At 38.9% G+C, this 67,979-nt stretch overlaps 7 protein-coding genes and 1 long non-coding RNA gene across 9 annotated transcripts; 4 read left to right on the forward strand and 4 right to left on the reverse strand.

Annotated features, from left to right (window-relative positions):
* Positions 1-3,079: 3,079 nt before the first annotated feature.
* On the forward strand, positions 3,080-6,856 carry LOC139781466 (uncharacterized). The gene has a single exon (XM_071720321.1). The coding sequence runs from the start codon at positions 3,080-3,082 to the stop codon at positions 6,854-6,856; it is 3,777 nt and encodes a 1,258-aa protein (XP_071576422.1).
* A 663-nt stretch (positions 6,857-7,519) lies between these two features.
* Positions 7,520-8,164, forward strand: LOC139781467 (uncharacterized). Its single transcript, XM_071720322.1, has one exon. The coding sequence runs from the start codon at positions 7,520-7,522 to the stop codon at positions 8,162-8,164; it is 645 nt and encodes a 214-aa protein (XP_071576423.1).
* Positions 8,165-22,879: 14,715 nt separating this feature from the next.
* On the reverse strand, positions 22,880-23,632 carry LOC139781468 (putative nuclease HARBI1). The gene has a single exon (XM_071720323.1). The coding sequence runs from the start codon at positions 23,630-23,632 to the stop codon at positions 22,880-22,882; it is 753 nt and encodes a 250-aa protein (XP_071576424.1).
* Positions 23,633-23,901: 269 nt separating this feature from the next.
* Positions 23,902-25,190, reverse strand: LOC139781481 (uncharacterized). Its single transcript, XM_071720334.1, has 4 exons — positions 25,008-25,190; positions 24,602-24,670; positions 24,404-24,466; positions 23,902-24,183 (listed from the first exon to the last, which is right to left on the reverse strand). Exons 1-4 carry the CDS (start codon positions 25,117-25,119, stop codon positions 23,957-23,959), a joined length of 471 nt encoding a protein of 156 aa, XP_071576435.1. The 5' UTR covers positions 25,120-25,190; the 3' UTR covers positions 23,902-23,956.
* A 29-nt stretch (positions 25,191-25,219) lies between these two features.
* On the reverse strand, positions 25,220-44,263 carry LOC139781482 (uncharacterized). The gene is made up of 6 exons (XM_071720335.1): positions 44,229-44,263; positions 28,503-28,638; positions 28,159-28,373; positions 27,586-27,721; positions 27,357-27,487; positions 25,220-27,226 (listed from the first exon to the last, which is right to left on the reverse strand). The coding sequence occupies exons 3-6, from the start codon at positions 28,243-28,245 to the stop codon at positions 26,876-26,878; spliced, it is 705 nt and encodes a 234-aa protein (XP_071576436.1). The 5' UTR covers positions 28,246-28,373; positions 28,503-28,638; positions 44,229-44,263; the 3' UTR covers positions 25,220-26,875.
* Positions 31,998-36,406, reverse strand: LOC139781472 (uncharacterized). Of its 2 annotated transcripts, XM_071720328.1 has the most exons (10): positions 36,212-36,406; positions 35,796-35,856; positions 35,415-35,631; positions 34,818-34,940; positions 33,916-34,395; positions 33,626-33,800; positions 33,455-33,523; positions 33,108-33,223; positions 32,536-32,749; positions 31,998-32,464 (listed from the first exon to the last, which is right to left on the reverse strand). In XM_071720328.1, the coding sequence occupies exons 4-10, from the start codon at positions 34,854-34,856 to the stop codon at positions 32,334-32,336; spliced, it is 1,224 nt and encodes a 407-aa protein (XP_071576429.1). In that variant the 5' UTR covers positions 34,857-34,940; positions 35,415-35,631; positions 35,796-35,856; positions 36,212-36,406; the 3' UTR covers positions 31,998-32,333. The 2 variants fall into 2 exon arrangements, with proteins under 2 accessions (XP_071576429.1, XP_071576430.1); XM_071720329.1 differs by lacking the exon at positions 36,212-36,406 and having other exon boundaries at positions 32,331-32,464; positions 32,583-32,749; positions 35,796-36,021.
* On the forward strand, positions 36,654-39,319 carry LOC139781473 (uncharacterized). The gene is made up of 5 exons (XR_011720547.1): positions 36,654-36,707; positions 36,806-36,871; positions 37,342-37,478; positions 38,391-38,675; positions 38,979-39,319. It is a non-coding gene; the product is annotated as an uncharacterized lncRNA (long non-coding RNA).
* Positions 44,264-46,893: 2,630 nt separating the features above from the next.
* LOC139781469 (uncharacterized) lies at positions 46,894-54,875 on the forward strand. Its single transcript, XM_071720324.1, has 3 exons — positions 46,894-46,902; positions 52,412-54,586; positions 54,645-54,875. The coding sequence occupies exons 1-3, from the start codon at positions 46,894-46,896 to the stop codon at positions 54,873-54,875; spliced, it is 2,415 nt and encodes an 804-aa protein (XP_071576425.1).
* Positions 54,876-67,979: the final 13,104 nt, after the last annotated feature.

Consider the following 67,979-nt stretch of genomic DNA (forward strand, 5'->3'; position numbering starts at 1 on the left):
TGAGGAACGTACCCAAACCTCTTACAAAAACAAAACTCTTCTTCGCGTCCTGGCCATAATCCATTGGCGTTTTTAAAGGGACGTACCCAACCCTTTACAAAAACTCCCCTTCGCGTCCTGGCCATATGCGACCTTACAATACATTTCCCCTACCTTGCGACCTTACATTTCATTTCCCCTCCCTTCGTCTTTCATCCGACCATCTTCTTCCGCCTCCCTTGCTTCAGGCACCTCTTTACTTCTCTCCTTTCCGCCATTGCTCTTCCCCTTTCCTTCCGTCTCTCTCTCTCTCTCCTCTCGCTCGCCGCCTTCCCTCCTTATTCCACCTTCGCTCTGGAAACAAACTGTGTTATACCTTCATCTTATTTCCCTCTCCTCCTCCCCTCCCTTTCCCCTGCCACTTCTTTCTCAATCTTCCTTCCTTTCTCCTTTCCATCCTACCTCCCTCTTACCCTTCTTTCTTCCTATGGTCCTCGTCCTTCTCCGTATCCATACCCTTGTTTCCACCGATCACGCTTACCTCTTTCACCTCCGCCTTTACCTTTACTAATTCCGATGCAAACAGACTCTCCTCCCTCCTTTTCGTAATCTCGTCCTCCCCCGTCCTCTTCCAACTCCTACTTTCCTAATCTCTCCTTTCCTTTCTCCTTTCTTTCTCCTTTCTTTCTCCTCTCTTTCACTTTTCCTCGTCTCCACCGATTTATCCTCGTCCATCTTCACCCTTAATCTACTCCCTTCCTTTCTCCTCCGTCGCTTTCTTTCCTTCTCCTTCTATCACCTGTCCATATGACCGGCCCGTTCGATCGTTCGACCCATCGATCCGTCGCGACGACTCCCTGCTCCGTTCCGCATCTGCTGCGCCTGCCGCGCCACCATCGACAATTCCTCTGTCTCGCGACAGGTCGATCGATCGCCCGATCGATACTCCATGCTGCCACTCGCTCAGCTCCCTCGTCATGTAACCTGGGCTGCTACTTCCGTTCCTTCAATCCCGCCCTTCTCCCTAACCTCACTTTCCACGTGCCTCTTCAACAACGTTTCCCATCTCCTCCAGACCTCCTTCCGCTTCACCTCCATTCTCCCGTCTTCCTTTCGCACTCCCCTATCTACTCCCCTCATCCCAACACCTTTCTCACATCCCAATCTCTCCCTTCAGCCACTTTCACTCTCCTACCACTTAACCACCTGTTCCCCCGCCGAGGGCTACGGGGGAACTTCCGAATTGTCAATTGTTATTAACATTACTAATAATTAGTACTCATTGACAACATAAAGAAAATTAATTATAAAACTTATTGGTTGGCGCTCGCTTGTATATAGCCAATATCAGTATCCTTAGTGTTAGTTGTACATACTAGTTAATAAGTTGCATGTATTATTAGCGTACATTGGTCGAAACGTTACCGTCGGTAACACCAAAATCGTAATTCGTGACTCGCGCGAGACGTTGGCGGATCGCGATAAATAGGCAACACTCGCGCGACTCACCCGACTCGTGCTGCCCGCCCGCGGGTGGCCCGCCCAATTGCTGGAGAAGTTGGTATTCGCTCGCGCCGCAATTCGCAGGTGCGTGAGACGATGGAGTACCGGAGCATTCATTCGCTGTTCAAACGCGAACTCGTCAACGCACCTTTTGGAGCACGCGGAGTCGACTCCCTTCGAGCCCGTGCTTTTCTTGCCTGTTCTGTGCACCGCTCGCCTGTCTATCTCGGGTCTTGCCTACTTTCCTGCACTGCTTGCTTGTGTCTTGCCTGCTTGCTTGCCGGCTCGCCTCCTCGCTTACACGGAGGACTTAACCGAGGGAAGGACGAAGGAGCGAGGAATCGAGAGAGAGACGAGAGAACACCATCCGAGGGGGCAACGGGCAACGAACGGTGAGTCGCTTGGCATTGCATTTTTTCGCTTTCGTGTTGCATGTCGTTACATCTCGTGAGGGAACGGTCCCTCTGGTCCTTCGAGTTATCGCTACACGCTTTAGACCATTCGCGAATCCGGGGCGACTAATACCCCCCCGAGCATTGGTCCTTCGAGCCGGATCTTTTCCTTCTCGCGTTAGAAAATTCCGCCGACCTTTCGCGCGAATCGCAAAAACATCGCCTAATCATTGTAAATCGTCTCGTCGTATCGATTAATCAGCGCGTGCAATTGTTCGCTTGCGCGCGTGCCATTAGTCGACCACTTTCGCTTTCGTATCGGGTGATCGGCGCGTGCACGCTCCTCCTGCGTGATATCTCTCGTCCTTCGTCGCACTCGGCACGTTGCGACGAAGATATCCGCGTAATTGTAATTTCGCTTACGCGCGCGCCATTACTCGATCCCTTTCGCTCGTCTCATCGATCGTCATCGATCTCGCAAGTCCATCGGGACATTGCATCGAATCCTAGGCGTGTGCCCCTCGCGTGATATCTCTCGTCCTTCGTCGCACTCGGCACGTTGCGACGAAGATATCCGCATAATTGTACTCGTTCGCGCGCCCGCCATTACCTCGATCCTTCGCGCTAATCGCTGCATAATCGTTGCGGCCCTACAATTAGTAGCATGGAATAATCGGTGCGTGCACGCTCGCCCCGCGTGATATCTCTCGTCCGTCGTCGCACTCGGCACGTTGCGACGAAGATATCCGTGCAACCTCCGGCGCGTGCCATTATTCAAGCTCTGCGGCGTAACTCTGCATAATCATTGCAGATTTCGCAGTAAAAAATTAATTGCGATAGGCGATCGAATATTCGATAATATTCCATCGCCGTCAATCTTTCGTTCCGAACTCGAGTCGTCCGCCCCCCCTCGACCTTGGCGAGCGGCGCGGTGCCTTCGCTCATTGTTCGGTTGTTTTGGTCTCCGCATTCCAAAGCAAGACATACTTCGTACGTTGTTGTGCTGGCTGCCATCCCCTGGCTTATATTCGACTCTCGAATTCGTCGTTTCCTTCGCACGTTTGTGTATTGTATTTCGCTAACGGTCGACGAGCATAATACTATTTGTGCCGCGCGTTTCACGAACGGCCTTCAACTTAAGACATTAGATATCGTACTTTGATTTCAAAATGAATCGGGGCTGCATATCGCGACGCGAACTGTGCATGCGGCGGATGCAGGAAATACATAAATATTCGGCGCTCGCGGTGGACAACGTGGCTCTGAGACCAAACTTTCTCGTTCGTTATCCGACGGTAGCCCAATTAATTCAGGATTTTGAGGAGGCCCACCTCCAAGTAATACAAGACGCGACGGATGAGGAATTCGCCATCGAAGACGCGAAACGTGACGAGTTCGACCGGATGCGTTTCACGGTAATAGGGCGATACGAAAGCTTCGCTCCCGCGCGGGGGACCGACGAGTCCTCGCGGGGCGCGCCGCAAATGCATCACTCCGCAATCAAATTGCCGAAGATCGCCCTCCCTCAATTCAAAGGGGATCTTGGCCAATGGCCATCGTTCATCGCGCTGTACAACAAGGCGATCCACGAAAATCGCAGCGTGTCCGCTATCGAGAAATATCAGTACTTGTTGGCCTCGCTATCGGGGGAGGCTCTCGGCATCGTAAGAAACTTGCCGCTGACCGCGGAAAATTACGAGATCGCGTATGATGCGCTTCGAGAGCGCTATCAGAACAAACGCAGGTTAGCAACGCAGTACTGGCGTTCGTTTGTACACGCCAAGCCGTTGATTGCGGATTCCGCCGAATCCCTCCGCGCGTTATTGGACGTGTTCACCGAGAACACGCGCGCCCTGAGTATGCTGGATTATCCTGTGGAGGCGTGGGACTTTATGCTGCTAAATCACTTGTTAGAGAAGCTCACTCCTACGCTACGGGAGAAGTTCGAAGCGGCCCACATGACCGTGGAATTGCCGCGGTACAATCACTTAACGAAATTTCTGGCGGGATACTGTACGGTTCTCGCGTCGGCATCAAACTCTTCGGCGCAATCGAGTAAATCAAAACCTCAGCCGCCAAAGAAGGCCGCGTCGACCAACTCGCTCGTCGTCCAAAACGCCGCGTGTCCTAAGTGCACGGAGCAGCATTTGCTGACTAAGTGCCCCGTTTTCCTGCAGCTCTCGGTCCAGGAGCGGTACAACTTCGCTCGTGAACAGGGACTCTGTTTAAACTGCCTCCGCGCGGGACATAACTTGAGGAATTGCTCTAGCACTTTTACCTGCCGGTCTTGTCGGGCGAAACACCACTCGCTCCTGCATTTCGGGCAGGCCAGCGTCCCGCCTCTTGCGGCCGCCCCGGCGGTCACTCCGGTCGTTGACAATCCCGCGGCTCCGGTAGATACGGGCGATAAACCGATCGTCTCCATGGCCAGCATTTCGAATCGCGTGGTCTTGCTGTCGACCGTTCGTGCGGAGGCCCTCGACGTTCACGGCAGAGCCTTCCCGGTGCGCATATTGCTCGATAGCGCGAGTCAGGCGAATTTCGTTACGGAAAGTTGCGCTCAAAGGGGCGGCTTCTCTCGGACAAGGCATCGCGCGACGGTGTTAGGCATTGGCGAAGCGAAGGCCGCCACTACGAGGGGCCTTACCTCACTCGTTATCCGGGTGCAAAATAAAACCGACATTCGATTCCCGGTTGAAGCCACCGTGCTCCCCCGCATCACCTCGCCGTTGCCCAGTAGCCGAGTCGAATTTAAATCGTGGGATCACCTGCGGGGACTGTCGCTCGCCGATCCGGAATTCTATTTGCCCGGTTCTATCGATGTACTACTGGGGGCGGAATCTTTCGTGTCCGTGTTACGCGACGGGCGGCGTACCGGCAAAACCGGAGAACCGGACGCCTTTAACACAGCATTCGGCTGGACCTTGATAGGCGCGGTCTCTCCATCACTGCACGAGCCATCCTTGCGCTCCTTTGCCACTACTATCGAGTCGATTGACGCCGCGGTGGGGCAGTTCTGGAAATTGGAGGAGGTTCCCGAATCTATTCCTTGCTCCGAGCAGGATCGGCGTTGCAAGGAGATATTCGACCGAACCACTTATCGCGACCATTCGGGCCGTTTCGTTGTCTCGTACCCGTTCATCTCGGACCTCCCTACGTTCGTGGATTCTCGATCGATAGCCGTCAATCGACTACGCGGACTCGAGCGTCGTTTCAAATCAAATGGGGAACTTCGAGATAGCTATAACGCATTCATGCAAGATTACTTAGATAACGGCCACATGGAGCTAGCGAACGATACCTTCCCCGCGGACGGGCGCGTGTATTATTTGCCCCATCACGGGGTTTACAAGCTAGACAGCACTACTACAAAACTTCGCGTCGTCTTCGATGCTTCGTCGAAATGCCCGAACGGGCTATCCTTAAACGATACCTTGCTCAGTGGCCCGAAATTGCAGCCCGACATAGTCGCGGTCCTACTCCTCTTTCGCGCTGAGCCCGTGGCCATTACCGCCGACGTGAAACAAATGTTCCGGCAGATCTGGATACACCCGAAGCAGCGCGATTATCAGCGTATCGTCTGGCGCTTTTCGGAATCAGAGCCAATCCTCGATTACTTACTCAAGACGGTCACGTTCGGTACAAAGGCCTCTCCGTTTCTAGCGATTTATTGTTTGCTCAAATTAGCGCACGATAATAGGAGCAAGTATCCGCTGGTGTACGCGGCGCTACTCGAGTCGCTCTACGTGGACGACGTCGTCGTCAGTGTCCGCACAGTCGAACAAGCTATTGCGCTCCGCGATCAATTGCTCGAGTTATTTCGGAGTGCCGGCTTTGAGTTGCGAAAGTGGGCGAGTAGCCACCCCGCCGCGTTGGGGGGTCTCGATCCGGAAATCTGTAGTCAGAAGACGCTTTCTTTCGAGTCGGCCGATGATCAAGCACTTAAAGTCCTGGGCCTTTGTTGGCACTCGCAGTCAGATAGCTTCGGGTTTCAGCTTAACCCTCTGACTCGAAAATGCACAAAACGTACAATATTATCGGAGGTAGCGCGTATCTTTGACCCCTTGGGATTTTTGGCGCCGCTGACATTTACCGCAAAGCGATTAATCCAACGTTTGTGGACACTAAAGCTCGAGTGGGACGACGAACCTCCGTCAGATGTTCGCCGTCAATGGGAACGCTATCAATCGGAGTTTGACGCGCTAGCTTCCCTGCGTATACCTCGTACCTTTCCCACGGGCGATGACGTTCGGCGCGAGATACACGGCTTTTGCGACGCGAGCGAACAGGGATATGGTGCAGTCGTGTACCTACGTCTTGTCACTCCGTCGGGGATTAAGATCGTGATACTTTGTGCTAAATCTAAGGTGGCTCCGTTGCGAGCTATCTCTCTTCCCCGCTTAGAGCTCTGCGCTGCGTTGCTTCTTGCAAACCTGATCGCTTACGTCCGTCAGGTCCTGCAGGGACACATAGACATAGATGATGAGTATGCCTGGTCCGATGCCAAGGTTGCTCTAGCTTGGATCCGGTCTTCCCCGCACCGATGGAAGACCTTCGTTCGCAATCGCGTTGCTCGGATACAGGAGAAACTCGCAGTATCGGCTTGGAACCACGTTGCCACTGAGTGCAATCCAGCCGACCACTGCTCGCGTGGACTTTTTCCTCGTGAACTTGCGGCAAATTCGTTATGGTGGAGAGGCCCAGAGTGGCTGGTGGAATTCGAGCCCCGCGCCGAGCCGGTTCTATCGGAAGACATCACCCCCCGCGAGGAGGAACGGATCACATCCCTCGTCGCGCTCGACCCATCGCACTCGCTATATTCATTATTAAATAGATTTTCGTCACTAGATAAGATTTGTAGAATAGTAGCGTATCTCCTAAGATTCACGGGTCGATCCGGGGCCAAGCCGGTGCCTGTGACCTTGGCCGTGGATCAACTCGAAGCGCATTCAGCATTATTAGTAGTAGTAAGACTTGTTTAGTCGGAATCATTTCGCGACGAGATTGATAGCATTAGAAACGGGAACAGACTACCCAAGCCTTTTCTCAAACTCGCTCCTTTTCTTGACCCAACGGGTATTCTCAGGGTGGGCGGCAGACTCATCCACTCGGGATTGACGTACGAGGCCAAACACCCTGTGCTGCTACCAAATAAACACCGACTGACCGAGCTCGTCATCGAACAGGTACACCGTACGAATTTACACCCAGGTAGACGCACGATTCAGTATTTGCTCGCCCAGCGGTTTTGGATAATCGGAGTACACCGCGCGATCCGACGCGTCCTTGCCGGGTGTTATAAATGCTTCCGAGCGAATCCACACGCGCTCCAACCTCCCATGGCCGACATACCGGCCGAACGGGTTAATGCAGTCAAGCCGTTTTCGATCAGCGGTGTGGATTTCGCGGGACCGTTCTCGATAGTTCCCCGTCGAGCTCGGGGAGTCTCCTCCCTCAAAGCTTATGTATGCCTGTTCGTTTGTTTCACAATTAAGGCGATCCACTTGGAAGTCGCACTGTCGCTGTCCACAGACTCCTTTCTCGCTGCGCTGCAACGCTTCGTCGCTCGTCGCGGACGCTGCTCACTTTTATTCAGTGATTGCGGCACTAATTTTGTAGGAGCGGCACGAGAGCTTGAACAGCACATGTGCCACGCAGCGGAGCGAGAAAGGATTAAATGGTCGTTTAATCCTCCCTCGGCGCCCCACTTCGGGGGCCTCTGGGAGACTGGTGTCAAGTCCTTTAAAACCCACCTTCGACGCGTGGTGGGGGATCAGACCCTATCGATAGAAGAGTTCACGACGGTCCTCGCGCAGATCGAGGCCGTCTTGAATTCTCGACCCCTCTGCCCGCTGAGTACCGATCCGTTGGACCTCGAGGTCCTGTCTCCGGGACATTTCCTAACCATGGAGCCTCTCGTGGCCGTCCCCTCGCCCGATCTGACTCCGTTGTCGACGAATCGTTTAGGTCGATGGCAGCTAGTGCAGCGGATTCACCAGAATTTTTGGAGGCGCTGGCACAAGGAGCATCTTGGTACTCTGCAGCAGTGTCCCAAATGGTGGACTACCGCCAACCCGCTCACCGTGGGCTCTTTAGTGCTTATCAAGGACGATAACGCGTCCCCTTTGCGCTGGAAACGCGGCCGTGTGGAAGCGCTCCACACCGGTAGTGATGGCGTCCCGCGTGTCGCCACGGTTCGGGTGGCGAACGGCTCGATCTCGCGCCCCTTGGTGAAATTGTGCCCCCTGCCGATGGGCACAGCACCACGAGCCACGGATTCGGAGAAATAAAATACAATGCGTTGTATTTTGGTGGGCGGCATGGTTGGCGCTCGCTTGTATATAGCCAATATCAGTATCCTTAGTGTTAGTTGTACATACTGGTTAATAAATTGCATGTATTATTAGCGTACATTGGTCGAAACGTTACCGTCGGTAACACCAAAATCGTAATTCGTGACTCGCGCGAGACGTTGGCGGATCGCGATAAATAGGCAACACTCGCGCGACTCACCCGACTCGTGCTGCCCGCCCGCGGGTGGCCCGCCCAATTGCTGGAGAAGTTGGTACTCGCTCGCGCCGCAATTCGCAGGTGCGTGAGACGATGGAGTACCGGAGCATTCATTCGCTGTTCAAACGCGAACTCGTCAACGCACCTTTTGGAGCACGCGGAGTCGACTCCCTTCGAGCCCGTGCTTTTCTTGCCTGTTCTGTGCACCGCTCGCCTGTCTATCTCGGGCCTTGCCTACTTTCCTGCACTGCTTGCTTGTGTCTTGCCTGCTTGCTTGCCGGCTCGCCTCCTCGCTTACACGGAGGACTTAACCGAGGGAAGGACGAAGGAGCGAGGAATCGAGAGAGAGACGAGAGAACACCATCCGAGGGGGCAACGGGCAACGAACGGTGAGTCGCTTGGCATTGCATTTTTTCGCTTTCGTGTTGCATGTCGTTACATCTCGTGAGGGAACGGTCCCTCTGGTCCTTCGAGTTATCGCTACACGCTTTAGACCATTCGCGAATCCGGGGCGACTAATACCCTCCCGAGCACTTATATATTTTATTTTAAGCAAACAAACGGGATGAAAATATATGAAACAAAGAATAGAAAAGAAATATTAGTACAATATTTCTATTAACACTTGTATATATTATACATATATTAATATTTAATATGGAAATTCTGCATTTAATTTTACAAACATAAGTTTTTGCAAATTTTGTCTGTCGTCTAGCATCACTTTAAGAGCTGAAAATGCTCTTTCCACGCTAACTTGCGTGGCAGGTACCGCATGAACAATTGTAGCTAATTTTGCTACATGTGGTATCGCATATTTTTTCTCCTTCCAGTAGATCATTAATTCGGTGTCGATGTCGATACGCTTTTCCTTGTAATTTTCGATTTCATTGTACATCGATTGGAGTTCACGAGAATTATCTTCTGATTCATCATCGGAAGAAGAGTCTTCTTCCATTTCTCTTATTGATTCTTCTAAGAGAGATAAAGAAGTACTACTTGTGCTTGGAATTGCTATATTATTAGTACAAATAGCATCCATATTTATTTTGTTAAGTGCCCTCTCACCCTAAAAATTGAATGTATTAATGAGAAAATTACATTATTTAACAGAATTAAATGACAACGATGTATGTACATACCTGTTTTAACGAAATCATTTGGCCAGCGACCTTTTTCAAATATCTCTTTGTTTTTGTTTTTTGTTCTGACGATAACAAACGTTTAAGTCTGGGATCTAAAAAAAGTGCAGCATTAACTGCCTCATTATTTAAAAGCTGTGTTTCTCGTTTCTCACGTTTTGCACGTGCACTCATTTTTTTCCACGTCAAAGTGAAAAAATTCGCGTATAAATATATTCCTTTTTTGACCCATGGTGTTCACTAATAATTTTATAATCTACACTGGCACCGAACATACTAATAATATTTTAATAATTTATAATTGCTTCAAAGCAACAATCTATCGTTGGGCACGTATCGGCACGACTGGGGCGGCGGAATAGACAATTTATTATTGCATATCAAAGTTGGAGAGCGCACGGTGCATTTTGAGTAGCGGGTAAATAGAGAGAAAGTTTGAGAATGCGAAGGAGGAGAGACGCAGAGGGATATTCAGACGAACGTAAGTGGTAAAGTAGTCAAAAATGTGCAGCAGAGAGAGAATTGAGAGTGATAGTGAGGAGGGCAGAGGCAAGCACTAATAAGCGGATAGGTTAAGTTTGGCAAAGGGAGGAGAGGAGGAGGAAAAATACAGCACACTAATAAGGCTCTATTTGATATAGCGACAGGAAAGGAGAGGATGCCGAGAGTAAGCCAGAGGATGGAGGAAGCTGAGTGGACTAAGGAAATTATGAAGGAACTAAGAGAGATGGGGCTAGGAATTATGGAGGAAATAAGGCGAGAAGGACATGAAATCTGTTTAATGTACAAGCTCACGCATGAGCCTGGCCTCTAGATTTGGGGGAAGGAAACGGCACACACCTTATATCAAGGGAGATGGAGAGAGATTGTGTATTCTTAAGTTCCTTTCAAAGTAATTGAATATATCTTAACCTTCCTTTACAGAGATCAAACGGTTCTATATATGCGTTATTTCAATTATTTACAAAACCTTAACGTTGTTTATAACTTTCACACAACTAGATAAACTATTGAGAACAGGAAGGAAAGATAATTATAAGTTAAATTATCACATATGTTGACAAAGTCAAAATGAAATTAAATAGTCAATGAATATCGCAATATAAGAGATAATCATATAACGAGTAATCCTTTTAATGAAGAAAGATAATTGTTTCTGAAGCAAGTTAGACATAAACAGTCTCTTATTGTAAAACGTTATTGATGAAATATATCTCACGACATATATATATATATATATATATATATATATATATCTGTCCTGAAGTTGTGAGAGTGTTCAAATTATTATTCAGGAAGTAGTTAGTAAATTAAAAGGATCATTCGTTGAGAATAATACCAAACACAAATGAGCAAAATATCATGAACACATATTGAGATAACAAACTGAGATGAATTAATACGTCAAGTCAAAATGATTAAAGCAGATCAATTTCTTTAAATAGTATTGTAACTAATTCATACGTTTAATGTAATTATAGAACACTTCAAAAGCACATTGTGATGTTTAAGCAAATGATAATAAAAAGATATCTTAAACATATATTTGCTATAAATTGATGAACACAAATTCGTGTAATATGTGACGTATTATTTCATGTAGAATAAAATAACGAAATGGGATCGCAGTAATATTTCAAATAATAGAACTCGTATGCAACGAATAGCTCAGACGTAATACAATTTACGAAATCGAATAATAAATGAAGCGGTAATCAAATTCATTTTGAACGCAATAACAATATACGAAGAGTAAATTCTAACTTTGTATGAGCATAGAGTCCAATGTTACACGAATACTTAAATCATCTTAACAAATCAGTCTTTTGCTCGCAAAGAATATAAAGATCATAATCTCTCGCTAAGAATGTAAAGATCATGAGATCTCGCAAAGAATTTACATGCAGGTTAACGAATCGTTTGAATAGCTATTCTCGGTCGCAACCGTATTATGAATTTATTTAAAAAAGTGTACTGAGCTCAGTTTTCTATCATTGTAACGCGGGCCCGTGATGCTTGCAATCCTTTAAATTTAAGACATCTCTTTCTCAATGTCTCGTGGTTTCTGAAACCAAGATCGTGATTTAAGGAACTGCCAGTACGTTATATCAGTCTAATCATGGATTAGCTCTGTCCATCGGATGTGGTTTATATAGAAATCAACGAGTTACCTCATTTGTTGCTGAAGTCTCCATAATATGCAAGAGATCCTTTAAAAAGGATCTCTCAGAGCAGCACAAATATGCTAGCTCTCAAACAGGCTGTAATAGCCGCTTATCTTGGCTGTAATGGCCGCTCATCTTGGCTTTTCCTTTTCACGAAGCCACAATGGCGGGGTCTTCCTTCTTATGGCACCACGATACAATCATGGCGTGATTGTACGCTGAGCCGGTATAGTCCCGTGGCGGGAGCTCGTTCCAATCTCTCGTCTGTACAATACTCCCGTGATATCGCCTCAACGGATTCAGTCTGGATACTCGCTTCTACCGAATCGTTATTCTGGAAGATTCTACCCGATCGTCTCAGGCATGAGAACGTTGTTACCTCGACCAAATCCCGAAAACGAATGCCCGCTCGGCGAGCCGCAAGCCCGGGCACGCTCGTCCCGCGCATGAGCTGTATCACGTTTCGTCTGCGTGATCTGTTGCCGGGCCGCAATTCGGTCGACGCTGAGCGCGCGGAGTAACACACGGTTCTCGCTTAACGCGTGGATCGATATTTCCACGACACAAATCCTGCCATCCGCGGTAATCTTACCGACTGACAATGAATACGATCATAATCACCGCAGATGGTAACTAACACACAATCTCTCTCTCTGTCTATCTTATTTAACTTTAAACAAAATCAGGAAGGAATTGAAGGAGCTAAGAACACAATTGGGAAGGATGGAGAAGAGACAGACGGAAATGATGCTGATTAAGGAGAGTGAAGGGCGAGGAGAGAGAGAGAAGAAGGAAGCAGACGAGAGCGGTGGACTGAGACGGAAGGAGAAGGATATAGAGAAGGTAGAGAAGAACAGAAGAGGAATGGCGAAGGAGGAGATGTCAGAAGAGGAGAGAGAAGAGAGCAGTGAAGGAAGATGGAGTGAAAAAGGATGGGGAAGAGATTGGTGGAAGGAAGTAGCAAGTGAAGAGGAAGAGAGACGTGAAGGGAGAAGGAACTTTCACGAGGAGGAGAGCCGAACGGAGGCCAGACGGGGAGAAGAGATGAGGAGAAGGAATAGATGGGCTGAGAATGAAGCAGAGAGAAAAGCGATGAATGTGGAGGAGGATATAGGTAGCAGAGGAAAAAGCGAGAGTAGGAAAGACAAAGGAGGGGTGGAGGAAAGAGACAAGGAGAAAGAACACGCCGCAGAGAGGAATAGGTTGTGGCGAATGGCGAAAGAGAGAGAAGAAGAAGTAAGAAGAAGAAGAGAAAGGAAAGAGAGAGAGGCGGAACGAAAAGACGAAAGAGAGAAAAGGGAGAAAGCCGAGAAAAGGAAAAGGAGTCTCATATGGAAGAGAGTGACAGGAGAAGGACCAAAGGAAAGAAGGGAGCTGGTGGAGACGATTATGGAAAGGGTGATGGGGAGAATAATCCCGATAAGAAGGGTGCTGGAGGTAACGGGTGCGGACAAGAAGGAGGTAATATTTATGGAGCTAGATGGAGGAAGAAGATAAGGAAGGCATAATCGGAAAGAGTGAAGAGATATGGAGAAGATGGGAAGTAGGAGTCGACGAGGAGCTGACGATGGAAGAGAGAGCATACAGACACAGACTGGTGGAAAAAGCGAGGGAAGAAAGGATGAAAGGAAGATCAGTAATCGTAACAAATAGGAGGCTATGGATAGACGGGAGGGAGGTAAGATGAGAGGAGGAGGGAGGCAGATGGAGGAGGATTTAAAGGACTAAGAGAGAGACAGGTACAGAGGGCAGGAGGAAGGAGCGAGGTGTCGTATAACCTGGATTTCATGATGATTTAAGATCTAAAGATTAGGAGAGAGGCAGGTATGGAGGAGAGGAGGAAGGAACGGATGGACGGGAATCGGAAGGAAGGATGGCTAGGAGAAGGAAAACAAGATGGAAGAAGGAGCAAGGGGTCATATAACTAGATTATGAGTAGGCAGAACACCGAATTAATGATCTACTGGAAGGAGAAAAAGTATGCGATACCACATGTAGCAAAATTAGCTACATTTGTTCATGCGGTACCTGCCACGCAAGTTAGCGTGGAAAGAGCATTTTCAGCTCTTAAAGTGATGCTAGACGACAGACGATGCAAATTATCTGCACAAAATTTTCAAAAACTTATGTTTGTAAAATTAAATCCAGAATTTCCATATTAAATATTAATATATGTATAATATATACAAGTGTTAATAGAAATATTGTACTAATACACGGAAAAAAAAGATTAGCTGCGGCAGCAAGAATTTGCGTGCGGTAGCTAAATTTTAGTCGTAACATAGGGATAAATAAAAGTTTAGCAGCGTCGGCATTTTTATTTAGCTGTAGACGTTATGTAGACGTTAGGTTGTGACCGGACGGTACGAGTTGAGCCCGATCCACGCGGTTATCTTCCCATCTAACGGTCGCCACTCGGTTTGACCTTTGACCACCGAGAAGGTAAGTTCGCATCAACGCCCCGATTTTTAACAAGACGCTAATATTATTTCTTTCTTTCAGATCGATGCCCCTGATGGATCACCGTTGCTGCTATCCGTCTCCGGATCCTCGCATTACCGCATACCGGATGAAGGTAAGTCTCGATAATTTATATTAATTAAATACTAATACTCTTCTTCTGTTTCAGGTTCCCGCCCAGGATAGATCGTCGCTGCTGCTGAACGTCTCCGGATCCTCGCTTCATATCGCATACCGGATTGCCGCTGGACAACGATGGATCATCGCCAAAGGACAAGGTAAGTAGAAGGTAAGTATAATTAATTTTATAATTAATCTTGAGACTTTGTTTCAGAATTAATTAATCTTTAATTGTAGATCATTTCAACACTACAGGCCGTTTCACAATTGTCATAAAGGTGCTTCACAATGTTGGTATTGCGCCCCGGTGTGGATTGCGCTTTTCGAATAAAAGTTGCACAATTAATTAATTTGCGTATCTCGGCTTATTGGTTTCGTCGATACAATGCCTTTTATTAAGATAATTAATTTCGCCAGAGTGCTCGATGCCCCGTGGCAATCACTCCAAGATCACGTGACACATACGTGATTATCACTCTATCATACAATGTTTGTGCGCACAATTAACGTGGGAGTATCCGGTTGTTTTACACAAAGATTAACGCTGTCCGTACAATATTCCGTATCCACGTAACCCGATGTTCGCGGTTGTTATATACTCGATATGCACTTCCGGTTGTTAACAATGTATCCGAATTTCAACTCGACGTTTTCGGCTAACACTTGATTGTATTTGGCAACTCAGTGCCCCTCGCTATTGTTGAACGAGTTATTTTACGCGATAGTACGCGGGAGTTCCCGATTGTTAAGTATCCCCGATAGCTAATGTCGTAGCCTATGTTCGCGATATACGCTATTCTCTTTAGACACGTCCGTTCGCTATGGCTATACTCGAGAGACTGCCTCGACCAATGGCTCTCGCTTCGCCTCCCCACTATGCCGAGTCGCTCCCTCTCCCGAACTTTCTCTTTTCGCCTATTGTATTCGGCACGTACGCCCGGCGCGATCACGCGAAAACAACATGACTATCACGCACTCGCCGAATGCCCTACTTCCAGAATGTTCGTAACTGCGCACTTCGACCTTGCGATCGTTCTAGAAGGTTCCCGTGGAAATTTCCACGCGCAACGCAGTGCGAGAACCTTCCGCCGCTGGCACCGATGCACCAGGTTTTCACTTTCGCAAAATCTTCGACGCCGTTGCGATTGCCGTCGCGTATACCCCCGCCACACCGACACACCGCCGCGGGTATATAAACCGACGAATTGTTAGCAACAATTAGATTCCGCCGTGAGCCAGCAAACCGACCAGACCTGTTCTCCGCTACTCACGGATCCCGCAATCCCAAATTCAAACAACCAGGAGTTAGAGAGGCATCTCTGGCTCTGCCAAGTGACGAATCTAGGCGGTTGACTCGATCTTCCTTCCGAGAACCTGTGACACCGGAGTGAACCAGGGTAAGAGAGCTCTTCTCTTACTCGCCAAGGATCTTGGCCACCCGGTGCCGCCTCCCGCCCGCGCATTCCGAGACGCTAGGATATAAAGAGTCATCTCGATATCTGCTAAGGATCTTAGCCGCTCGATCCCGCGCGTTCCGGCGCCGCGTGCGTTTACCGCCGCCGCTGGCCAAGCCTGCGCTTCCACCGTGATCACACCTTCGGGTGCCGCGAGCCCGCGCGTCCGCGATCTCTGTACACCGCTACCGTATCCGCATCCGCGACTTCCGCGATCTCTGTATATATCGTCGACTCCCGCGCTCTCTGTATATACCGTCGTCTCCCGCGATCTCTGTACACCGCTCCGACCTCCGCGATCTCTGCGTATCGCCGTTACCGTATCCGCATCCGCGACTTCCGCGATCTCTGTATATATCATCGACTTCCGCGATCTCTGTATATATCATCGACTCCCGCGATCTCTGTATATACCGTCGACTCCCGCGATCGCTGTACATGCCTCCGACGCACCCGCGCTCTTTATACATAGCTCCGATGCACCCGCGCTCTTACTGTACACCAATTTACGCTGTATAGAATAAACTTGTTATATTGTTCGTTTTAACCGAGTCTTGTGTCTTCCTCCGCGCCTACTCCAAACCCTGACCAGCCGCGAGCTAGATCCGCGCTTCGGAAGCTACGTTGTTTTAAAGAAGAACAAATAAAAACTGGGATCTTCTGATTAATAATAATAAGTTGAATTTCTACAAAAATAGGACAAGAACATTTGTCTATTCCATAAACCAACACCATTTTAGGTTCATATTTAGTACTTTTATAATTAACCCAATTGGCAATAAAACAACATGGATTAGAAATTATATCATTAGGTAATGATGGCCCAAAAAGATGAAAATAATCATGTTTAGTAATATTAAAAAATTTTCCTGACCCAACTTCAATACTGGGAATAATGCTTTTTTGTGCCATAATTCTGTAGCAAAATGAAAGCTGATGTCGAGTGGCAATGGAAAGACAAATATTTTTTCTCGACGTTATAGCAGTAGCAATTTTTTTTAGAGCTTTATGGAAACCTTCAAGCCTTATTACTGATAATAAAACAATTGGTCCTGATTGCATCATAACATTTGCATAATGAACAAGGTTATGATGTTTTGGTTTTAAGCATTGCTGTGTACATTTCATATATTGATTATGATGTTCTAAAATCAAAATTTTAAATGCAGATGCAGACTCTTCCGACACTGATTTACTGTACAGAAATTCTATTATTTCTCTTAAGAGTAAATATAATATCCAAAATGGATCATCATATGACTTCACATGATGTCCAGCAATAATTCTGTGGCTACCTCCGTCAGCCACCAAGCCTTCAGGGTAACCTTCGTACCTCCGCTCTGTCGACACGTGGATTTTATGACAGCAAGCAGGTTATTATTTACGATGAACGCGGGGCACATTCAAGTTGTCAAATACGGAAAGATTCAAGTCATCGAAAAGCAAGAATTTCAGATTACTTCCCGGGTGACAGATTGCGAGTTTCACAGAACGCAAGTTACCTAGCAACACTCGTTGTCGATTCTCGCCGCCGAATTCTACGGGTATAAAAGGAGAGCACGACGCAGAGAGTATTCGGAGTATTTCGAGCAGTCGGCCAGAACGGTTGAGCTAGCCTCACCACGCCACTCTCGAAGAACACCCAGGACCCTTCCCGGCTCGCCGGAGAAGAGGTAATAGCGCGTTCAACGGTCCGCCGAAGAACTCAGCCGCTATCCTTGCAGCTTTACGCTGCAAGACGAAAGGTTGTCCTAAGCGACAGCAACGCCAACGGCGCCCAGTCGCCTTCAGGTACCAAGCGATCAAATCAAGATCTCTTCCCGAATCCTCCAAGGAAGATTATCGTGATTGATCCACCATCTGGTGCAAGCCACCGAAAGGAAAGCTCCAAGGCGAGATCGCTTCCAGCTCTTGCTGGTTCTCTAACCTCCGGTGCCCAGACACCGACGTCAAAAGGTAACGAGACCTTAAGCGCTGAGTCGCTTATCGGCGCAGGTCGCCCAATCAAACACTCGCCGATTCTTGGCGCCAGCAGGCCAATTCAATTGGTCTCTCCCAAAATTAATAAACCCTTCTTTCAAGCGTCCTCAACTCCAAAATCAGAGGCAAGGGCGCTTTCAAAGAAGTATAAGGTTCCACGTCTTCCACCTTCATCACCAGAAACCTCCGAGACGGAAAAGCTCGTGGAAGAGTTTCAGGTTCCTCGACTGCTCTCTCCTCTTCCAACCTCTCCGCAGAGAAACTCCATCGACAGAGCTACTCAGACCGAGGATCTTAAAGGTCCAGTGGTGACACTTAAAAGCACAGCGACGCAAACGAAGTCACGAGGAAGAAGATGTGGAAGAAACTTTAAAATAAATAATAAAAACAAAGAGAATTTTATATGTTCAAGTTGTAATAAATGTTCGCATTGTGGTAGACGTTGAAAGCATTAAAATGATAAAAATATAAAAAAGAGTTAATTTTCTTAGCGATTCCCATAAAGAATAGGAAAGCTAGAATAACCTGCGAATAGTAAAAATAGGTTAATTTCCTAAAATTCCGAAAAGTCTGCAAAAGAGTACCATTTCTGAGGCCGTCATTTTCAGTTTGCTTTTTGTTGCAAAGTCATCACTAATGGCGTTTTCGATTTAGCAACCCAGTTCCAACCTGGGTCAGATTAAATAAAACACAAGTTCGATTAACTCCAACTGTCATGGCGGAAGCGCGAGATGACGATACACGAATCAATCAAGTCACGAGTCAAGGTTAGAAACGTTAAAAGAGGAAAAGAAGGAACGGAAATAAGAATATATGAAAAAATGAGTGAATTGAGGCATTCAGGTAAGTAATCTGTAAATAGCAATATTACGATAAATCTAGTAGCGCTAGCATTCGCGTTTTGTCGGTGTTTCCTGTCGACTTAACCTAATGTAACATTAATATGATGGATTAGCGACATAAACCGCACAAGCTTTGTTATTGCACGTATATAGAAATAGTTGTGAAGAATGGCAGATACTTTATTATATATCGCTGCAGATATTATGTCAATAAAATCGCAGAAATTATCACTTAAGAGATGTGTGACACACATTTTGCAAAAAATCTATTTTGACATGTTATAACAGTTTTGATGCTAAAAATTATAATAAACTCCAACTATTGATTATTTTTACAGATTATAGTAAGAAGGCAAACATAAAAATAGTTCGGGATGAACATGGAGAAATGATAAAAACAGCCCAAGGTATTTTATGCGAGCAAGTAGATAGAGATGGTAAGTACCCTGGTGGAAATAATTTTACAACAATTTACGTATTTCTATAAAAAATTACAATCTTCTACAACAAATCACAAATTTCTACAAATTTGTGAAAATTGTAGAAATTCATGGTGAATTGTAGTAAATTGTAGTAAATTGTAGTAAGTTGTAAAAAGTAATAGAAAATTGTAACAACTTTTTTACGAACATTTTTATGAGACGTAGTAAATCGTAGAAGTTGTAGATTATTGTAAAAATCATAACTATTTATAACTATCTACAACATTCTGCGAATATTTTTTATGAGAACGTAGTAAATTGTAGAAGTTGTAGATTATTGTAAAAATCACAACTATTTACAACTTTCTACAACGTTCTAACAAAATTTTTTATAAAAATTTTAGTAATTTGTAGAAGTTGCAAATTATTGTAAAAATTACAACTATTTACAACTTTCTACAATATTCTAAAAATATTTTTATGATTAAATGTAAGATATAAACAAAGTATACTTGTCCCACTCTAACTTATACTGCATCAGTGTGCACTAGTTTAGCAGTGCAGGAATAGAAACAGATCTTATTGAAAGTTGTAGATTTCAGCATAGCCTGATGTAAAAATGTCGAACATGTCGCATATTTAGTATGTTTATCCAGTGAGAAGGTTGATGTCGAATCGACGTCAATTCAACGTCGATTCACCGGAAACTCATCGACATCGAAATTAACATAAAAAATCAGCTGATTTTAATCAAATTGTTTTGGCATCAAGAGTTGCTTCTTTCTAAGTTACCTGTGTTCAAAACTCTAAAAATTTTGTCTAAAATTAAGAGACTAATGGCCGGTATTCATAGTCGGATCTTATTTCAAGACCGTCTTAAGTTATGTCTTAAGACGCTAAAGCCCCTTGCACAATGTCAGGCAACAGGCAATAGGAACAGGGAATAGAAATCAGAAATCATGTATAAATACATGTATAAATACAGAATAAACAGTGACACAGGCAATAGACACAGAGTTTCCGTCACGTTGGAAATTCTGTGCCTATTGCCTGTTGCCAACCAATCATAGTATTCGAATTTTTTAGGTTGTAATTAACGATTTTTTTTGTTATTTCCTGTTCCTATTGCCTGTTGCCTGGCATTGTGCAAGAGGCTTAATACGGCTATGCGATTGGTTCATGACATTTTAAGATTCAACTTAAGACGGACTTGAATATAAGAACCGACTATGAATATCGGCCTGTCACCATATGAGAGTATGCATAGTCATCGGTTCGATATCGATCGACATCGAATCGATGACTATCTGCATACTATATGGTGATAGTCTCTTAATTTTAGACAAAATTTTTAGAGTTTTGAACACACGTAACTTAGAAAGAAGCAACTTAATGCCAAAACAATTTGATTGAAATCGGCTGATTTTCAATGTCAAATTCGATGTCGATAAGTCATCGATTCGATATCGAATAGATGACCGACATCAATTTTGTAAGAAATATATATATAGTATATATATATATATATATAATGAGCCGACCCTATTAAGAGCTGACACCTTCCGTACGTCTGCTAACAATAAGTGTAACATATATAGACAATACGAAACGTCTTCATCAATCAATGTTGTAGCACAGTGCGGAAGGTGACTGACTCAAGAGCCAGGGGTTTCAGGTTCAAATCCAGCGGTGGTAAGCAAATTTTCTAAGTACAATATAAATTTATTTAATTAAGCTTGCACGTAATCAAGATTTTCAGCAATAAAATAATGTTTAACGAGAGAATTTAAGTAAATTTTATATTTTATTTTGTAGTATATCCAAAAAGTTGTAGTTATTCATAAAAATTTCTACGTAAATTTATGAAAAATTACAAACATGGCCCAAATCGCGTACTTTTGACGTAAAAATTACGTGAAAATAGCGTAAAAAGTTGTAATTATATTATAAGAAATTGTAGTTTTCGCATAATTTTTGCGTGAAAATTTGTAAAATTATTTCCACCAGGGTATTTTGTAAAAATATGATATTTAAAAGATGGAAAAGAATAATTTAATGCCAATGAGCTATTATTTACTATCAATGATATGAAATTGATCTTCTTTTCAGGAAACACTACCTTAAAATTTCTACAGACAACGAGCAATGCATCATCCTCAGCTGTTGATAATGGTAAGCTATTTTTGTACATGTTTCAAATAAAAATCTTTAAACTCTACAGAAATTGAATTGATCTTCTTCTCAGGAAACACTACTTTAAAATTTCTACAGACAACGAGCAATGCATCATCCTCAGCTGTTGATAATGGTAAACTAGTTTTGTACATGTTTTATTTGAAAATCTTTAAACTCTACAGAAATTGTACAGAAAATTAATCAATTAATTTTATTTTTAAGATTCGATGCCATGTAGTACGGCATCATTTCGCAATGAGGAAACTAAAGAAAACAAGTCAAATATATGGTCAGATGGTGACTGCAAGGAATTGCTACAATTATATTACGAAAATGTGGGACAAGTTGGTCCATTCGCCAAATTCAAAAATAAGAAACAAATGTGGGAATTTATTAGTAATAAGATTACAACAAAATGCAGCATTTTATATTCGCCGACACAGTGTGAGAATAAATACAAAAATATGTTTAAAAAAAGAAATGTTGTAAAGAAGAGGAACAGAATATCGGGAAGTGAGAAAGCTGACATAGATTTTGAAGATGAATTCGATTTGATAAGCAGCATCGATGATAACATCGAACCCGAGGTCTGTTTTGGTATAGGACAACACACCATAAAAAAGAAAAAGTTAAGTTCCCCCAGTGGCGAAGAAGAAGGAGGAAAAATACAGAAGTCTCAAAACATGCTCGTATTATTACAAAATATGAATGAGAAAAAAGAAGCAGAAAGAGAACGTCGACACCAAGAAAAACTACAGGTTCTTCGAGATTTATTGTCTAAAAATAAGTAAATACAACGTTTTTAAAGATATTTTAGTATGTATAGTCAAGAAATATATTCAAGAAAAGTATTTTTTACATAGATATAAGATTAATAGAAATGTTGACTATTTCATAAATGTTTTTTAGTTTGCAGTTTATAAATTTTAAGAGTTCAAAAACTGACCAAAGACAAAGTATTGATATGTAAGAATATGTTGATATAAGAATATTTTATTTTAGTTCTTACAACGTGTAATAGTTACAACGTGTTTAGTTTTTCCAAGTTACCTTTTTTTAACTATTACATAAAATAAGACTGAAGTATAACAAAAATATTAATACATTAAGTTTATTTTACCACAATATTTAAGAAATGTATATGAAAGTATATGGGATATACATTATATATATGTGATGAAGTTGTGATAAATAAAATAAGAAATATGCTGGTGAAACAATTATTTTATTACCATCGTCAGTAATTATATAATATTATATAATATTATAACAAAAATTAAATACAAGTAACGCAATAATAAACTTACCAAAGTAATTATGTTTAAAATATATACAGATCGGCGTTTATGCACTTCCTATGCTCTAGGTATTGTAACATCGAAAATATAGAGCGTTTTCCATTTAGCGATTCAACCCGAACCTGAGTCAGACTGAATGAATCAGAGTTTCTTATTTCCATCCACAGATCAGATCGCTAAATCGTTAACGTTATTATATAGTCAAATACATCATGTCGTACATTCGTAAGTATATCATGACTGTGATTATTTAAGAAATCAGCAACGTAATCAACACTTATGATGTACAAGTATATTATATTTAATGTCTCTCATCGAACATTTAAATTGTTGCTCTGACAGAGAATGGAAATAGATTAACACTGATCTGAGTATTTTATATAGATTGCAATGTCTTAATGGTTCTAATACGAATGCATGCACATTAAAACACAAATTTAAATCAAATCAAGTGCTAGACGATCACGTTTCATCTGTCCTAACAATCTTGTTCTGTTAACATTATTAATACATTGCTCAATTGGAAATAATACTTCTTCGTGATCATAATAATCGAGTACATCATTTCTGTCTATACACAAATTGTGCAACACGCAGCAAGATATAATGAACTTAGCCATAGATATCACAGACCACATATCTAGTCTCGTCAATTGTCGAAACCTGCCTTTTAAGAGCCCAAATGTATTCTCAATCCTAACTCGCGCACGACAAAAATTATGATTAAAATTAGCTTGCACGGGTGTCAAATGCCCATTGTAAGGTGTCAATAAATTTACAGATATTGGATACGCTGCATCACCAATGATATGATATTCATCACCCATTGTACATATTTTATCCTTAATGAACGACATATCATATACGCGAGCATCATGTATTTTACTACTTACTCCAGTAAAGGCATCTATAAATCGTCCTTTTGCATCACATATACCTTGTAGAGTGAGAGCAGTTTTGTCGTGTCTATTAACATATGTATGACGAATTTTTTTTGCAGGCGTTCGAATCGGGATATATGTGCCATCTATACACCCTATAATTCCATCAATTTCAAATATATTTCGAAATTCTCGTGCATTTTCTTCACGTTCTTGTCTTGTAGCAGGAAATCGGATTATATTTGGAGCTAAGTTAATTAAAAAGTTTACAACTCTTTTTATTACAAAATGTACTGTAGCAATTTGCATATCAAAGCGCTCTGCTACACTCCTTATTGTTGTTTTATTTGCTGCAAACCTATACATGACAAAGTGATTTATTACACAGTATTGTTTAAGATTTTATGTATTTATAATATACAAATACATAAGAAATGTAATGTACCATAAGAAAACTAAAATATGTTCTTTTGGTGTTTTCTTCTTCCTTCCATGAAGATTCTTAGGATAATACTCACTTCTTTCAAATAAATAAATAATATGTTTACATGTTTCTCGTGATAATCTAAAATGGGCTTCAAACTAAAACTTTTCATGAAATAATAAGTAATTTACATTGGACTTCAACAAATTTTAATTATATACAAATACCTCTTCCTCATTTAATTGATCAACGACATTGGTAATATAGTGCTTTATTCGAGGTTTTTTTCTGTCTTTTAATAACCATATATGTTGTATTTCTTCATCAGAACTATCTGATAAAGAAAATGCTAATTCACATGCTGCAAGTAGTCTCCCTAAACCTTCACTCCAATTATCTTGCGTAGTAGTTGTTGCTGTATTACATGGCATTTGATCTTGTAAAATAAAATAATTTGATTATTTCTATGTACAATTTCTCTACAGTTTAAAGATTTTGATATAAAACATCCTAATTGACACAGAGCATCAGTTACATATATTACACATGGTATTATATTGCACTATTACACATTGTTGAGTGCAAAATTTTTACATAGATGCAATGTAACTAATTCTTTCTGTTGACTAGAATGTATATAAATATAAATAGCTTACCATTATCAACAGCTGAGGATGATGCATTGCTCGTTGTCTGTAGAAATTTTAAGGTAGTGTTTCCTGAAAAGAAGATCAATTTCATATCATTGATAGTAAATAATAGCTCATTGGCATTAAATTATTCTTTTCCATCTTTTAAATATCATATTTTTACAAAATACTTACCATCTCTATCTACTTGCTCGCATAAAATACCTTGGGCTGTTTTTATCATTTCTCCATGTTCATCCCGAACTATTTTTATGTTTGCCTTCTTACTATAATCTGTAAAAATAATCAATAGTTGGAGTTTATTATAATTTTTAGCATCAAAACTGTTATAACATGTCAAAATAGATTTTTTGCAAAATGTGTGTCACACATCTCTTAAGTGATAATTTCTGCGATTTTATTGACATAATATCTGCAGCGATATATAATAAAGTATCTGCCATTCTTCACAACTATTTCTATATACGTGCAATAACAAAGCTTGTGCGGTTTATGTCGCTAATCCATCATATTAATGTTACATTAGGTTAAGTCGACAGGAAACACCGACAAAACGCGAATGCTAGCGCTACTAGATTTATCGTAATATTGCTATTTACAGATTACTTACCTGAATGCCTCAATTCACTCATTTTTTCATATATTCTTATTTCCGTTCCTTCTTTTCCTCTTTTAACGTTTCTAACCTTGACTCGTGACTTGATTGATTCGTGTATCGTCATCTCGCGCTTCCGCCATGACAGTTGGAGTTAATCGAACTTGTGTTTTATTTAATCTGACCCAGGTTGGAACTGGGTTGCTAAATCAAAAACGCCATAATACAGGGTGGTTTGTTCTGTGCATCAAGACCATAATTAAACATTTGCAGACTGTAATTGAGTCCTGACAAGGTAAAATCACCAATATTAATAAAATGTGATATGATTGGAATTATATCATAGTGAGCGATACCTTCAACGATATCATGCATCATGTCAACATAAATATTATCCAGCACATGAAATGAAGTAACTTTGTTAAAAACACACTCTTCTTTAATTCCGGTGAGTGAACTATTTTGTAATGCTACATCAGAAATATAAGATGCATGTGTTCTGAGAACAGATTTATCTTCAATACATGTAGTTGCAGAAATATTACGATGTAATTTGCAAAACCTACATGAATAATTTGCTCTGAAACTTTCAATAAATCCGCACATTGCATGAAGACCTAAGTTGTCACCAAGTAATAAACCTAGTACAAAGTATATTTTATAAGTGTTACCATTTACATCAATTGTTATTCCAACATGTTCTAGATAATTAAGTTCCTCAATCAGAGGTGCAAATGTTTTCTGGTTTCCATATTCTTTACGGTCTTGAGATTTGAACAAAAGAACTAAAAAGTAGTTCTCCAAACGAGATATACACTCAGGCGGCAAACACGGTATATAGAAATATACTCCTCCTAGGGAAGCAGAATGAGAACCTAATGGGTTATTAACTTCCCAATCATCATAATATCCAAAGAGTGGTAAAACTATATCATCACTGTTGAAGCTTTCTCTTTTACGACGCCAAAGTTCGGATTGAATGAAGTTGTTAACATTATCTGATTTTTCAAGTAAATTTATATAATTTATTGTTGCGGTAAAAGCATCAGGCAATTCAAAAAATTTTTTTAACATTTGCCTTAAAGGAATAAAATAGCCACAAACATCTTTAACCTTTTCAGCAATAAATGTTCCAACCTTTTTACGTGTTCTTTTTTTACCTATGTAATATTGAACAGGAGCTATATAGTTGCCACAAGACTTAAAATATCTCATCCGTTGATATTCATTTCTAAGGTGATCGAATTGATTTTCTAAACAATGAAACATTGATATGATATCTTGCACTGTTTCATTGTTATAATCAACCGCATTAAGATGTGAAAGAACTTTTTCTTTTAAGATAGAAATGTGACCACTCATAAGAAATGTAGAGCTATCCTCAATAATAGATTGGATATGTTTTCGCGGAATTGAAGTTGTACTATATAACTTTGCAACAAAAGCATCACTATGTGTTCTTACAAGAGATTGAAATTCGGTAGGAGTTATTGCTAATAAAGAATTATCCCTACTACATTCTATCGAGATTGTATTATTATTACTTATACTAACATTGTTAATAGGTTCACTAACAATTTGTGTGTCAGTAGGTTTGATTAATACCTTACAAAGCTGTTGCTCTTGCAAAGAATGTTGCTCCAAAGCAGGCCAAGCAGAAAAATTATGATCAGATCCAACCAAGTGACATCTCAAAGAATTCCATGAAGACCATTTTCGGTTGCATCCATCTTCACCGCATTTAAAAATTGTTAATGAACCCATATTATGTTTAATATTAAAATGTACTAATAGACCGTTTACAGAGATTGCGGTCTCTTTGCACAGAAAACATATAGGCATGATGCAATCAGGATATTTTTAGTAGCGATTAATATATATTTTTAAAGTGTTTTAAATTCCTGAGTTGTTACTAAAACAGCAGCAGTAAACTGGGAATTCTTTTGCCTGTCCCATGCAGTTTCAAAATCGTACACAGCTCTTTGCAAAAACATAAAGGCCTGCCCTACTTCAAAAGGGTATCGGACATTTAGAGCATTACAAGTCTTCAAGATGAAGTCTACGGCCTTTAATGGTGTCTCCATTTCATATCTGTACTTATTGATTACAACAAAACATTGAGTAATCTCATCGAAAGTAGGCCCAACTATTACCGCAATGGGTTGCGAAGTCAATCCAAATGATTTTAATTTAACCGTTCGCTCATGTAGTTTTGCTTCAAGGTCAGCAATTGTCTACAAAAAAAATAATTTTATAGAATACGCATGATTTACATAATTTTATTTCAATACAAAGTTTTTATTCTGCATATAATGAAATATACAACATATATAAAATAAAATGGATTTTTATTTTAATGCTTACTCTCACATGTAGAAGAAAGCCTTCCTCACATTCCTCTCTTGAGGGTCTCCAATTTCTCGGCTGTCCTTTTTTAACCGTTATCACGGGAAATAAATAAGGCATCAAGGATAAAGTTGCAACTAAGGAACCATCTATTCAGATAAAGATAATTATAACAAAGATATTGTAGCTATATTAAAGCTATTTTGAATAGTCACAATATTATGGAAAAGAGTATCAAATATCCTACCTGCCGTTGAAACATCATCCAAACGTTTTTTTGCTTTAGATTTTACTTTATCAATTATAAAGGCAGATAATTTTGGCCAAGCCAAATAAAGCTTTAAATTGCGTCCTGGATACAAGGTTTCAAAATCTATTTCCAACTGAAAGTACAGAAAATTAATATATTATAAATACATTACATATATATATGTATGTAAAGGTAAAGTCAATATTGTGGGAAGTGATGGTATCGGTCATTTTAAGGAAAATTGTTCATACAAACAAGTGTCCTATCTCGAAAACTGTTAGAAATAGGATACTTGTTCGTATAAACATTTTTGCTTAAAATGACCAATATTTCCCACAATAGTAATCTTATCTTTGGATATACCTTGTATTTTGTAGTAAAGTTTAACATTTTCTTGCATATGTAAAGTATTTATTAATAATCATTTTGTATGTTTTGTATATATAGTACAAGTACAATAGAAGAAATATTAAAAGACATTTTGCAAGAAATCAGACAGCATATATTAATAATTGTAAATAGAAGTTTCTGCCTTTCAATAGTTACAGAAAAATAATTTATTAGGCTCACCAGTAAATAACCTAGGGGATCAGATAGAGCTGGAAACTGAGACATGTACTCATGGCAAGGTTGTTTATCACTTAAAAGAGCTTTCATTCTTTTCTTGGAAGTCAAAGACCAATAATCCTGGACTTTCTGCCATGGTTTTGAATTATTTTTTAACCATAACAAATATTCTTCATAACGTAGTAAAGTAATATCATTTTCATCGTTACTTAGGTCACCTATAAAAAATATGCAAAAGTAATATGAAATAAATGCAAGTACTTGAACTTATTTTGTTATTAGCACTTACAAATATCATTAAGCATTTGGCTTTTGATGATACATAAACAGATTTGAACAGAACTTACTTTCAGCCTCAGCTTGATCCTCCTTTAAATTAATCAAGCCTACTTTTATAAGCTTTCTTCGTGTTGCATAGTATTTTGTGAGAATTTTACCTCTACCTTGTGATTGACCTTTTTTATGTTGTATATACCATACACTCTACAACACGAAATACTGATAATTAGAAGTAATTTTATACAAGAAATTTGCATTATTTATTATAATAGAGTTACGATTGTATAAAATAAAATAGATTAAATAAAAAATAATGTTATTGGCAGTAAAGGAAATTATATTTTTAGTTGCAGTAAATATATACCTTTTTTCACAAATGTACAGTAAATAAGAAGATTAACATAATTAGAATAATTTTGAAATGGGGTTTAAAATATTGTATTTATATTAAATAGTAGAAATAAATTACAATTAAAAATATTATAAATATATTAATATATTAAATCTTTCTAAATAATCGTGCAATATATCCATATTACAATTTTACTTAAAATTTATAAAGAAATTCAAATTTTATAACATCTTATGTATAATAATAAATAACTACATTTAATTAATTTAAAAATGTGTTTGCTATTATTTTTGTTTTATACAGGCATATAACAATTGATAAATAATCTACATAATACAGTGTATTGCCTCTATAAAACAAAAATAATAGCAAACACATTTTTAAATTAATTAAATGTAGTTATTTATTATTATACATAAGATGTTATAAAATTTGAATTTTTTTATAAATTGTAAGTAAAATTGTAATATGGATATAGTGCACGATTATTTAGAAAGACTTAATATATTAATATATTTATAATATTTTTAATTGTAATTTATTTCTACTATTTAATATAAATACAATATTTTAAACCCCATTTCAAAATTATTCTAATTATGTTAATCTTCTTATTTACTGTAGGGTTGTGTGGGGTGATGTGCAACATGGGGTGATGTGCAACATTTCCGATTCCTGGTCTGCATGTCGACATTTGACAGAACCGCATACTGCCATCTGTTTGTGTTGACAGTACCTTGTTTTAGATAAATAACTCGCGAGATAGCACGCACCCTGGTTTGCTGTATGAAAAGCGAGTTAAATTTCTCGAGCTGAATGTAATTTTTGCTTTTCACATTCATAGTGATTTCGTGAATTGGTTTTAGTCATCTTATAGGTAAATATTTTTATATTGTTAGTTTTTCAAGTACTTTTGATAATCCAAAGCGATTTTGTGATTTTCTTACATTGTGTTGGTGTCACGCCAGTCCGCGCAAAATAGCGTGTTTGGGGTGATGTGCAACATGATGTGAAATGTGTCGACATGCAAGGTCGCAACTATTTTACTTGTGACAACTGCGATTCAGATGATGAAAAATAAAGTTTTTTGCGTTTTTCCTTTCATTATATTAATTTTTAAGCGATAAATAAATAAGAAATCAAATAAAAAATGATTTTTTTTTTCAGGTCGATTACAACACAGTGAAATTTTTTGTTCACCAGATTTTGATTAATTTGTATTTAAGAAGCCCAAATTTAACATTTAAGTCGATTGATGTTGATATTCATGCATTTGTTACCTTAATTTTACCTGTGTTGCACATCACCCCAAGAAAATTTGAAAATGCTAAAACAGACGTTTTTAAAAACTCGAAAAATTTTTAGGAAAAATTTAAAATTTTGAAAATCTAATCACGCAGAATTTTAGTATTTTCCTTCCTCTACATTATACAGCCATGATATATTCAAGAATTTGAATGACGGCGTGACACGCTTGGCTCTAGAACACCGTGACCGCCGGGGCACGAAGCCCTCGGGGCACGCGCTCCGCCTAACCGAGTAAGTAAGGAAACGATGAAAGTAGTGGTATTTCACCGGCGATGTTGCCATCTCCCACTTATGCTACACCTCTCATGTCTCCTTACAGTGCCAGACTAGAGTCAAGCTCAACAGGGTCTTCTTTCCCCGCTAATTTTTCCAAGCCCGTTCCCTTGGCAGTGGTTTCGCTAGATAGTAGAAAAGCCGAGTGCCGAGTGCAATTTCGAGTGAACCCTCAGCTTTAATTGGACAGTATCGAATTTTGTGTGATTGTTACTCTACAGTTGTTACATAACAATAAATAACGACAGGTCGCTTGTGACAACGTGCCCCGGTCACGGGGCACGTTGTCACATCAAATGTAATTGCATGCAAAATGTTATCCAAACTGTATTCAACGTAAATATCAATATATTATAGTGCGCTGCAATGTAAAAAAGTAAAATCCTTCACAGAAACATTTATTTTAATTCAAAAAAGTACAAAATTTTCGTCTTAATCTAAATACAAGAATTCCACTCGAATGCGCAACTTATTGATACACATTTGATTTTTGGATATGTTTTCCGAGCAACGCGTGAAAATGTTGCACATCACCCCACATAACCCTACATTTGTAAAAAAGGTATATATTTACTGCAACTAAAAATATAATTTCCTTTCTCATATACATGAAGGGTAGACCGGGGCACGTTGTCACACATTTTGTTCAATATTTTTTGTATTTTTTACATTTAATATTTGAGAGTACTTTGATATGCCAAAATTTCGAGTGAACCCTCAGCTTTAATTGGACAGTATCGAATTTTGTGTGATTGTTACTCTACAGTTACAATAAATAACGACAGGTCGCTTGTGACAACGTGCCCCGGTCACGGGGCACGTTGTCACATCAAATGTAATTGCATGCAAAATGTTATCCAAACTGTATTCAACGTAAATATCAATATATTATAGTGCGCTGCAATGTAAAAAAGTAAAATCCTTCACAGAAACATTTATTTTAATTCAAAAAAGTACAAAATTTTCGTCTTAATCTAAATACAAGAATTCCACTCGAATGCGCAACTTATTGATACACATTTTATAGGCGCGCTGGCAAGCATAACGAAATATCGATGAGTAACGACCCTAGAGATAATAAATCCAATCGACAAAGAAGTCGGTAAAGAAGAGCCCTACTGAAAAAAATCATGTGAGAACACACATGAGACCTCATATGTGCTCTCATATGAGGTCTCATACACTAACACATATAAATTCTCTTATGAGATCTCATATCATGTATCGTGCCAAAATCTCATATGAGATCTGAAATGCGATCTTATATGAAATCTCATATATCATATAGGTTCTACGTTTTATAATTTCATAATGTGTGTGTAAATTGTCGATTAAAAATAAAATATTTTTAATATTATTAAAAAAGGATATAAGAAATAGTGCATATATAAAATAATGATTTGATATTGAACAGTAGAAATCATACTGATAGCTAATAAAGTGAGAAGTAATATTTTAGAAATTTTATAAGTAAATCTAGCAATAATAAAATGTAACTTCGTAACTTTTGAAATGTAATGAACTGTAATTGTTCTAAGTATATGGCGGTCATTATTTTTCTATCTAAAGAATACTAACTTGATATTAATTTTTCATTGATAGTTTCAAATAATGTAATTAAAACATACAATAAAATTAAATATTATTTATTAAATAATATGTATGTACATTTTAAGATAATATATATTATATCACAGTAATAATATTTAAATTACATTAGTAAACCTTATCTAAAGTTTTTAAACTTGCGAGATAAATTGAGGATCTAGATCGACAAACTCGCTCTACATTCGAAAACGGATAAAACTATTCTCCAAGCGTTAAGCATTAAAATACTAAAACCTTAATTAAATTTTTCAAACGTAAAACATTTTAATGATTTAACATTAATATAAAATATTATATTAAAAAAAAATTTTTATGACTCAGCATAACAAAAGTACTTAATAATAATGAAAAACAACTTTTATGTGACTTTGTAAAGTGATTTACGAAGATCTCTTATTTTATAACCAATCTGTTTGTTTAAGTCTCTTAGAATTTTCGCTTTCTTCGTTGAATGTCCGTAAGTTTTATTTAGATAATCTTTAAATAGGCCTAAACAATAAAAAAGAAATCAATAATTATTTTTATTTTCAAATCATGATTATTATATGTATAATACTTACGTCGTAAAATACTATATTTTTGAGGAGTAAAACGTTTTCTAGGAGACCTATTTTCAAGTTCGGTAGTTATCCTTGATGTTTTGAAACAACGATTTACCAATGCTTCTCTTGTCCACACAATTTCCAACAACTCTCTTAGAAATACCCAATGACCTCGATGTTTCATATATTCCCAGAAAGCTAAATTTATCATTTTTCCGCAACCAATATATATCTAAAAAATATTTTCGTTGTAGATTTGTCAAAAACATCAGTTAATGTTAAAAGTTTATATACTAGTTATTGCTTACTAATTAATAAACTTTTATTAATCAGAAGCATTAACCTTTCATATAAGATAAATAAAATTAAAAATTAAAATAAAACCGTGAATTCGAAATTAGGTAAATTTTCTAAATAATTGTTCATTGTACTATTGATGAAATCGTACCATTCATGGTGATTATCATATGTTAATAACCATAAAATAGTAGAGAATAAAATAGTAAAATATAAAATAATAAAATAGTAGAGAATACTTGATAGAGAATAATTGATATAATTAGGAATGCAGCGTTCATTCATAATTGTACCTCGTCACCTTCGATGTCGTATAACTGCTTTTCTTCAGGATTTACGTCCCTTGTATCAGGACGCATTGAGTTGTCATACTCATTTGCAGCCTCTTCATCAGAATCGTATGGTGCATCTAAATTATGAAAAAATTGACAAATACTGTTTTCACTGTTTTATAAAAGTTTGAAAAGTTTCAAGTTTTATACGTTATTTACTATTTTTTGTTTTTAAATTACACGAGAGTATTAAAGTAAATCAATTGTGTAATGAACAAATCTACTACAATTTACAATTCAGGTTGTAATTATAACTATTGAGACAACTTTTTATCAAGTATTTATAAATATACCTACAATAAATATACCTTGTAATTTTAATCGGTAAACCTTGTTTCTTCTGAATCGTGGTCTATGTCGTGGAGACTCAGTAATTCCTATTAATACAAATTATTCAGTTTAGTCTTATTCGAAATGAATTAAAAAGACATCTATTTAATTTTATAATTTCTTATATGATGTTCTATCATGGTTTATACTCTGATTGTCATTGTGATTTGTATCATCTTCTTGATTTTCAAATATTCGCGATTGTTTTGCTAACATATTGCCTGACTCGTTATTTTCTGTGTCACTTTCATCTTCGGAATGTCTGCTTCTACCCGGCAGACTAATCTTTGTTCTCTCTAAATTCTGTCGTTTTTTCTGTAACATCTAGAATAAATAATAACAAATGAAAATGTAGCTTTAGATAGTAATTGATTAAAATATAAGTCACAATTTTCCGAGATTTCAATAGCAACGACAATATCAGTAACAATAACTGTACCACTGATTGATCATTTTCATCTTCTAAAGACAGGTCCTCAACATTATTCGAGGACTTTGTACATTTTTTGGATTGCGTTTCATTTGAAGGCCTAGGTTGTGGTGATATTTCATGTGTAGAATGATCTGTTGGATCTTCATCATTGTCAGATAGTGGAACATTATGCGAGGACTTTGTACATTTTTTGGATTGCGTTTCATTTGAAGGCCTAGGTTGTGGTGATATTTCATGTGTAGAATGATCTGTTGGATCTTCATCATTGTCAGATAGTGGAACATTATGCGAGGACTTTGTACATTTTTTGGATTGCGTTTCATTTGAAGGCCTAGGTTGTGGTGATATTTCGTGTGTAGAATGATCTGTTGTATCTTCATCATTGTCAGATAGTGGATTTAAACATTTTCTATTACTTAAAAATTTTTCTAGTTGCTGTTTCCCATTATGTGCTTTACCTAATTTTTTTAGTTTCTGTTTCATAATCTATAAGCAATAATACTAACATATTATTTAAATTAATGAAAACTTTTTGAAATTTAAGCAAAATTAATTTTTACGTTGTCAAATATATATTAGGCTCCTAGGTACCGATCGCGGCCATTTTGAAACGTGATGTCAGAAGCAAGAAATTTTACGGTGACAATTGCAAACTACTGTAAAATAAAGAAATCTTTCAATAAAAACACACTACAAATCGTTTTAACACACTACAGTGTGCTATAGCGACCTACAGTGTGTTTTAATCAAAATATCTTTTTATTTGACAGTAAATTGCAATGTAATTTTCGTGTAATTTCTCGCTTCTGACGTTTCGATTTCAATATGGTCGGCGAGGGACCAGGAGCCTTAAAACATGTATGAAGAATTTAATGTACTTGTATGATCATTTTACCTTAAACACTTACTTTGATATTCTTTTTTGATGTTTTCTGTTTTTCTTCCATTTTTAATCGCAGTTGTTGAAGAGCATCACTGGCGTTTTTTTGAAAATTTATATCTCCCTTTTTTATTTAATAAATGTTCTTCACCTTAAAAAAAAATTATTTTTTATAAAAAATGCATGTTTTTTACTTCATGAATTTTATAATTATTTATTACAATTTATAAAAGTTTGCGGACAACTAATATTTTTGTATATGTAATATATAAATGTAAGTAGTTGAGATAAACTGAAATTACTGATATTTACAAAACTTATTACTGATTTTAGAATTTTATTTATTTTTTAAAGAGATATCAATATAAAAAAATATTTAACAACTCTTAGAAGTAATGAGTCATTACTAATGACAAATAAGAAAGTAAATCTTTAAAATATGCTACGTATAGATTAAATACATTTCAGACTCATAGCTTTTTGATAACATTCTCAAAATTTAAGTCAAAGAATTAAATAAACACCATTATAAGATTTATTATTAATTACTTTTACTTATATTTATGAAAAAAACATGAAGAAGTGTTTTAATTATAAACATATTATATTAATGGCTGTCACTTACTTCCGACAAATAATACCTCAGCTGGTGATAGATGAAAATTGTTCTTCTGATTATCATATCTTTTTACATAATATGGTTCATTGAAACAAATTTCCCCATTAAAGTTTTCTATATCTTTGGTAGATATGATCTCAACTTTTCTCCTTTCATCGGAATAGAAACGAATAGCAGCATGTGTTGGTTCAGATATTGCTATCATATTCGTATCCATAATTACCTATTAGGAAAAAATGATACATTATTATTGCTTAATATTTTATATGAAAATGTAAGAACATATTTTATGATGCAAAATTTAGATATAATTATAACCATTAATGGTTACAATTGTAGTCAATGAAACAGATATATTTTATTAAAAATAAAATAATATAATAATACCTATTATCCTCGATGGTATCACAGAATTTGTTTTCTTTGACGAAGCCTTTTTATTCTGTTGCTGTTACACATTTAACCCGCGTGTTCGTAAAATTCGTGATTTCACATTCACAAGTTTTCTATGACCGCTGTTACACGGCGCCGTTAATCGGGTTTAATAACATCGGTAGTTCTTAGACTAGCCAATCACACTCATTCTTCAGAAGAAGGGAATAGCTGTGATTTGCCAGCCTAAGAACTACCGATGTTATTAAACCTGACGTGTAACAGCGGTCTATGACTGCGTTCGATTTAGCGCGTATTACATCCTGTCGGATAGGACCTGTCCTCGCCTCTCGGGCTGTGTTCCGATATTCACTGCCAGTACTGCAAATCTATAGTTTATGTCACGCACATTATAGATTTTAGGTACTGACAGTGAATTTCGGAACACAGCCTCGGTAGCATTTGGTAATATGGGTGAGGGAAATAGTGGGGATGGTCTCGTGACGCACGTCGCACACACAAGGATGCCAGCAGCCAGACTGGCGGTTTTCGACAGCCACTGCCAGCCAGTGGTGGGGATGGGCAGAGATGCCAACTTTACGTTTCAGCAGCCAGCTTCGAGCGTCGAGCGGTAGAAGAAGATAGACAGATCTCTGCTGTCTAACCGACAATCGGAAAACCGCCAATCTGGCATCCTTGGTGCAAGGGGCTTTAAAGGAAAAATTTTTGAAGGTTGCTGATGCAACTTTACGTTTTGAAATAACCTCGCTCCTAAGTGGGCATAAGATATCGCTATTTGGCCGTATTGTGTCTCGGCAGAGATCAGGTGCCAGAAAAATTAAGAAGAAGAAGAATAGTGCCTCCGTGTATCATATGTTATCCTTGTTGTTCACCAGTTAAACAAATATAAAAATTCATTGATACATGGTATGTATAACACATGGTATATAATTTATAATTTTTATTATATATTATTATAAAAAGTATGTACATATCGTAAATGTTTTACAATTTCCTTTTTATAGGTTAACGTTCACATTACCTGGAATTTTTTGTTATTTACCTCTTATACTTTCTTTTGAATTTAATAGGTGAGTGTTGATGAAGAATATAATAAATAATTTTTATTATCTTTGAAATCAACTTATAATGATTTACAAATGTAATTAATAGCCGTATGTTTATTCAATTTTTTATTAATATATTAAATAATGAATATCTGTGAAACAATTGTACATAATTTTACTATTTTATGTACGTATCAGAAAATATTTTGATAAGTTATTAATATCTAAAGAAATATCGTTATATTTTATTAATTCAGTTAATACGTCAAATGAAAAAAAATTATTTCAAAACTAGAAATTACTATTCTTATTTATCGGTTACTATGGAGAAATATTTTAGTCATTTTTAATTTCATACATTTAACAGGAGAATAAGAGATGTTAAATAATTCATTGTTTATACACTCGCGTGCTATGTGTTCAATTCCTCTCGAATATTGTTGTATGGTTTATAAATTTATTAATAAACAATATTAATATTGTATTGTATGTAGAAAATTCTGCACGAATTATGGTTGAGAAACATCCCAGAAGATATAAAAATTATTTGCGCTCATGCAATATAGAAGATGTTAGTCCAAGGATTAAGAAAAGATTAAAATATAAATCTGTAATGCCAGCATATAGTCTTGTAAGTAATTGTTAAGTAAACCTACATTATTTTAACGATTAAAGGTTTCGTCATAAAATTGAAACATATCCGTGCTGGGAATGGCCCATAATAGTCGAATAACTTATTAAGGTACAACACAGCTGAAAAATGGACTAATTATTGGATTTTTTGCATATGGTAGAAATAAGTGATTTTTCTTTTTTCAATTTGTCTCTAAGAAAATGTGTAATAATTACTTTTATTTATTATTTTTTGCAAAATCAAAAAATATCAATCGATCCTGTAGGAAAAATGAAGAAAAATGTGTCTACAACATTTCTTTGTAACAGATTTACGTTTGCCTCAAACAATTAAAGATATATATCACAAACAATTAAAGTGTAATATCTTGTGACGAAATTCTTCGTATAAAAATTCCTGATGGTATCTTCCTCATTGAATATGTAGACGAATTAGCAGCTTTTATAGAGACAACCCAATTGCGGTGAAATAATGTGATTTGCCCTGTTAACTTCTGGACGGATTATTTTTTTTTATCAGTCGTAATATAGTTATATCGATTTTTATACGAAATCGATTGGATTGAAATGTGGAAATTGGTACCAAAATTAAGACTGAATCAATTGAATTTTTATTGGTTTTAATCGACTTTTTCTGCTTTTTGTAATAATACCTACAAACAATAGTTGTATAAAAATCACAGAACCTTATATTTGTAATGTCTATAAATTATATTTCATAATGCCATTTTTATCCAATCGCTTTTATAGTTCTCAGTGAGATACTTTCATATACCATGTAACAAGTTATAAAAGTAGCTACTAAATTAAATTTTTTTCAAAATAACATTTGTCGAATACAGCGAATAATATTTATAAATAAAGTTTATTATGAAAATAAAAATAAATAAATATTAATCATTTGTTTTAGAATTTTGAAGACGTCGATAATGCTACAAAAAGTCATCAAAATGTTGAAATGGAAGGGGCTCATTGCACGAATAGTAATACATCTTTTAATAACGATGTCGATACAATGCACGAAATTTTAAATAATGACGAAGAAATGGAAGAAGTTGAACAATTCATCAACATCATAGATGAAGAAAAGAAATTTATTGACGATCAACGTGAAGTGCTACAGGATTCAATTCACAATATTCATGAAATTCAGCAAATAACAAATGTTAATTCCACTGATATCTATGATGACCAGGTTAACAAATTTAATAACAAATAATTTTTTAAATATTATTTAAATAACTTTTCCATTCATTCATAATGCTCATCTATATACAAATTTCAAATTACTACTATTTTACTGGAATGTACTTTTCTAAAAAATTATTAATTATTCAATAATATTGAATATTATAAACACAAAGTTGTTTTCTGATTACACTACAACAATAATTAATTAATAAGCTTTCTTTATGACAAAGTCAATTGTTAAACATGCTTCAATAAAATTCAAAAACAATTTCAAAATGTATTTAATAATAAATAAAAAATGTTTCAGATTTATTGTAGAAGAAGCCAACAACTGGAATGGGATGTGAATATATATGACGATTTAAGAGATTACGATGATAAAGATAATGATATTTGCCGCTCACGAAATCTAAAAGATTTTATTTGTAACGATGATTTTTTAGCTCGTATTGATATTTGTGTTGATAAATCAAGAAGCAAAATATTTTTGATGGTTCTTGAGCATAGCTTAAGACATAGGTCATCTTTAAGTGAAATATGTAGTTTACTGAGACTTATTAATACCATTTTTTCACGAACATTGTTGCCTGATACAAGATGGATATTTGACAATATTGTAAATTCGAAAAGTACATTAGAGTATCATGGAATATGTCCTAATTGTAGTAAATATCTTGGAAAAATAAGAGATTTAAAATCTTCTATGACTTGTGAAGTATGTTTAGGAATAGTTGAATTTGATGGTCCATCATCTTCAAATATTTTCTTACTCATCGATCCAACAGAAAGTATTAAACTGTTACTGGAAGATAATCAACAATATTATGAATACTGTTTAAAGATAAAGTAAGGTCAGTTCAGAGATTGTGTATTTATAGAATCGGACTTATATTTAATAAGAAAGAGCTTTCATAGATGGCTATAGTAATAGCTATAGCTACCGCTTTAAGCGTCATAATGTATCAATGCGCGCGACGAAGACCGCGTGGCGGCCCGGGGACCGCTTACGGTCGAGCGTGTATCAATGCGCATGCGGGCACGGGCGTGTTCGTGCGGGCAGCACGGCGAGCAGCCATTCTCGTTCCGAACGTCTTCTACGACGGATCGTCCGTTAAGTTCATTGTAGCTTCACCGTCTTTTGTAATACGTACAGTATTAACGAGTCGTAGATTAACCGATAATTAATTTCTATCGGGTTCTAATACGTTGAGAGAACAGCTGCATCACATTGATCATCGAGAATCTGCTATTATACCGAACTTCAGAGAAAGAAAGAGAGACGGAAAACTACGACGCAATCGAAACGTTCTGGAATGTCCTCTCGATTATGAAGGAAGATATCATTTGCTACAAATGAGATAGCGCTCTTTTTGAGCTTAGTCAATCCGACTAATCATGAGAGGAAGTAATTACGATTACCGACAGTATTAAGGTAACAAATTACATTCATTTAATTTAATCAGTGATCATAACGGGGACGGCGTTAGATGTACGTCTAACATGGCAATGACCGTATGGTCTATTCAACTCTCCGATCATTGGTTACAGATAAGTCGAGAGCTCTTATTAAAAGAGAGGCTTCTTCATCCTTAAGAAAAACGAGTCGACTCTTCGTATTTGATTACTCATTATTGAAAACACTGAGCTCAGTATAAATTCCTTTAAATTCTCTCTTTTTGTGTGGTTGCAACCATTTCAATAACGAACGACTATTGTAAATCTCTAAATGCATTCTTTCAAGATAACGTTTCTAGAGTTTTCATTTCATTGAATTCTGCGTTACCTTTGCTCTTGTCTCATTCGATAGTCTTTAATTAGGATATAAACGAGAAGCGTAATTACACTCGTTACTTGTATTCAATATTGTATGTGCATTCGTAGCAATTCGAGACGCGTTATAACTAACGTTTTCTGCGTTATTAAGATAATCGTTCGATTACTAATTGACAATATCTTAAGATATAATTCGTCTATTGTGATCTGAATCGGACTATTCTGCGAATCCTTACTTTTGCATATTGTTTCTTTGTTTCAGAATTAATGTGTCAATCTCTAAACGAAGGCATATTCTTACTATTAATCAGAATAAGTTATTCAACTTATCTTGTCTTTATTCAATCTTTAATCACGTGAAAAGAATCTCTTTACGTTTCAATAGATAAATTCTATATTGATTATTATTATGCCAATGAGGATTATGTTATGAATAAAAGAAGGTTGACGCATTACTTCAATGATTATTTTATGTATTTGTGTGATAATATTCTCTTGTATGATATTTCATATGTTTGTTTGGTATAAACGATTCTTTCTTTGATATAATTAAGTTGAGCTACACTGTACTAAATTACTAATGACAATATATGACTATTCAGAGATGATACTTTTCTTCCAAAGAATCTTTTGTTGGATATAAGTTGACAATGGTGAATTCCAACGTGTTTCTTAAAACATTTCGAAAGAAAGGATTGTTTCTTTACTAATAATTTCTTTTTCATTATCTTTGATACAGCGTACTTTTATGTATGATATCTGAATATCTCTCTTTATGTTTATTATACGACTACTTTTCGGCGAGTAAGTACATTGAATTGCGAACTAAATCGAATACACAATCTCTGAACCATCCATTTTGTATTGTTTCTAGCTTCCTTCATTAAATCATAAGACCTGGCTTCTGCGCGAGCTAGTGCATTTTAAACAAATACATTGTAAAAGAAAGAAAATATGATGGAAGAATTAGAGATATATTTGATGGCAAATGCTACAGATCTTTTGTAAAAAGTTTACCTACTAATGAAAGGCACAATTACGTCACAACTATTTTCAATACTGATGGCGCACCTCGTTTTGAATGCTCCCAGTACTCTATTTGGCCTATATATTTACAGTTGAACGAAATTCCTGTTGAATCGAGATTAAAACGAATCATAACTTGTGGTATATGGTTTGGCAAGAACAAACCTGAAATGACAGCCTTCTTACAACCTTTTACTGACACAATAGTTCGATTATCAACGGAAGGTATTGATTGCACTATTAATAATGAGAAGCGTTTGATTAAAGTCTACACTTTAATTTGTTGCGTTGACTCGGTTGCGCGGGCTCCTATGCAAGGAGTTAAATTGTTTAATGGACAGTATGGATGTAATTGGTGTTTACATAAAGGCGAGTGGTACGAAGGTAGTATGAGGTACCCCATTTTACAATCTTGTCCAGAAGAAAGAACCAAGAGAAATATGATTGAGTTTATGACAAGGGCTACAATCGAAGAATGTGACGATGTTTATGGAGTGAAGTGTACTTCACCTCTAATCAATTTACCTTATTTTGATATTGTACAGGGATTCGTTCCTGATTACATGCATTCTTGCCTTAGTGGTGTTGGAAAGCAAATCACGAAGTATTTTTTAAAGTGCATGATAGAAACATCAACAGTGGAAGAAATGAACAAAATTCTACTACAGATAAAAGTTCCCCATCAAATAGGTCGATTGAGTAGATCTTTTGATGATATTAATCAGTGGAAAAGTAGAGAATGGGAAAACTTCATTCTTTATTATAGTCTGCCATTATTTCGATTGACTTTAAATGAACGCATGGTGAAATATTGGATTTTGTTTGTTGAAAGCTTGCATACATTACTAAGATGTGATATAAGCATTAATGATTTGAATAAAGTTGATGAAGACTTATACAAGTTTGCATTTTTTTAACAGAAAAACTATTTTCAAAGAAAGGTATGACTTTTAATGTGCATCAACTTTTTCACATATCACAAAGTGTTCTTAATTGGGGACCTCTTTGGGCTCACTCTACGTTTCCCTTCGAATCTGCAAATCACGATACACTTCAAGCAATTTATTGCGCAAAAGGTGTAAATTTACAAATCGTCCGTTACATTAACATGCAACATAGTGTGCATGTTTTACGTAATAGTATATACCCTCATGCTTCACCTTTAGTAATCGATTATTGCGAGGAACTGTCGACTAAAAAAATTCAAAAAAGTTGTAAGCTAGCGACAGTAACATATTTAGGAAATGGAACAAGTATCGATAAAAATACCTTAAAAGATTTTAATGTTTGTGTAAAATCTACAATAGTATACGAAAGAGTTGTAAAAGATCTGTCTGCTTATGTCATCGACAAGAAAAAATAAACGTTCTGACAACAGTTTCGCAATGCTCTCCGACAATACCTTTATTCGAATACTCTATTTTTTAGTAGATAATAAAAATAAAAAAGAAATTACTCTTTGTAATATTGTGAATACATCAACTTCAATATGTAATTTTTTAACTTTAATACGTAATATTGGAACTGAAATTATAGCTATAGAAACAAAAAAAATTAAACAAGTATGCGTTTTTATACAAGTACATGAAAATTGCTATATAGCAACATTGCCAAATAGTTATCATTATTAATGTATTTACGTATAACACTAAACATTTTAAAAATATCGTTGAAATATTAATTGTATTGTAAATATTATTGTAATATAGACAAAATAATCACAGGAATCTTATCAATACCGTGAGCATTTCAAATATCACATTACACAATATACAAAGTATAGAAAAAAAAGTAATATGTTCAATAGTATCCATTATATCATTTATATCAATTGTATTAAATAAAATTATATCCTTTTTTAATAATATTAAAAATATTTTATTTTTAATCAACAACTTTTATTATTTTTGCACCTTTTCACCAAATATTTCAGGATATAAAATTCTACAATACTATTTCGTTAACTATTATATCTGATAATTTCTGTAAAGATCGTACACACGCATGCACGCCGCATACACACAAATTATGAAATTATAAAAGTAGAACCTATATGATATATGAGATCGCATATGAGATCTCATATGAGATCGCATTTCAGATCTCATATGAGATTTTGGCACGATACATGATATGAGATCTCATAAGAGAATTATATGTGTTAGTGTATGAGACCTCATAAGAGAGCACATATGAGGTCTCATGTGTGTTCTCACATGATTTTTTTCAGTAGGGAGCAAGCTAAACACAATAGAGGGTTAGAGTGATATCAAAATTGTATGTGACAACGTGCCCCGAGGGAATTTTTTTACTCCAAACAGCCTCATGGTCGACACGTTTGAGATATTCATAAGGTTAGGTATTGCACGCGGTAGGTAAAAGTACATACTTTAAGATAATATAAAGGTCTATTCTGAAAAAACATAAGCTTCATGTGCAGTACGTTGAATATTAGACAATAAAATTTTACTTACTGTTGCAAAAAACTTTCAAGTTGATTTTACGTCAACACAGCTGGGGCAATCTCAACACTGTAAACATACCAAAGATGGGCATACACTAACACGTTTTGGGAATAACGGGTGTAGTCCTCTGATTATTAGTTTTTTAAATAAAGCCGATGTGACAACGTGCCCCGTGTGACAACGTGCCCCGGTCTACCCTATATAAAAAAATATATATATAGCTTTTATAAATTTATTTGTAATACTATGAATTATTTATCAATATACTGCATCAATTGCAGAACTAAACTTGCCTTTTCTTCAGTAGGAAATAACTTTATTATATAATCACTTACATGTCGTTCACAATCTTCAGAGAACACAATTCTCCGTTTTTGAGACATCTGATATTTGCAACAAAAAATGGATGACATTTTTCGCTCGGTATATTGATCCTGAGACATTAGATGTTCGCTCGCAATTAGTGAAATTAATCAATATTGATGCGAGAGATTCGAGTGCTGAAAAATTATTCAATGCATTTAAGAGTGAAATGTATAAGTTACAAATTCTCTTCTTAAATATTGTTGCCCTGTCATGCGACAATGCGTCGGTAATGACAGGAAAACATTTATCGTTTAAAACGAAAGTACAACAGATGTGCAAACATCTATTAACATTTCCATGCCCATGCCACTCAGCCGCGTTAGCTGCGCACGCTGCATGTGCAAAAATACCTTCATTTTGTGATGAATTTATAAACAAAATAGCTTCTTACATTAATAGTAGCCCGAAACGTACGGAAATTTTTCACGAGTTTTGCGATTGTTTTCAAGACAAATATCGCAAAATTCTAAAATTGAGTGAAACGCGCTGGCTGTCTCGCCACGCATGTGTCGAGAGACTTTTGGAATCATGGGATACGATCCATTATTTTTTACAGGAAATGGTTGTGAGCGAGAAGTCTGGAGAATATCTTTTGTCTATGATGGACAATTTAGAAATGAAAGCTTATCTTCTATTTCTTAAATATATATTAAATTTCTTTAATGCATTCAATGCATTTTTCCAATCGGAACAAACGAGAATTCATTTGTTACAGTTAAAATCTGCAAACTTTCTCTCCCAAGTCTGCGAAAACTTTGTTAAAAACGAATTTTTAAAAGACGTAGCCATAAATATTAATTTTTCACAGAAAGAAATTCAGAAATATATAAATGAAATTTTTCTTGGAACAGATTATGAAGAGTATCTTAATTTTTATAACGAAAGAGATTACCGTTTTTCATTTAGAAAATGAAAAACAGAATTATTATTGTAAAAATAATATTTTTCCTATAATTTTACTATATTTATTTGCTATTATCAGAGTAAAAAAAGTAGACAAATATAGAGGGAGACCGGGGCCAAACCGCCATTTTTTTTGGTGCCGATTTTTAACAACAAAATAAATAATTTTAGTTAAATGTGGTATACCACTGTAAAGAGTGAACCTTTAGCTACAAAATTTATATAGAAAATTTTTATCTATGTTTCTTTGTTTAACCGGTATAGAGCAAAAACGACAACGGTGGAAAAATTGAAATCTCAAAAATGCCGCGGTTGAACCGCCACCCCCCGGGGCTAATCCGTCACACTGCATTTTCAATACATATACGTACATCTAATCCTGAAAAATGATAGGATACATTTTAATAATTGTTTTTTAAGAGAAAAATAAAAAAATTTATTTAAAATTTTTATGCGAAACATTATTAAAAAATAATTGTTTTACCTATTCCATAAAACAATTTAGGCACGTGAATACAGAGATTAACCAAATCGTAAACTCCCCAACGGCACGTCACATTGTCAACGCGGGCAACCACGGGGAACACGCGTGACGGCGTTCCGGTGCCATAGGATCAGCGCGGACCCTCGAGCAACCTAACCAAGCTGCGTTTCTCGCGGGGGAGCGATAAATAGCGACAGGGGGGTTAGAAAAGCTCGCGGTGGAGCGCGACCATTTTACCGACTCGACGGCGCCCTCGCGCCGATTCCTCGACGCGCCGACGACGACGACGACGACGGCCACGACCACCACGACGACGACGACGATGACCACCACCACTACAACGGCGGCGACAATGACGCCGAGACGATGCGGCGAACGCTGGACGATGCGGGCGCACGCGCGACTGTCACTGACACAACGACCAACAACGACGATTTACCGCGGCCGGGAGTCGGAACGATCTACCGCGCGCGCGGCATGTCAACTCTCGCGCGGAAATCGCGGAATCTCAGAGCCGTGCCGTGCCTCGCCGTACCTCGCCGACGTGCCGTGAGCGCGAGCGATCTCGAAAACAACGGTCCGCCATCTTTTCGGTCGGCCAAAACACCCGTTTTGCGACGATACGTGCGTACCATTTCCCTCCTACACAAACTGACGCACGTGCAAGGGAAGACAGAATCACGCTCGAGGGAAACCTTGAAGCCGCACACTAGGGTAGCGCTCCCCGCGGGTCGGAGATCACCCCGGGTAGTGCTGCGGAAGCTGTCCGCAGAGGAATTACAGCGGATAGGCCGACAACCCGGGTCAGAAGAGCAGCTGGAGGCGCATGAAACTCCGGGCGTCCCCGTAATCATGCCGTACTGCGACATGTTAAACTTGTTGTCGCAGGTTGCGGACGATGGGGCCGCAAGGCACCCATCGCACCAAGAGATAGCCGCCGAGACAATCGCGGTCGCGGAGGTAACAACTGAGGAGGGGGCGAGACACACGCCCGGAGGTAATGACCGGGCTGTTGAGGCTGCAGGCCATGGCAGAGGAGCTGGCGAGCTACCTGACAAACGCCCAGGGTGCGGCAACGGCGACAGCGGCGGACGACAAGGGGCCGTCTGAGGAATTTCTCAGCCCCGCCACCGAGACCTCTGACGAGGACGACGGCGAGGATAGAAGAGCGCCTGAGTAGTCGGGTTAGATAGAGCGCTCCGAGGATGGAGAGGGTAAGTCCCTTCCTGTTAGGGATCCCATCCGGCGCATACAAATAGGGTAGGTATAAGCGGGGCGACGAAGATCGCCGAGCAGCGGCTCAATTAGAATAAGTTTAGTTTTCACTGCCGAATCAATTATTTTATTTCTTTCTTTGACGGCTCAAGCCTTAATACTGTTCTTTGTTTTATTTCCACATGCGTGACTCGGCACAATAAGCGCATGATCCAGGCAAGAGCCACACACAATCTTCATATTAGGTCGGCGGCGATGTCCGACAAAAAGTTCGCGAGTTAGCGGGACACGCGAAAAAGTCATTCCTGACTCATGCCGAGGTTAAAGTATAAGATCATATAAGATCGGCGGCGATGTCCGACAAAGAGTTCGTGAGTTAGCGGGACACGCGAAAGGGCCATCCCTGACTCACGACTGAGTCATAGTATAAGATCATAACAGACCGACGGCGATGTCCGACAGACCGTTTAGGAGTTAGTCAACCACGCGAGCGAGTCATCCATGACTCACCCTCGAGGCGTGGCGTAAGATCATAGCAGGTCGGCGGCGAAGTCCGATGACCTGGAGGCGAAATCCGGGGACAGTCCGCAATCTCGCGACCCGAGCGTCATCCCCGGGGGGGGGAGCTACCCATGACGCACCGTAGGGACCTGGTACACGGTCAGGGGGGGTCGGCGACAAGGTCCGGCAACCTAGAGGCAAAACCCGGGGACGTCCTACTATCTCTCGATCCAGACGTCATCTCCTGGAAGAGGGCGTGGAATCGAGCTAAATGGGTCACTCGAAGTGATCAGAGGGGGTCGGCGTCAACGGCGGATACCGCGAGGTATACCTGGACATCTTCTCCAGGAAGTCTGTCCGGAAACGTCTATCGGGGAGTAGGAGAGGACGTGCGCGCAGATCGGCGCCGTAAAAAACAGAAAAACAAAAGGGGTGGAAAACCACTACCCGGGCATCGAGAAAGTGCGTCGTCCGGAAATGTCTGTGAAGTTGGCCCCCCTTTTTCAAAATTCGGAAAATTTTATTAGAGTTCTGGATTCCCCAGAAAGAGTTCTAGAGTTCTCTGTAGTTTTTAGAAAGAGTTCCGTCATTTAAAGTAGTGAAAACACCATTTTAAAAATGGGGGGGCTAACTGCACGGCGCCCCCCTTTTGTGAAAAAATGAATTTTTTATGGTAGTTTCGGATAGATTTCGATGAGTTCTAGAGTTCCCTATAGGTTTTAAAAAGAGTTCCGTTCAAATAAGCCCAAAAATCGATGTCAAAGTTGAACAAAAAATTTCCACTTTTTTTTTAAATCAATTATTTATGGTAGATTCAGAAAGATTTCGACGAGTTCTAGAGTTCCCTATAGGTTTTATAACGCTACGACCAATATTTCAAAAGTTACAGCCCTTCAAAGTGAGCACCTCGAAAATTTTCTAAGTCCCGAGGGGTAATTTTTTTTCGGAAATCGGCAGTTCTCGCGGGAGTTCTGGTGGCCCCCCGAAGAGTTCTATTGAAAACTATCAGGGTCCGAAACGATCCGACCAATATTTTAAAAGTTACAGCCCTTCAAAGTGCGCACCTCGAAAATTTTATAAGTCCCGAGGGATAATTTTTTTTTTCGGAAATCGGCAGTTCTCGCGGAAGTTCTGGTCGTTTTCCGAAGAGTTCTATCAATAATTCTTATGATGAAAAGCGCTACGATCAATATTTAAAGGGATACATCTACTCTAAGTACGCACTTTAAAAAATTTTTGCTTTATATAGAGGGGCAAAAACGGTAATTAACTCGAGCTTGATATTGCTCCACACTAGTGAAGATACATGCACATGTATGATAAATCCAACCTAAGTGGTAGCTTTATTTCTTCTTCACAAAATTATATTACTTAACTTAACTCAAGTGACATGTATTTCAAAAAAAGATGTGAAATTATTAATTTCTCCTTCACAAAATTATATTACCTAACTTAACTCAAGTGACACGTATTTCAAAAAAAAAAAAAAATAAAATCTTTAAATTGAATTGCAAAGAGAATATGTATATTGCTTTGAAAGGTAATTGTTGTGCAACTATTTAAAAAAAATAAAACCCAAGTGGTACTTTTGTGTTCCTATTCAAGGGTCTTTTTATTCCAACCCAAGTGGTAATAGCTTCTTAATTCTTTTTAACAAATTTTTAATATTACAAAGAATCATTTTAATTATAAAGAATTAAGAAAGTAACAGTACAAAATAATAATATTTAATTAAAGCAAAATAAATAAATTTTTCTTGTAAAACTTGGCGCTGCTACACATTGAAATTTAAACATTAAAATTTAAACATTAGTACTAAGATTTTTGATTGAATAAAGAAACAATAAACATAATTTAGGGAAGAATGGAAGTAAAAAAGCAGCACCAAGTATTTTTAGAAGAAAAATTTATTTATTTTGTTTTAATTAAATATTTTTATTTGGTATTGTTACTTTTTTAATTCTTTATAATTAAACTAATTCTTTGTAATATTAAAAATTTGTTAAAGAGAATTAAGAAGCTATTACCACTTGGGTTGGAATAGGAAGACCCTTGAATAGAAACACAAAGCTACCACTTGGGTTTTATTTTTTTAAAGTAGTTGCACAACAATTATCTTTTAAAGCAATATACATATTCTCTTTGCAATTGGCGTAATTTATGTAATTTAAAGATTTCATCTTTTTTTAAAATACATGTTACTTGAGTTAAGGTAGGTAATATAATTTTGTGAAGAAGAAATATAGCTACCAGTTAGGTTGGATTTTTGAATTTACAAAATACATTGCGTGTACTTGGCGCCTTTTTTTTACCTTTTTTGAAAAAGGTAATTTTATACTGATATCACCCATTTTGTAGTGTTAAGCAAGGATCTGTAAAAAATTATTTTTTATTTTTTAATTATTCACAAAATTAGCAATAACAAATTGAATTTTTATTGAATTAGCAAATTAGTAATTAGTTACAAAAAATTACTATTTACATAAAAATTAATAATATTTAAGTAAAAGTATTATACACTTCTCACAAAAATTAAAGGAACACTAAATTTATCTTTAAAAATAGGCAAAATTCAAGCAGCTGTAACTTTGTTAAAAATGAACAAAATTTAAATTTAAAGCTTAAAACCTCTACTTTTGAAAGGTTACTATTATTTTTTAGTTTCTGTGAGTTTGGTAACTTTTGCATATAGAAAACTGCAAGCTGTACAAAATAGAACATTTTTCTTTCACTTTGTGGGCCTGTTATGTGCACAAAAAGAAATCTGCGAAAATTTTTAACTTCCTAATGTAAAAGCTTGAAGTTTTCCTTGCAAAATCTTCTTTAAAAAATGTTTCTACGTTTCTGCGTTGTTCTGTACAACTGTTTTCTGGGTCAAAATGAAAATTAGAAAAATCGCTAATGTTTACATTATATTCATCAATTTGCATCATATCTACATGTTATTTAAAAAAAATTGGTCAATTATACCGTTTAATAGAGCAAAGTTTCAGCTTTAAGAATCTGTTTTTTCAATTGCGATACGATGATTTCTAAGGGAGTTATGAGCAATCAAAGTCAAAATGCTCATTTCTTATTCAATCCGCAATAAATTAGTACCAATAAATCGTAGAAACATGTTTAAAAAAAGATTTTGCAAGGAAAACTTCAAGCTTTTACATTAGAAAGTTGAAAATTTTTACAGATTTTTTTTGTGAACGTGACAGGCTCACAAAGTGAGAGGAAAATTTTCTATTTTGTCCAGTTTGTAGTTTTCTATATGTAAAAATTACCAAACTCACAGAAACTAAAAAATAATAGTAACCTTTTGAAAGTAGAAATTTCAAGCTTTAAAATCCTTTTTTAAAATTTAAATTTCGTTCATTTTTAACAAAGTTACAGCTGCTTGAATTTTGCCTATTTTTAAAGATAAATTTAGTGTTCCTTTATATGATAAATGTATAGAAGTAAAATATTGAAAATAAAATACAATTATTATATAATTGTATGCGATAAGTATATAAAGAAATAAAAGTTAAAAAGAAACTATTCTTTATATAATTTTAAAGAGGAAAAGGAGTTTGAGGAAATATATTGCACTGATTATTTTTTTATTCTATTTTTATTAGTATGGATTAATTGTTAAAAAATTGATATATGGGACCTCCGTAGCCACCCCCGTAGCCACCCCCGTAGCCGCCCCCGTAGCCACCCCCGTAGCCACCCCCGTAGCCACCCCCGTAGCCACCCCTATAGCCACCCCTGTGGCCACTCCTGTAGCCACGTCCTTGTCCTCTTCTCCAGCCTCTTCCTCCTCTTCTCCCTCTTTCCCCTCTCCAGCCACCACCTCTCTGCAGGCCTCCTCTGCCCCTTGCCCGCTGCATTCTTGAACGATGATAACTACATGAAAATGCAACAATCAAAGCAATAAATTAATTACTTAAATAGCAGATTTAAAAAAAAAGGATGTAAAAATTGCCCTTTTGTGTCCTTAACAGAAACCTGTAAAACACGCTTTGCTACAGGTGAGGTTGAAAAAGTAGGAAATAATAATCTTTTCACCAGGAAACTGCGGGAATTATTTTAAAAGCGATAATAAATGTCTGTAAAATGTGTGTCAAAATAGTGTTTGAGATTGCGCTGGTTTCCCTGCTGGAAATCGCATTAATCGCATGTCAAGGAGCCTATTCACGAATAAATTTGTTCAGTATAGCATGGATCTTTCATCGCATCGAAAAGTTCGCTAATTGCTAGTAACAACACAGCCACGGCCGACCGGGCGCACAAATAAAGTCAAGCAACAACGCTTTCACCAAGGAAAGATCCATGCTATAAACAAAGCAGTCGAAAACAAGTAACGATCGCTTCGGATCGACACTTGAAAACCGTGACGTAAGCACGGTGACGTAGGCCGCCGGTGGCCAATCACCCTCCCGAAATTATTCGTAACGAGCCTGGAGGGAGTTTCGCCTCGGAGGTGATAAAAGGATCGCCGCTGCGCCGCGGAATCGATTTCGTTCCAAGATCACCGCCAGTACACCGCTTCATACTATTCGCACTCGCTTGCTTGAGTTCACCCGCTTAGAATCACCGCTCGTGCAAATCGCTTGAACGCTACTTGCAAACCGCTTAAACGCTACTCGCAATCCGCCCTCGACACCGAATTAGCTTGTGCAGCTAAACTCTCTGCTTTTCGCTGTGATAGATTCAGTGCGCGCTATCACTCACGGCTCTGAACTCTGTAAATAATTGTACACATTAGACTTTGAATATACTTTGTTTTATTTTTGTGTATTTGTGGACTTGCTGTTCTTTGTGGTCGTCTCGTTGCCTCGCGCTACATCGCGCTACCGCGTGCTCTCGAACATTCTGGTCCTTCGAGCCGGATCCGACCGGCAACCGCTAATTCGGGAGTGCTTCCTCAACGGACGACCGCAACCATGAGCCTGGATCAGAGCGCCATGCTGAACAGTCAGCACGAAATCCACAGGCGCATCGCCCACGCAATGACCAATCTACTGGAAGCAGGGTGCAGAAAACATCACCCTCGACGCTGTGAGCACTCGCATCCGCATTCTCGACGACCTGTGGGCCAAGTTTGAGTCAAACCACGATCTCATTCGGGCATGCTACGGAGATCGCTACACCGAGAGTGAGTACAATAAAACCGACTTTTTTGACACCGTCGAGAATGCGTACGTGCATCAGCACAGCTTGCTCACCTCCGTCGCAAACTCCTTGAAATCCGCGTCGCCCAGAGTGCCAACCGGGCCGGAGCAAAGTGGCGAACACGCTCCCAAGACTTCGCTGCCGCACATTCAATTACCGCGTTTTTCGGGAACGTACGAGGAATGGCCGCCGTTTCGGGATCTCTTCCTGTCGGTCATCGGCGAGAATTCGTCGATCTCAAATATAGAGCGGTTCCACTACCTCCGATCTTGTCTGCAAGGGCCCGCTGAAAAGTTAGTGCGTTCATTAACGGTGACCGGAGACAATTACGCCCGCGCATGGGCAATGTTAAGCACGCATTACGAAAATAAGAAGGAGCTGATACGCTCCAACTTCGCCACGTTTACCGCCGTGGCGAAGATGAAAGCCGCTACCGCCGATGAGCTCAGCCGCGTCCATAACGCCGTCACGTCTGCCGTTAATGCTCAAGAGAGCATCGGGAGGCCCATCGACTCACACGGTATGGACCTTTTCAGTCACCTCGTCGTCGATCTGTTCGACTCGCGAACACGTCTGGAATGGGAATCCTCCTCGGGAGACTCCTGCGAACCACCGTCTCACGACACGTTAATGAACTTTATCACTAGACGCATTCTCACGCTGAACGCCGCTTATCCGAAAACCACAGTTAACACCGCGAGTGAACCATCACGGTCCGCGAAAACGCACAACGCGAAGCGCACGGAGCCTTCGCAGTGTCCGCTCTGCAACGGGGAGCACTCGCTCATGGGGTGCCCCGACTTCAAGGCCAAGCCGGCCAGTGAGCGAAAGACAGTGGCCGAGACTAACAAGCTATGCTTTAACTGTCTCGGCAACCACACGGTGGCAAAGTGTCTGTCCACCAGGAACTGTATGACGTGTAACTCGCGTCACCACACGATGCTTCACGACGCGTACGTTTCCGAGCCGAAACCCGCCGCTGAGGCCAGCACGCTTTCCGCCGTCGGAAGGACCGACGACCGCAAGGCGATCCTCCTCGCGACCGCGCGCGTGATCGTCACCGACCGTCAAGGTGCTCCATACGAAGTTCGGGCTCTCATCGACCAAGGCTCCGAAGTGTCGATCGTGTCGGAGTCCCTGGTGCGACGGCTGCGCCTGCCGCGATCGCGCACCCGAATGTCGATCTTCGGTATCGGCGGCTCACAATCCGGATCCACTCGGGGCAAAGTGTCGTTGAGTCTCACGTCTTCGACCACCGGAGCCGCGCTCACCGCCGTCGCGTTCGTGCTTCCGCGTCTCTCCCTGTACCAGGGCTCCGCGATCAAGTGCAGCACCACGTGGCCTCATCTTCAGGGGCTCCCACTCGCCGATCCCCGTTTCGCCGCCAACGACCCAGTCGAGCTGCTTCTGGGCGCTGAGGTGTGCTCGGCCATCCTGGAGGATGGTCTCCGCCGAGGAAAACCGCAAACGCCGATCGCGCAGAAAACCACCCTGGGATGGATTCTGTCAGGGGGCTGCGGTGCGACCTCTCTTCTTGGTCACCGCAGCTCACTCCACGCTCACTCCTCTGTCGTCAGGCGCACCCCCGAGGAAAGGGAGTGCGAGAGACACTCCGTGCGCACCTACGAGCGCACATCCGCTGGCCAGTACGTCGTCCGACTGCCGGTCTCATCGCCGCTCAAGGAGAACAAGCAACACTCCGTGCGCACCCACGAGCGCACATCCGCTGGCCGGTACGTCGTCCGACGGCCGGTCTCATCACCGCCGAAGAACCTCGCCGTAACCCGCAAGCCCGTCGACGACGCGACCTCCGTGCACACCGAACCGCGCGAACCCTGCACGGCGGGCGGGATCCCGTTGCGTAAACGGGCCGCGAACTCTGAGGACATTCCCGTCGGGATCCCTCAGAAACACCGTCGTTATCGCGCACTTACGATCCACGGCCTCGCCGACGCATCCGAGCGAAACCACGCCGCTGCCGTCGACCTCCGCGTCACGAGGCACGGCTCCTCCACACTTCACAATGCTCACCAAGTTCACGCGACACGCTCGCGACACTTTAAGTTTGTCCGCAGCTCCAATCTTCCGCTAGTCCGACGCCCGCGTGACACTTCACAGGGTCAAAGATACCGCATCCAGATGGAAGCCGTTCGTGGCCAACCGGGTGTCTCTTCTCCCACTGACTCCTCCCGAGACTCAGTGGCGGCACGTTCCCGGAGACGACCCGATCAACTGCGCTTCCCAGGGGATAGCTCCCAGCGAGCTGACCGGCTATCTCCTGAGATGGACGGGCTCAGCGTGGCCGCAGGAGAACCGAACCTGATGGCCGGACGAGAGCGACGAGATTCCTGACGCCGAGCTGCCTGAGCGGAAGATCGTCGTGCAATCCGCCGTCGGGAGGATCGAAACGGAGCCTTACACCCTCCGTCGATTCTCCTCACTACACCGTTGTATTTCTGTCCGGCTTCTCGCGTACATTTCTGTTCGTCTTCTCGCGTACATTTCTGTTCGTCTTCTCGCGTTTATTTCAGTCCGTCGTTTCGCGGTATAACTTGTCACGTGTCGCGTGCCACTTCATGTCAATTCGCACTTGTCGATGTTCGCTGTCGAATTCACCGTTCACATTACCGGTCACTCATTGTCGTTTGCGCAGTTGACCATTAATTGTTCATGGCCTTCTGCCACCAATTTCATCGAACTCGGTGCACTGTTCACCGTCACTGCACTCGCGGTAACACGGTAATTCACTCGCGTACTTACTCGCATTTTCGCGACTTTCGCATACTCGCGAATCCACGCTCGCAACGATACACGTGATCACCACGTGCTTCGCGCGTCGTCGCTCCCCGCCGTCGCGCCGTCGCTCGCGCGAGCCTCGATCCGCCGCGATACCAGCCGCCGCCGAGGGACGCGTGAGACCACCGATACTCACTGTCACTCAATTGTTCCTGTAGGCCTTCCGCCAATATTTTATGTCCTCTTCACGTAATCGTCCTTCATCGGCCTTCTGCCAATGTTGAAGATCCATTCAACCACTTATTTCGGCCCTCCGCCTCAACTTCACTTTCTGTGCGACACACAAATTCACTTTCACGTATCACTTGTCACCGAATTCGCGTTACGTGCATCGCGAATGTTTATGTGTCTCGCTCGAGATCACCACGCGCTGTGACACTGCGCAGCCGCACCACGCCGCCATAGCTCGCCGGCACCACGCGCCGGAATCACGATCATTGCAAATCGATTGAAGATCGATATCTTCCGCCGCGACTTCCGTCGCACGTTCGAGCGCACCATGTTTCGTCAACACTTGCCGAGGCGGGCGGGATGTTTGAGATTGCGCTGGTTTCCCTGCTGGAAATCGCATTAATCGCATGTCAAGGAGCCTATTCACGAATAAATTTGTTCAGTATAGCATGGATCTTTCATCGCATCGAAAAGTTCGCTAATTGCTAGTAACAACACAGCCACGGCCGACCGGGCGCACAAATAAAGTCAAGCAACAACGCTTTCACCAAGGAAAGATCCATGCTATAAACAAAGCAGTCGAAAACAAGTAACGATCGCTTCGGATCGACACTTGAAAACCGTGACGTAAGCACGGTGACGTAGGCCGCCGGTGGCCAATCACCCTCCCGAAATTATTCGTAACGAGCCTGGAGGGAGTTTCGCCTCGGAGGTGATAAAAGGATCGCCGCTGCGCCGCGGAATCGATTTCGTTCCAAGATCACCGCCAGTACACCGCTTCATACTATTCGCACTCGCTTGCTTGAGTTCACCCGCTTAGAATCACCGCTCGTGCAAATCGCTTGAACGCTACTTGCAAACCGCTTAAACGCTACTCGCAATCCGCCCTCGACACCGAATTAGCTTGTGCAGCTAAACTCTCTGCTTTTCGCTGTGATAGATTCAGTGCGCGCTATCACTCACGGCTCTGAACTCTGTAAATAATTGTACACATTAGACTTTGAATATACTTTGTTTTATTTTTGTGTATTTGTGGACTTGCTGTTCTTTGTGGTCGTCTCGTTGCCTCGCGCTACATCGCGCTACCGCGTGCTCTCGAACAATAGCATTTTTTCTAAAATATTTCTCATAGTTTCCTGGTAAAAAATTATTATTTTCTTCTTCTTTCAAGCTCAAAAAAGATAGCAAAGCGTGTTTTACAGATTCCTGGATTAAGGACACAAAATGGTAACTTTTACATCCCCATCTTTGAGTAATTGTAATGTGACAAATGTAACTTACATCTTGTTTCTTTCTTCCAAAGCTTGTCCTCCTCTTTGTTTTCTTGTTTTTTCTTTTTTTTTTATTTTCTTTATTTGCTTCTGCTTGTTCCTCATTTATCATATCCTCATTTTCATCCTCATCCAACACTATGTTCATTTCTTCGTCTGTTTGTTTTTCTTTTTCTTTTTCTCTTTCCTCGAGTCTCCTTATACGCTCTCGTTCCTCTTTCTCTTTCCTAAATCATTTATATTTATTACTGAAGTAAATCAATAATAGACAAAATTATATAAATTGTGTTGCCACAACTATATAGGTTGATTCAGGACCTGTGCAACAAATTCTGAGGAACGATAGATCTCGCAGAAAGGATGTCTGTTAAGTTAGCACTCCTCCCACAAAAAACCGGAATAACACATATGCAGAAATTAAGTGTATGTGTTCTATTAACAATTTTTGTGCTTGAGCAGTTTTATGGGAAATCGCTTACATCAAGCCAGCATCCCCACTCATTAAAATTACATATAAAATAAAAAACTCAATATGCTAGAATTATGTGCTTTCAAATGCCTCGAATAAAATTAGTCTATCTGTAATAGTTTAAAAGATATACATACAAAAAAAGATCTATATACTACTGATATAAGAGTAAAGTATCAGTTAAAATACAGAAAGCGAAATAATTCTTGTCTTAAAATGTTTCTTGATTAATGTGTTTTCAAAATATACACAATGAGATTTCAGAGTTTGTTGCAGAGGTCACCCTGCATATGGGGCGTTCCACGCCAAATCGGACACCATTGGGCTTTTGCATCTCCGATTTTTTTGAAAATGTTTTATGTTATAGTATTAGTTGAAAGAGGCCTCCATGATTTTTTTCAAATTTTTTTGTCAAAACGTTTTCAAAATATCGATTTTTGAAAAATTACGTTACTTTTTTTTAAACGCCCATAACTTTACGAAAAATGGGCCAAATGGGACGTTTTTTTTTTCAAAATGTTCGTATTTAAACACACTTTTGATAAAAAATATCAAAAAAATTTTTCAAACTGTATTTCTATAAGATTTTCAAATTTTTAACACAAATTGTTGATTTACAAAAAACACGTACTGATCGATTTTCTTCAAAATTTTTTGTAAAAAACTATCATCGATTCCACAAATTTTAAGCCTAAATTCATAATGGGATAATGACGGGATCTATTTTTTTTCGATCTTTTAATTTCTATTTTTTATTTATCCGTGCTGAAAAATATATATAAATCTTTTTTTTCAGGCTTATCGGCAACAGTCATTGTTATTTATTTAAAAAAAACATATATCTTTATCATTTAATAAACAAATGATCGATAATTTTTATTTGAATATACTACAATATATGTCCGTCTTTCGGAAAGAGACGTTAAACAGTTGGTCCAAAAAGGAGGAAGGGAATTAAAGAGGAAGTGAATGAATAGAGGGCGGTTAAAGGTTTGGGTACGTTCCTTAAAAACGCCATGTATCCCGAGAAGGGAATCATTATCCCCATTCTTTATTCTTATTATTTACTACAATATATGATTAGTGCTTTAATATGTATTTGATTATTTTTTAGTCAATATTTGAAGGACAAAGTCCATTTTAAAAGAATTTGGTTAATGTATTTATTCAAAAATTTGCACATTTTCAAATTAGCTCCAACCTTTTACTACAGTCGGTAACGAAAATTGCGATGGATAACTTAGCGGCTGAGTATCTTTCGCGTCTACATCCTTGTTTCGGAACAAAAGTAGGGTTATTGTTGTTAATCGTGTGTTATCAGCGTCTCCTGTGAATAACCTATATTAACTGCTCTTAAAAAAATAACTGTGAAATTTTCATCGTTTACTCTAAAAAAAAACAATTTATTGTGAATATTTATATCATGGAAAATTTTGGACGATATAATTTGTGTTGTAATCCTTTACAACTAGAACAACATAGAGTGAGGAAAAGTCTCCGACGAGCTTCTGTAACTCAACAGAATTTACATGGTTTAAATGATAAAGACTATCTCTGCACATCATGTAGAAAAACATTGGACTCAAAAAATACTACTTTTGAATCTGTTATCGTAACTAGTGATAACCAAGAAGATGAATCAAAAGATGAATCAGAAGATGTTAAAATTGAAAACGTCCTTTCATCAATTTCAAACACCGCGTCTGGTAAGGTTAATTAAACTATGTCGTGAATATTTGAATTTTATTTTATTATAATAAAACAATTGTTTTATGTTGAAATAAATGATGGTTCTTATTACTTTTTAGGATTAGAAGATTTTAGTGAAGAACTAACGTCGCAAACCAGTAGTATGTCTCAATTAAGCTTAGGGACAGTGTTGCCTGTGGTTAACGATGCAATTTCTTTATTAAATCAATCGCCAATTGTTAAAAAACGTGTGCGTAATCCAAATTATTTAGAAAACAAAGTCCAAAAAGTATGTTACGATTTGAAGACGTCGTTAGGAGTGTTGAAAGAGTCTGAGGATGAAGTTAATTCAAAGAATTTTTTGGAAATGATCGACAAATTAAAAATTAAATTTAACGACACTAATACGAATCGATCTGAAAAAATTCAAATTCTCACCCTTTTACCTGAAACATGGGGGTTATCCCGATTATGTGATACAATTGGCTGTACAAAATACATGGCATCAATAGCTAAATCTCTTCGAGAAGTGAAAGGGATTCTTTCAACACCAAGTACGAAATTAGGTTAGTAAAGACTTTTTTATATAAAAACCACTTATTTTAATATTTTATTCAGTAAAGATAAGTTGAATTTTATTATATTTAGGTCGACCATTATCAAATGATATAAAGTCTAAAATTTTGGAATTCTATGTAGACGATGAAATTAGCATGAATATGCCAGGAATGAAAGATTATCTTTCTATTAGAAACGATGACGGAAAACGTGAACATATCCAAAAACGCCTTATTCTCTCCAACTTAAAAGAGTTGTATGAACTTTTTAAAGTACGATATCCAGCTTATCGGGTTGGTTTTTCTAAATTTGCGTCATTACGTCCTCAACATTGCGTACTTGCTGGTTCTAGCGGAACTCACACTATTTGTGTTTGTTCTATGCACCAAAACGTCAAGTTAATGATGTTAGGTAAGTGATATACTAGTAAAATCTTTGTCAAAAAATAGTTATGATCTTCTTTATTCCAGGGTGTGATTTGGCAGCTCTTACAGACCAATTAGCAATACCATTACAGCAATATAGTGACTGCTTTAAAATAATTATTTGTCAGGATCCAACTTCCAAATGTTATTTTCACGACTGTGATAAGTGTCCAGGAATACAAACTTTAGAAAATTTATTATTAGATATATTTGATGAAAATGGAATTGATGAAATAACTTATAAGTATTGGATTTCGAAGCCTCATACAAGCTTGGAGACATTCGTAAAAAATTCGTCAGACTTCATCGACAGTTTTTGTGAAAATATAACAAGTCTTTTATCACACACTTATATTGCTAAAAAACAAGCAAACTATTTAAGAACGCTGAAAGAATCACTGAGAGAGAATGAGTACATTGTTATTTGTGATTTTGCGGAAAACTATGCCTTTGTTATTCAGAATGCCGCATCAGGATTCCATTGGAATAACAGTCAAGCAACTATTTATCCAGTTGTCATTTATTACAAAAAAAATAATGAACTTGTTCACAACAGTATAGTAATCATATCGGATTGCTTATCTCATGATGCAGTTGCTGTTCATGAATTCACAAGAATTACTACGAGTTTTATCAAAGAATTAAACAATGATGCTGTAAAAGTTATTTATTTTTCCGACGGAGCACCTCAACAATTTAAAAATTATAAAAATTTCGTAAATCTCAATTTTCATGAAGAAGACTTTGGGCTAAAAGCTGAATGGCATTATTTTGCAACAGCTCATGGCAAAGGTCCTTGTGATGGAGTAGGGGAAACTGTTAAGAGAATAGCGGCACGAGCAAGTCTTCAACTTCCATATGACGAACAAATCTCAACTCCTCAAGAATTATATAACTGGGCGATAAAATCAAATTCTTTGCCAAATATCTATGTGCAATTCTTCTCTAACGAAGATTATATTCAGAGCAAAGAATCATTAGACAAGCGATATATTAGAGCTAAGACAATAACAGGAACGCAGAAATATCATTGTGTAATTCCAGACGGAGAAGGCACTTTGAGATTTAAAGAATTTTCATCATCTGTTGAATCTCGAATTTTTAAAATATTTAAACGTGTAAGAAAATAAACGCTACTTAATAAAAAAAAATTATCAAGCATAATAAACGCTTTAATTCAACTGTATTTTTCCTGAAATCAATTTGTAAACTATTTAGTAATCACTATGTCTCAGATAATTATTAATAGTAGTTCCTGTGTAAATTATTTATTCTTTTCAGATATTTTTCAGCACGGATAAATAAAAAATAGAAATTAAAAGATCGAAAAAAAATAGATCCCGTCATTATCCCATTATGAATTTAGGCTTAAAATTTGTGGAATCGATGATAGTTTTTTACAAAAAATTTTGAAGAAAATCGATCAGTACGTGTTTTTTGTAAATCAACAATTTGTGTTAAAAATTTGAAAATCTTATAGAAATACAGTTTGAAAAATTTTTTTGATATTTTTTATCAAAAGTGTGTTTAAATACGAACATTTTGAAAAAAAAACGTCCCATTTGGCCCATTTTTCGTAAAGTTATGGGCGTTTAAAAAAAAAGTAACGTAATTTTTCAAAAATCGATATTTTGAAAACGTTTTGACAAAAAAATTTGAAAAAAATCATGGAGGCCTCTTTCAACTAATACTATAACATAAAACATTTTCAAAAAAATCGGAGATGCAAAAGCCCAATGGTGTCCGATTTGGCGTGGAACGCCCCATATGTAAATTTTATAATCTAAAAATAAAGCAATATACTAACTTCTCCTGTTTTTCTTTATCTTCCTTCTTCTTTCTCTGTCTCTCTATGTGTTTTCTTAAGTCGTCGTTTTCCTTGTCTCTGTCTCGATCTTTCCTCTTCTTGTCTCTCGATCCCGATAGGGATCGAGCCCTCATCTGCGCAAGTCTCTCCAAATCATCCATTTCTCTTTCGTTTTTTTTCTTCGCTCTGTTTCATACACAATGTATACATTAATAAAGAAACGGTGAAAGGTTTTATAAACGTTTTATAGTATTAAAAAAAATACAAAGGATAGTAAACGCTTAAAGTCGATTCAGACATAACCTGTGTCGTGCCCGTACGGGTACCGTGCACGGACAGAAAGATTAGTTAATAAAGACGATAAGATTTACATAGAAATGTTTATATGTAATCGTGACCGTACCAATGCCGGCTCGTCCGTATTCATGGCTCACGGTCACCATGATCAGCGACGTTAGCTCGTACCATGCGAGCCGTATTTGTAAAAATAACGTCGCTGATCATGGTGACCGTGAGCCATGAATACGGACGAGCCGGCATTGGTACGGTCACGATTACATATAAACATTTCTATGTAAATCTTATCGTCTTTATTAACTAATCTTTCTGTCCGTGCACGGTACCCGTACGGGCACGACACAGGTTATGTCTGAATCGACCATAATACTCACATGTCTCACGCAGCGCAACAATGGATCATCTCGATTGTGACGTATAGTGTATCGCGCTCTGGCGGCGTTTTCTAGACACACATGACGGACACACATGTCGGACACACATGTGGCGCGCCTCAACCAATCACGTTCTTTGTCTCTGCGTGACGGCCATTTTCTTCGCCTCTGCGGTACCGCCATTTTCTCTAGGCCTGTCATTGGCGGTTATCACCGACCAATCAGAAAGGTCGCGAGTGTGAGCCATTTTCTTTGTCTGTGCGATACGGCCATTTTCTTCGTCTCTGCGGTACGGCCATTTTCTCTAGGACTGTCATTGGCGGTTATCACCGACCAATCAGAAAGGTCGCGAGTGCGAGTCAATCTATTATGCGTTTATGGATTGATTGATCGCCATCTTCGAGTGAAGCGGAAGTGTTTCAGTGAATATTCTTAGATTGTAATTAATTTCAAGGATAGGCGAGAAGAGGAAAAGTTCAGAGAAAGTATTCAAGGAGTAAGTTGTATTATTTTTTACTTAAAATACTTAAATAAATATTATTTTATTGTAAATTTATAATGAATGTGGCATACATTTTTAGGTTAACTTTCTTTGTCTGTTATACGAGTACCCCAAAATTACCGATTGTCCTTTCAGATTGTGTAGAATGGATAAAAACGTTTGTACGAAAACGTCGAGTAATGCGCTTATTAAAGGAAAAACATATTCAAAGTCGACCAAACAATTTGAGATTCGCACGCTCAGGCATGGTATATCGCACAGCAGTGAACGTATCATTACGTACTACACACATTTTTAAGTGGTCAGATTAGTTGCACATTCGAGACGATTTTGGAGAGATACGCCTACTTCTCTCCCCTCTGCTCGGCCGGCCGGCCCCTACAAGTGGCCGAGCGGAGAGGCAAGGGGACAGAAGTAGGCGTAGCTCTCGAAAATCGCCTTGAATGTGGAACTAATTGCGACCACTTTAAAGTTTCAAGGTTTTTATCCGTTATTTATCTGTAATGTACTATACATACAGATTAATGTCAGCATAATTACGGATTATTACTTGCATATTGACGAACTTCTTAGATATTTCTGCATACAAGATGATAAGAAAATTACTTTGAAGCTTTATCTTATTTATCTGACATTGTTTGCTGTACATAAAAATTAATGTCAGTATAGTTACGGTATATACGTATTGATTGATATTCCATAAATATGCTGACATTAACCTCTATGTACAGCAAACTATTACAGATAAATAACACAGCTTCAAATTAATTTTCTCATTATTGTATGAGGAATTATGTGAATGTCTAGAAACTGTATCAATATACAAGTATTGATTAATATTCCGTCATTGTGCTGACATTAATCCTTATGTATAGTAAATTACGGATAAATAACACAAAAATTCAAAATAATTTTCTTATTATTGTATGCAAAATTATGTAAATATCTAAAAAGTGTCAATATACACCTCCACTAGTGTGCGATGTACCATGCCCGAGCGTGTCAGATTTTTGCTGATTAATCAACTTTAAGGGTCCATTCTACCTTGATGGGTTAAAAAAGAGGCATTTTTCTGCGAATTTTTCTTAGGCAAGGTAAAACAGATATAAAAACCATTTTTTTGCATAATATTTATCTATCTTTTGTCAACATTTTTCAAAGATTTTCATAAAAAATTGGTTAGTTGAAATAAAATATTGACGCCGTAGAAATGAAACGTGTAGTGATTGATTGATAAGTCCTAGCTGCGGAAGTTCTCCCGGGCCTTACAATAGTCTGAAACACTAATTTTATCTGTTTCCGACTATCGTAAGGCACGGGAGCACTTTTGCAGCTGGGCCATATTAATCGCTGCATGCTTCACTTCTATGGCGTGAATATTTTACAAGTAACCAATTTTCTATAAAAATATTTGAGAAATGTTGGCAAAAGCTAGATAAATATGCAAAATCATGCAAAAAGAATGGTTTTGACAACTGTTTAACTTTGCCTAACAAAAATTCGCAAAAAAGTGCCTCTTTTTTGAGTCAACAAGATAGAATGGACCCTTAAGAAGGAAAAGCAAACTGGAAGGTTAAAACAGTATTTTTTGAGAAATAATCACAAAGGAATTAATAAAGATACTAAAACGAGTTTTTTAATCTTATTCTATGTATTTTCTAGTATTTAAAAATAAATGTTAACGCAGATGTGATTATAAGTTTAAGTGCAGCAGCTGCCAACACAGTCCTTGCTTTTTTTATCGGTGGTCAACAAAACGTCTCATAGGCCGGTATTCATAATCGGACCTTATATTTAAGACCGCTTTTTAAGTACAATCTTAAGATGGTCATAAACCAATCACAGAGCCGTATTAGCATCTGAAGGAGGTTGGTTGCCGTCACGTTGCAAGACAGGTGGCGCATAGTGAGGCCAAATGAGACTTTGTGTTTCTGAAACTTAAACCGATTTTGACGCTTTTTTTAAATAAAAGGTAATGAAATTTACAACTTTGTCGAATTAGATTTTTTATTTTTTACTTCCCTTTATTAAATCAAACATAAAGAAGTTAGATTTAGAAAAATTTCAATCAAACTGTTGTTACGTCCTGCAGACTCCACGATTTCCCTTTTTCGCGGGAATTCTTGTGCGCCTAAGAGTGGACCTTAAGATTGGGATACACAAACCGAGCACGGACGGTTGTCGATCGGGGAGTGAGTTTAGACCTCCTCACATTCCTTTTTTTTATGATCAAATAAAACCAACCCTCCAGATGACGAATTGGTGACAGACGGGGCATTTGGTGACCAGATTCTCGGCAACCTTATCGGGCCCATAACTATAAACCCGGCGACACGACGCGTAAAAGGGGCCTTAATTCCAGACAGGGGTTGATGGGGATCTGTACTATATCGTGCGATTAGCTCAAATTTCCCGCGCAATGTTCCGACAAACAGAAACAAGATCTAAAACGTGCTTTTGGAAATCTTGTAAGAGCACGTGGCGGAAGTTTCTGTTTGCACTTAGCAATAAAACTGCAATAAAACTGAACTTAAGATTAGAAGGATATGCGTCGTCTGTCGGTAATTCGAGCAGGGTCACGAGATAAATAAGGGACCCTAATAAAAGAGAAATCGGCGATAGTCGAAAAACAAATGAGTCACTGGAGGATGCAATAGGTTGCACCCCCAGCAAGACAGTGGGGGCCTTACGAGGGGACTCACCAATGAACAGCCGGAAAAATCGACAACCGTCTCTAGCTTTCTAGGATAGGCGAAAACCTAAGAGTCCACCTCTTGGGTGAAGACCACATCCCACCCAATAAGAAATCCTTAAACACAAATTAGAAGAATCCCGCCAACCAAAAGTTCCCAAGACGAAAACCAGACACCTCCCACAAGGAAATCCACCCTTTCCACCCTTGGAACTTTCCTATAAAAATCGCGACTTTAAGCACTTACACCCACTTCCGATCCGGCACGAGACAGTTCAGTTCTGAGTCCGTATACTCATTCTAGTTTCGTTTTCTATTATATTGAAAACAATTTTCTGTTGTTCGCCACCCTAAAGAATCGCGAGTAAATTCTGTGCGCGCTAAGTGCCACCAACCATCTTACCGACCCGGCGAGACCTGCGGTCAGCACCAGGCCCGACAGAGATACATATATACGCATACATATATACCTGTTTCATCAAAAAGTAAGTCCCACATACATATATATATATATATATATATACGTATATATCGGCTCCCCTTCGTTTATATATTCACGGGTTAGGGAAGTCTCTCAGTTATAACCTTCCATCCCTCTAACTACCTTCGACTATTTTTAACCCTATTACTTCCGAATTAGCCGATTTATCGGTAGATCCGCCATAGTCTTTCTCTATTGCTTTGAGTTAGCTGACTCGTCGGTGGACCGAGGTATATTGCTTTGAGTTAGCTGACCCGTCGGTGGACCGAGGTATATTGCTTTGAGTTAGCTGACCCGTCGGTGGACTCGAGGTAAATTGCTTTGAGTTAGCTGACTCGTCGGTGGACCAAGGTATATTGCTTTGAGTTAGCTGACCCGTCGGTGGACCGAGGTATATTGCTTTGAGTTAGCTGACTCGTCGGTGGACTCGAGGTATATTGCTTTGAGTTAGTTGACTCGTTGGTAGACTCGAGGCACTCCTTGGATCTCCAAAACCTGAGGTGACTTCCCCGCAGTTGGCGGATTTTAATAATTAACAATCCGCTAACTTGTAGTGGATTCGGCCGGTCCCACCCATGAGAAGTCGCGAAACGCCGCAAGACACGAAAGACGTCGTCAACATAAGCGGGCGCGAAAGGAGGTCGAAACCCAAGGATCGGAATTCCCCCAGGAACAAGATAACCCCGGTCCTCCGCATCTCGCCATTCCACCGCCTCCACCAGCGTTTACGGAGGAGCCCTGTTGTTCATCACGGGAGAATCGCCCCGTTGCCGCACCCCGTCGCGTTGTCCTACCCTCTCGCCTTGTTCCCGCACCTTATCGGCCTGTTTGTCGGGTGGCCCCGTTTTGCGTGGTCCCCGTCAACCCCGATCCCGCCACCTTGCTTGAACCTCCCGATTCCCCCTCCTCTTCCCGAGGACCATCCCCGACTCCGTCGACCGCCTCGACCCTTGACACCCACGAGGAAATGGTCGGTCCCGAAATAGTCACCCTAGATTAACAATCATTTTTTTTATCCATAAATTCTTGTCCCTCTGTTTCCACTCCCCAAACTTTTCTTTATATTTAGTTCTTAATGTCGACTTAAATTAGTTTCAAGTACTCATATACACCACACGCGCACTTAATCAAATCATTATGCTATTCAATGCCGATCTCGATGTAATATTAGCGGGCAGGATGTCCACTTCCAAATAGATTTCCCCTTAAAAGGTCCTGCCCGATCGCCCCCGCACTTTTGTGATACCCGCGAAGAATGCGCACACTAACTCTCCATTATATACATATACACATTTTACACTAACGCCTAGTTTATAATTATTTTTTTTAATACTAAATAACATTTTTTTTAATCTCAAATAAATATAACTACTTATGTTAAAGACATCTCCATTCTTTCTTTAATTTAAAACCTCAACCACCACCCATCTCCCTCTCGAAATCGCACGAGGTCCGATCCTAAGTTAAAGGAATTAAATTCCCTGATTTAAAAGAGGACCGACGATCGCACCGCTCACGGAAGGCGTCCTAGGGTCCCTACGGACGTTGACCCTTCCTGAGTCATAAAAGTGCGTTTGGCTCGCGCCACGCGCCTCAGAACGCGTACCTGCGAGCAGTATTCTTAAGCGTCTAGTTGCGTCCTTCCTTACCCCGACCCCTCTGGTTAGCCTTTCCTTCGCTTCCCAGATTTTCTTATCCTAATCCCGGGGTTGGACGTAACACTGTAATCTCATTTAATTTAACATCAGAGATAGATATTGATATTAAATTTAAATGTTTAAACCCTGATTAGGCTTGAAAATACCTTAGACTAACAAAGTCTCACTAAATCTTACCTTATCTTAACAAACGAAATTAATTAAAATTAATTAAAATTAATTAATTAAAATAGCACT

This window comes from Temnothorax nylanderi, unplaced genomic scaffold (genome assembly GCF_030848795.1).
Source record: "Temnothorax nylanderi isolate EJ_2023f unplaced genomic scaffold, tnyl_v1.0 TNYL_tig0340_pilon, whole genome shotgun sequence".
Lineage (NCBI taxonomy): Eukaryota > Metazoa > Arthropoda > Insecta > Hymenoptera > Formicidae > Temnothorax > Temnothorax nylanderi.

Coding starts and splice junctions, on each gene's coding strand:
- LOC139781466 (XM_071720321.1), top strand. CDS start 3,080: ATGCGGCGGATGCAGGAAATACATAAATATTCGGCGCTCGCGGTGGAC.
- LOC139781467 (XM_071720322.1), top strand. CDS start 7,520: ATGTGCCACGCAGCGGAGCGAGAAAGGATTAAATGGTCGTTTAATCCT.
- LOC139781468 (XM_071720323.1), bottom strand. CDS start 23,632: ATGCAAATTGCTACAGTACATTTTGTAATAAAAAGAGTTGTAAACTTT.
- LOC139781481 (XM_071720334.1), bottom strand. CDS start 25,119: ATGACGATACACGAATCAATCAAGTCACGAGTCAAGGTTAGAAACGTT. Junction 24,467..24,601: donor AATGATAAAAACAGCCCAAG/GTATTTTATGCG, acceptor TCTTCTTTTCAG/GAAACACTACCTTAAAATTT. Junction 24,184..24,403: donor ATCCTCAGCTGTTGATAATG/GTAAGCTATTTA, acceptor TTATTTTACAAG/ATCAAATGCCATGTAATACA.
- LOC139781482 (XM_071720335.1), bottom strand. CDS start 28,245: ATGAAAGCTCTTTTAAGTGATAAACAACCTTGCCATGAGTACATGTCT. Junction 27,722..28,158: donor ATCCCCTAGGTTATTTACTG/GTGAGCCTAATA, acceptor CTGTACTTTCAG/TTGGAAATAGATTTTGAAAC. Junction 27,488..27,585: donor GGATGATGTTTCAACGGCAG/GTAGGATATTTG, acceptor TTATCTGAATAG/ATGGTTCCTTAGTTGCAACT.
- LOC139781472 (XM_071720328.1), bottom strand. CDS start 34,856: ATGGAAGAAAAACAGAAAACATCAAAAAAGAATATCAAA. Junction 32,750..33,107: donor ACGACATCGAAGGTGACGAG/GTACAATTATGA, acceptor AATATTTTTTAG/ATATATATTGGTTGCGGAAA. Junction 32,465..32,535: donor AAAATATAGTATTTTACGAC/GTAAGTATTATA, acceptor TTTATTGTTTAG/GCCTATTTAAAGATTATCTA.
- LOC139781469 (XM_071720324.1), top strand. Junction 54,587..54,644: donor CACTTCACAATGCTCACCAA/GTTCACGCGACA, acceptor ATCTTCCGCTAG/TCCGACGCCCGCGTGACACT.